This window comes from Mustelus asterias, unplaced genomic scaffold, assembly GCF_964213995.1.
Source record: "Mustelus asterias unplaced genomic scaffold, sMusAst1.hap1.1 HAP1_SCAFFOLD_234, whole genome shotgun sequence".
In the NCBI taxonomy this organism is placed as follows: Eukaryota; Metazoa; Chordata; class Chondrichthyes; order Carcharhiniformes; family Triakidae; genus Mustelus; species Mustelus asterias.
In genome coordinates, this window is record NW_027590209.1 from 140,718 (window position 1) to 212,806 (window position 72,089).

The 72,089-nt window shown below is 46.3% G+C and overlaps 1 protein-coding gene across 1 annotated transcript; it reads left to right on the forward strand.

Moving 5' to 3' along the window:
• The first annotated feature begins 37,045 nt into the window (after positions 1–37,045).
• LOC144485835 (putative G-protein coupled receptor 139) lies at positions 37,046–42,966 on the forward strand. The gene is made up of 3 exons (XM_078203908.1): positions 37,046–37,115; positions 38,294–38,678; positions 42,597–42,966. Exons 1-3 carry the CDS (start codon positions 37,046–37,048, stop codon positions 42,964–42,966), a joined length of 825 nt encoding a protein of 274 aa, XP_078060034.1.
• The last annotated feature ends 29,123 nt before the right edge of the window (positions 42,967–72,089 follow it).

Below are 72,089 nucleotides of genomic sequence, written 5' to 3' on the forward strand. Positions count from 1 at the left end.
ATTTGCCACCCTCCAATCTTCAGCCACCTCACCTGTGGTTGTCGATGATTCAAATATCTCGGTGAGGGGACCCGCAATTTCCTTCCTCGCCCCCCACAACATCCTGGGATACACTTCATGAGGTCCCAGGGATTTATCTACCCAGAGGAAGTGATATTTTCCAACGGTAGATTTGTATGTGACATACATAAATGATATAGATGAAAATGTTGAGGGAATATAAAGAAAGTTTGCAGTCAACACCATGATTGGTAGGGTGGTTAGTCGTTAAGATGATGTTTTTAGATTACAGGGAGATATAGATGGGTTTGTCAAATGGACAGACCAGTGGCAGATGGTATTTAATCCTGATAAGTGCAAAGTGATGCACATTGGAACATGTAACAAGACAAGGGAGTATTTAAGGGACCCTGGGTGGCTCAGAGAAACAGAGGGATCTTGGGGTACTTGTTTGCAGAACCCTGAAATCGACAGAGCAGGTGACTATCATAGTTAAGAAGGCATATGGGACACTTGCTTTCATATGTCGTGACATAGGATATAAGGGCAAAGAGGTAATGTTGGAGCTGTACAGAGCTTTGGTGAGGCCACAGCTGGAGAACCGTGTGAAGTTCTGGTCACCTCACTATAGGAAGGAAGTAATAGAGACGAGAGGGGGTACAGAGGATGTTCAGCAGGAAGCTGCCTGGAATGAAGCATTTGAGGTATAAGTAGAGAATGGATAGGCTTTTCTTCAGGGCAACATAGGCTAAGGGGGGACATGATTAATGTGCATAAGGTTCTGAGTGTATGGCTAGGAAGGGATCAGCTGTGTTCCTTGGGGAGGGACAATCACGATGAGGTATAGTTTTAGTCAGGGACAGGAGATTCAGAGGGGATTTGAGGAAAAACTTTGCAGTCAGAGGGTGGAATCTGGAATGCACTGCTGGGAAGGGTGCGGAGGCAGGAAAACTTACAACCTTTAAAAATTATCTGGATGAGCACTTGGAATATCATAAAATTCCAGGATATGGGACAAGTGCTGGAAATGAGATTCATGCCATTTTACTGGTAGTTATTGTTGGTGCAGGCTTAGAACATAGAACTTAGAACATCGAAAAGCTACAGCACAAACAGGCCCTTCGACCCACAAGTTGCGCCGAACATGTCCCTACCTACTAGGCTTACCTATAACCCTCTATCTTACGAACTTCCATGAACTTATCCAAAAGTCTCTTAAAAGACCCTATCGAATCCGCCTCCACCACCACTACCGGCAGCCGATTCCACGCACCCACCACCCTCTGAGTGAAAAACTTACCCCTAACATCTCCTCTGTACCTACTCCCCAGCACCCTAAACCTTTGACCTCTTGTGGCAACCATTTCAGCCCTGGGTAAAAGCCTCTGAGAATCCACTCTATCAATACCCCCCAACATCTTATACACCTCTACAGGTCACCTCTCATCCTTCGCCTCTCCAAGGAGAAAGGACCTAGCTCTCTCAACCTATCCTCATAAGGCATGCCACCTAATCCAGGCAACATCCTTGTAAATCTCCTCTGCACCCTTTCTATGGCTTCCACATCCTTTCTGTAATGAGGTGACCAGAACTGGGCACAGTACTCCAGGTGGGGTCTGACCAGGGTCCTATACAGCTGCAGCATTATCTCCCGATTTCTAAACTCAATTCCTCTATTGATGAAGGCTGGTATTCCATTCGCCTTCTTAACCACAGCCTCTACCTGCGATGCTGCTTTGAGCGTCCTATGAACCCGGACCTTCTGATCTTCCACACTGCCAAGCGTCTTACCCTTAATATTATATTCTTTCATTCTATTCGACCTACCAAAATGAACCACCACACACTTATCTGGGTTGAAGTCCATCTGCACTTCTCCGCCCAGTCTTGCATCTTATCTATGTCTCGTTGCAACTGCTGACATCCCTCTACGCTATCCACAACACCACCAACCTTTGCGTCATCAGCAAACTTGCCAACCCATCCTTCCACTTCCTCATCCAGGTCATTTATAAAAATCACAAAGAGCAAGGGTCCCAGAACAGATCCCTGGGGCACTCCACTGGTGACCGACCTCCATGCTGAAAAAGACCCATCTACAACCACTCTTTGCCTTCTGTGGGCAATCTTAGAAATCTTAGAATCCCTACAGCACAGAAAGAGGCCATTCGGCCCATCGAGTCTGCACCAACCACAATCCCACCCAGGCCCTACCCCCATATATTTTACCCACTAATCCCTCTAACCTACGCAACCTAAGGGCAATTTTTAGCTTGGCCAATCAACCTAACCCGCACATCTTTGGACTGTGGGAGGAAACCGGAGCACCCGGAGGAAACCCACGCAGACACAAGGAGAATGTGCAAACTCCACACAGACAGTGACCCAAGCCGGGAATCGAACCCAGGTCCCTGGAGCTGTGAAGCAGCAGTGCTAACCACTGTGCTACCGTGCCGCAAGCCAGTTCTGAATCCACAAAGCAATTTCCCCTTGTATCCCATGCCACTTCACTTTCTCAATGAGCCTTGCATGGGGCACCTTATCAAATGCCTTGCTGAAATCCATATAAACTACATCTACCGCTCTTCCCTCGTCTATGTGTCCAGTTACATCTTCAAAAAATTCAATTAGGCTCGTAAGGCATGATCTGCCTTGGACAAAGCTGTGCTGGCTATTTCTGATCATACTCCAGATGTTCATAAATCCTGCCTCTCAGGATCTTCTCCATCAACTTACCAACCACTGAGGTTAGACTCACTGGTCTATAATTTCCTGGGCTATCTCTTCTCTCTTTCTTGAATAATGGAACCACATCCGCAATCCTCCAATCCTCCGGAACCTCTCCCGTCTCCATTGATGACGCAAAGATCATCGCCAGAGGCTCAGCAATCTCTTCCCTCACCTCCCACAGTAACCTGGGGTACATCCCATCCGGTCCTGGCGATTTATCTAACTTGATGCTTTTCATAACCTCCAACACATCCTCTTTCCTAATGTCCACATGCTCAATCTTCTCAGTCCACTGCAAGTCTGCACTGCAACTACCAAGATCCTTTTCCACTGTGAATACTGAAGCAAAGTATTCATTGAGTACCTCTGCTGTTTCTACCGGTTCTATACAGACTTTCCCACCGTCTCATTTGATAGGTCCTACTCCTTCACATCTTATCCTCTTGCTCTTAACATACTTGTAGAATGCCTTGGGGTTTTCCTTTATCCTGTCTGCCAAGGCCTTCTCATGACCCCTTCTTGCTCTTCTAATTTCCCTCTTAAGTTTCTTCCTACTAGTCGTATACTCTTCTAGATTTCTAACATTACCTAGCTCCCCGAACCCTTGACTAGTAGTGTGCCGCAGGGATCGGTGTTGGGTCCATTGTTGTTTGTCATCTATATCAATGGTCTGGATGATAATGTGGTAAATTGGATCAGCAAATTTGCTGATGATACAAAGATTGGAGGTGTAGTGGACAGTGAGGAAGGTTTTCAAAGCTTGCAGAGGGATTTGGACCAACTAGAAAAATGGGCTGAAAAATGGCAAATGGAATTTAACGCAGACAAGTGTGAGATATTGCACTTTGGAAGGACAAATCAAAGTAGAACGTACAGGGTAAATGGTAGGACTCTGAAGAGTGCAGTTGAACAGAGGGATCTGGGAATACAGGTACAGAATTCCCTAAAAGTGACGTCACAGGTGGATAGGGTCGTAAAGAGTGCCTTTGGTACATTGGCCTTTATAAATCGGAGTATCGAGTATAAAAGTTGGAGTGTTATGGTAAGGTTATATAAGGCATTGGTGAGGCCGAATTTGGAGTATTGTGTACAGTTTTGGTCACCTAGTTACAGGAAGGATGTAAATAAGATTGAAAGAGTGCAGAGAAGGTTCACAAGGATGTTGCCGGGACTTGAGAAGCTGAGTTACAGAGAGAGATTGAATAGGTTGGGACTTTATTCCCTGGAGCGTAGAAGATTGAGGGGAGATTTGATAGAGGTGTATAAGATTTTGATGGGTATAGATAGAGTGAATGCAAGCAGGCTTTTTCCGCTGAGGCTAGGGGAGAAAAAGACCAGAGGGCATGGGTTAAGGGTGAAAGGAGAAAAGTTCAAAGGGAATATTAAGGGGGGGCTTCTTCACGCAGAGAGTGGTGGGAGTGTGGAATGAGCTGCCGGATAAAGTGGTAAATGCGGGGTCACTTTTAACATTTAAGAAAAACTTGGACGGGTTCATGGATGAGAGGGGTGTGGAGGGATATGGTCCAAGTGCAGGTCAGTGGGACTAGGCATAAAATGGTTCGGCACAGACAAGAAGGGCCAAAAGGCCTGTTTCTGAGCTGTAATTTTCTATGGTTCTATGCTTTTCTTTTCTTCTTGACTAAATTTGTTACAGCTTTCGTGCACCATGGTTCCTGTAACCTACCATAACTCCCCTGTCTCATTGGAACGTTGCTGTGCAGAGCTCCAGACAAATTTTCCTTGAAAATTTGCCACATTTCTTCTGTACATTTCTCTGAGAAAACCTCCTTCCAATTTATGCCTCTAATTTCCTGCCTAATAGCCTCATAGTTGCCCTTATTCCAAATAAACACTTTCCTAGCTTGACTGATCCTATCTCTCTCCAATGCTAATATAAAGGAGATAGAGTTATGATTACTATCTCCAAAAAGGCTTGATGGGCTGAAGGGCCATTTCCTGCACTGTATGACTCTGACACTGTAATAAAGCATCTGAAACCTGGAATGTCTACACGACCATTTAATTTTGCTGCCAGTCAGCTGAGTAACATGTCAGCTCTCCTTGACTCCATCTCGCACCCACGTCCATGTGTTTTCTTCCCTTTTCAGCCTCACACTCTCTCCCTCTGTGCCTTCCTCTTGCAGCTAACTTTGCAGTGATTGTGATTCTGTCTCGAGGAAGGTGCGGTCTCTCCAGATGTATCACTTGCTACCTGGTGTCCATGGGCGTGACTGATCTTCTCCTCATTATCGCAGCTGTCATATTAAACCGAATCGCTGGTATTTATTTCCCGCTCACTTTTCTATCGATAACACCATTGTGCAGCCTCCGTATTGCCCTGATCTATGCAGCCATAGATTGTTCTGCTTGGCTGACAGTGGTTTTCACTTTTGATCGATTTGTGGCAATTTGTTGCCAGAAGCTCAAGCTAAAATACTGCACCCTGAAGACATCGCTGCGGGTTATAGGGATAGTCTGTACATTAAGCTGCCTTAGGAATACCTTCCTGTATTTGATATATGAACCTCTGTACATCAGTGACAATGTCCCCTGGTTCTGTGGCATTAAGTTAATATATTACACGTCTCCAGCGTGGGCCGCATTTGACTGGATTCTCGTCATATTTACCCCTTGTCTCCCATTCGTCCTGATTTTACTGCTCAATGCTCTGACTGTCAGATACATTTTAACATCCAATCGAGCCCGCAGGAGACTCCGGACCCAGAGCAATGCAGAGAATCAGAGAGACCCAGAGATGGAGAAGCGGAGAAAGTCCATTGTTTTACTCTTTGCAATCTCCGGCAGCTTCATCTTGTTATATTCGTTATATTTTGTAACCATCTGCTATGTCCGAATTGCGAATGTTGCTTACTTCTCAGGTTCTGGTTTTGGTGAATCAACTTTTAACCTGGAGGAGATGGGATACATGCTCCAGTTTCTGAGTTCCTGCATCAACCCATTCATTTATGCAGGGACACAGAGTCAATTCAGAGCAGAGTTAAAGAAAGGTGTCTTATATCCTTTACATCTCATTACAAAATTAACTAAATGATGAGGAGTGTACAAACCGAAGTAGCACTGCTGCCTCACAGTGCCAGGGACCCAGGTTCAATTCCGGCCTTGGGTCACTGTCTGTGTGGAGTTTGCACATTCTTTTCGTGTCTGCGTGGGTTTCCTCCGGGTGCTTCAGTTTCTTCCCACAGTCCAAAGATGAGCAGGTTAGGTGGATTGGCGATGCTAAATTGTCCCTTAGCGCCCAACAATGTGCAGGTATGAATTTGAAATAAATTCTATGATCAGAAGATGAGAGAATTTCACAGATTTAAGCATCCACTATTATTTGTCATTTCTATTAATGATTTGGATGAGAATATAGGAGGCATGGTTAGTAAGTTTGCAGATGGCACTAAGATTGGTGGCATAGTGGACAGTGAAGAAAGTTATCTCCGATTGCAACGGGATCTTGATCAACTGGGCCAGTGGGCTGACGAATGGTAGATGGAGTTTAATTTAGACAAATGCGAGGTGATGCATTTTGGTAGATTGAACCAGGGCAGGACTCACTCAGTTAATGGTAGGGCATTGGGGAGAGTTACAGAACAAAGAGATCTAGGGGTACATGTTCATAGCTCCTTGAAAGTGGAGTCACAGGTAGACAGAGTGGTGAAGAAGGCATTCGGCATGCTTGGTTTCATTGATCAGAGCATTGAATACAGGAGTTAGAATGTTTTGTTGAAGTTGTACAAGACATTGGTAAGGCCCCACTTGGAATACTGTGTGCAATTCTGGTCCCTCTATTATAGAAAGGATATTATGAAACCAGAAAGAATGCAGAAAATATTTACTAGGATGCTACCGGGACTTGATGGATTGAGTTATAAGGCGAGGCTGGATAGACTGGGACAATTTTGGCAGTCCCAGCCATGCCCGATCCCTGTAATCCCACGTATTTACCCTGCTAATTCCCCTTTTACTAAGGGACAATTTAGCATGGCAAATCCACCTAACACATTTTTAGACTGTGGGAGGAAACCGGAGCACCCGGAGGAAACCCACACAAACATGGGAGAAGGTGGAAACTCCACACAGACAGTCACCCAGGGCTGGAATTGAACCCTGATCCCTGGCACGTGAGGCAGCAGTGCTAACCACTGTGCTATTGTGCCACCCTACATGCTGCATGGCAGAACAAACTCAACAATATTGTATATTCTTAAATGTGTACAGATAATAAATCAATGAAACTTGTTGACTGCATCATCATCACTGCTCACGACCCATTAAGTTTCTTTTCACCATCTTGACTGCTGCAAATCCAATGGATTTAATAAATCATCAAGAGAACTCTTCTCTATCAGTTTATGTGACAAATCATCTGGAAATGAAGTCCTGAAAACACAGACTTGGAGAACTGTAGGAACCAATCCGGGAGATATGAATTGCAGTTGTGCATTAGTGTTATAGTTCAGATTAGAAACTCCAAAGTGTTTTATGAAAACCACCTGAACCACAGGTTTTGCATCTTGAATTTGGCCAGGATGAGCATGGTATGTTTCACTTCAGGTGTGATTCAACAACCCACTCGGGAGCTTCTATCAAACAAAGTTTATTTAAGAATATAGTTAACTTGTACAGAAATAAAAATAGCAATACATTTCATCAATTACAGACAGAAAAACAGAAACAAAACAATCACAATAATGCATTAACCCTTAATTGAATTTTCAGACTGTTCCAACAAACAGTTCTGGTCACCTCATTACAGGAAAGATGTTGAAGCCATTGAAAGGGTGCAGAGGAGATTTACAAGGATGTTGCCTGGATTGGGGGGCATGTCTTATGAGGATAGGTTGAGGGAGCTTGGTCTCTTCTCCCTGGAGAGACGAAGGATGAGAGGTGACCTGATAGAGGTTTACAAGATGTTGAGGGGTCTGGATAGGGTGGACTCTCAGAGGCTATTTCCAAGGGCTGAAATGGTTGCTACGAGAGGACACAGGTTTAAGGTGCTGGGGGGTAGGTACAGGGGGGATGTCAGGGGTAAGTTTTTCACTCAGAGGGTGGTGGGTGAGTGGAATCGGCTGACGTCGGTGGTGGTGGAGGCAAACTCGTTGGGGTCTTTTAAGAGACTTCTGGATGAGTACATGGGATTTAATGGGATTGAGGGCTATAGATAGGCCTAGAGGTGGGGATGTGATCGGCGCAACTTGTGGGCCGAAGGGCCTGTTTGTGCTGTGACTTTCTATGTTCTATGTTCTATGTTAAACCAAAACCTTTCACAGACAAAACCCTTTTTCCAGGCTTAACACAGCATAGGTTAAAATCTCACTCGACTGGGATTGATATTTTCAGAGGCTGCACTTTCCTTCCAGAAAGCAAAATGTTGCCTTGAGATAACCAGCAGAATTTCCAAATAGAACAGGGAGACAGAGAGAGAGAGACTTCAGCTTCTTTCTTCCTTGATGCCCCTGTTAAAACGAAAAACTAAGCTGCATCCTCAGAACTCTCAAAACTGAACTTTAAACTCACTGGAAAGAAACAAAACACACGACCTTTTCTCCTAACAATGCAGGATCATAAAACTAATCCCAGGGTAAACACAAACAATCTCACTTCAGCTACTGAAGAAGCAATAAGCTGACAATTCCAGTCAAGTCGGTAACAATAACAACACTGAAGCTGTGGGAGCTGCAGAAATCATGATTTTATAAAAATTGTCAAAGGTACACTTACATCACAATTAGAAACATAGAAACATGGAAGGAGACCATGTTGGGGCGGCACGGTAGCACAGTGGTTAGCACTGCTGCTTCACAGCTCCAGGGTCCCGGGTTCGATTCCCGGCTCGGGTCACTGTCTGTGTGGAGTTTGCACATTCTCCTCGTGTCTGCGTGGGTTTCCTCCGGGTGCTCCGGTTTCCTCCCACAGTCCAAAGATGTGCAGGTTAGGTTGATTGGCCATGCTAGAATTGCCCCTTAGTGTCCTGGGAAGCGTAGGTTAGAGGGATTAGTGGGTAAATATCTGGGGGTAGGGCCTGGGTGGGATTGTGGTCGGTGCAGACTCGATGGGCCGAATGGCCTCCTTCTGCACTGTAGGGTTTCTATGTTTCTATGAGGAGGCCATTTGGCCTTTTGAGCCTGCTCCACCATTCATTATGATCATGACTGATCATCTAACTCAATATCCTGATCCCTCCTTCCTGCAACCCTCCACCACACCTCCGCACGCCCCCCCAAGTCCAACACAAACAAAAGCCGGGTAAAGGTTACATTGAAGCCATTGAATCATAGAATCCTTACAATGCAGAAGGAGGTCATTCAGCCCATCGGGTCTGCACCGACTCTCCGAAAGAACAGCCACACAGGCCCTATCCCTTTAACCCCACATGTTTACCCTGCTAATCCCCTTAAACTGCGCATCTTGGGACACAAAGGGGCAATTTCGCATGGCCAGCACCTAACCCGCACATCAGGAGACGGTGGAAGGAAGCCGGGCCACCTGAAGGCAGTCCATGCGTATCTAAGGAGAATATGTAACCTCCATGCAGCCGGTCTCAAACGCTGGAATTGTAGCCCTGATTCCTGGCACTGTGAGGCAGCAGTGTTAACCACCGTGTTGCCACGCTGCCCTAAATTCCTGGTATGCAATGCAGTGAAGGACATCTGTGTATGACCCACCCGCATCGCCACTGCAAGAAGGCGTGTGTGGGGGGGGGGGGGGGGGGGGGAAGGGGGCAGCGTGCTCTTAATCAACATTATCTTCACACTCCCCGACATGGTGCAACACAAGGAAGTGAGATTTGATCCATTTCTGTGTCCTGTATGACTCTCTTAATGACTCTCAAACCAAAAGGAGCAGAGATGTAACATTGGCCTTTAACTCGCCTTGCAATGTGGGCTACCCATTTCATTTGCCAATATCCCCTCCATGGTTCACCGGGCTCTCAAGCATTTCTGACGCATGTTCCCTGCCATCACTCTCACTCGCTCTCTTCCCTCCCAGAACCAGGATTCGGTCCCCCTTGTCCTCATTTCCCTCCCCACCAGTCTCCACATTCAAAGGATCATTCTCCGCCACTTCCGCCAATTCCAGCATGATGCCACGACTCAACACATCTTCCCCTCACCCTCCCTATCGGCATTCGGCAGGGACCATTCTCTCCGGGACACCCTGGTCCACTCCTCCCAACATCTTACCATCTGCCAACGGCACCTTCCCATGCAATAGTAGAAAGTGCAACACCTGCCCCTTTACCTTCTGAATAATCTCATTAGCGATAGACAGCATGGTTTTGTACGAGGGAGGTCATGCCTCACAAATTTGGTTGAGTTTTTTGAGGAGGTGACAAAATCGATTGACGAGGGAAGCGCCGTGGATGTCGTCTATATGGATTTTAGTAAAGCGTTTGACAAGGTCCCTCATGGCAGGCTGGTTCAAAAGGTTAAATATCACGGGATAAAAGGTGGGCTACCTAGATGGGTGGAGAACTGGCTTAGCCATAGAAGACAGAGGGTAGCAGTGGAGGGGTCTTTTTCCAGTTGGAGGTCTGTGACTAGTGGAGTTCCACAGGGCTCTGTACTGAGACCTCTACTGTTTGTGATATATATAAATGATTTGGAGGAAGATGTAACTGGTGTGATCAGCAAGTTTGCGGACGACACAAAGATTGCTGGAGCTGCAGATAGTGATGAACATTGTCAGAGAATACAGCAGGATATAGATAGGCTGGAACATTGGGCGGAGAAATGGCAGATGCAATTTAATCCAAATAAATGCGAAGTGATGCATTTTGGTAAGGGGGAGCTATACAATAAATGGCAGACCCAGGACACACAGAGGGACCCGGGTGTACAAGTCCACAGATCCTTAAAGGTGGCAGCACAGGTGGAGAGGGTGGTGAAGAAGGCATATGGCATGCTTGCCTTTATTGGACGGGGCATAGAATATAAAAGTTGGCATATGATGTTGCAGCTGTATAGAACGTTGGTTGGGCCACATTTGGAATACTGCGTCCAGTTCTGGTCGCCACACTACCAGAAGGACATGGAGGCTTTGGAGAGAGTGCAGAAAAGGTTTCCCAGGATGTTGCCTCGTATGGAGGGTCTTAGCTATGAGGAGAGATCGGGTAAACTGGGGTTGTTCTCCCTGGAAAGACGGAGGATGAGGGGCGACCTAATGGAGGTGTATAAAATTATGAAGGGCATAGATAGGGTGAACAGTGGGAAGGTTTTTCCCAGGTCGGAGGTGACGAACACCATAAGACCATAAGACATAGGAGCGGAAGTAAGGCCATTCGGCCCATCGAGTCCACTCCACCATTCAATCATGGTTGATTTCAACTCCATTTACCCGCTCTCTCCCCATAGCCTTTAATTCCTCGAGAAATCAAGAATTTATCAATTTCTGTCTTGAAGACGCTCAACGTCTCGGCCTCCACAGCCCTCTGTGGCAATGAATTCCACAGACCTACCACTCTCTGGCTGAAGAAATTTCTCCTCATCTCTGTTCTAAAGTGACTCCCTTTTATTCTAAGGCTGTGCCCCCGCGTCCTAGTCTCCCCTGTTAATGGAAACAACTTCCCTACGTCCATCCTATCTAAGCTGTTCATTATCTTGTAAGTTTCTATCAGATCTCCCCTCAACCTCCTAAACTCCAATGAATATAATCCCACGATCCTCAGACGTTCATCGTATGTCAGGCCTACCATTCCTGGGATCATCCGTGTGAATCTCCGCTGGACCCGCTCCAGTGCCAGTATGTCCTTCCTGAGGTGTGGGGCCCAAAATTGCTCACAGTACTCCAAATGGGGCCTAACCAGTGCTTTATAAAGCCTCAGAACACAAGGGGTTCAAGGTGAGGGGGGCAAGGTTCAACACAGATGTCAGGGGGACGTATTTTACACAGAGGGTGATGAGGGCCTGGAATGCACTGCCAAGCAAGGTGATTGAGGCGGACACACTGGGATCGTTTAAGACTTATCTAGATAGCCACATGAACAGACTGGGAATAGAGGGATACAAACGATACAACGTCTAGTTGGGCACATGAGCGGCGCAGGTTTGGAGGGCCGAAGGGCCTGGTCCTGTGCTGTATTCTTTGTTCTTTGCTCATGATCCCAGGGTCCATCACTCTCTTCAGGTCAAGCAGTGTTTCACATGAACCTCCTTCCACTTGGTCTATTGCATTCACTGCTCCCAATGTGGTCTACTCTACATCGGAGAGACCAAACGCAGACTGGGTGACCGCTTTGCTGAACACCTTCAGTCCATCCACAAGCAGGGCCCAGACCTTCCTGTCCCTTGCCACTTCATCACATCACCCTGCTCTCCTATCCCTATGTCCATCCTTGGCCTTTTGCAATGTTCTGGTGAACCCCAACGCAAACTGGACGAACAGCTTCCGATTGGACACTTTACAGCCTTCCGCACTGAACATTCAACCACTTCAGAGCATGAACTCTCCGCTCCACCTCCATTTATTTTATTTTATTTCATTTATTTTTATCCTATTAATCTTTTTATCCTAGTAATTTATATTATTAAATTTAAAATTTTAAATTTGTTCATCGTTTTATTTGTCCACTTCTAAATCCTCCACCTTGTTCACCACCCCTGCCCTCGTCCCCTCTCCTTTCTACCTTACCCAGGCCATCTGCCACATTGCTCGGGTTTTCCTTTGACCCTCTGCACATTTCTTCTGCAATTTGCACATTCCAATCACTTAATGGCCACTCTTGGCACCATTCTCAGCGTACCCCCATAAACCTTGATTCCCTTACTGATTACAATTCTGTCTATCTCAGCTGAGGAGTCTCGGTCTATACTCGATGGAGTTTAAAAAGATGAGGGGGGATCTTATTGAAACATACAGAATACTGAGAGGGGTAGATAGAGTGGACATGGCGAGGATGTTTCCACTAGCGAGAGAGACTAGAACTTGAGGGCACAACCTCAGAATGAAGGGACACTCCTTTAAAACTGAGATGAGGAGGAAGCTCTTCAGCCAGAGGGTGGTGAATGTGTGGAACGCATTGCCGCAGAGGGCTATGGAAGCCAGTTCATGGAGTGTCTTTAAGAGATAGATATGTTCTTGATCAATAAGGGGATCAAAGGTTATGGGAAGAAGGCAGGAGAATGGGGATGAGAATCATACCTGCCATGATTGAATGGGCAGATTCGATGGGCTGAATGGCCTAATTCTGCTCCTCTATATTTTGGTTTTATGGGCTATGAACGAACTTAATGACCCAGCCTCTACAGCTCTCTGCGGTAAAGAAATCCAGATTCATTCCCCTCTGAGCGAAGAAATTCCTCCTCAATTCTGTCTTGAATGGGTGACCCCTGACTCTGAGATCATGGCCTTTTATCCTACACTCTCCCACAAGGGGAAACAACCACTCAGTATCTATCGTGTCAAGAAACCTGAGAATCCGATATCTGTCAATAGGCCACTTCTACTTCTGCAAAACTCCAGCGAATACAGGTACCACCTGTTCAACCTCTCCTTCGTTGACATTGAGGGAAAGATTATTGTTGCCGCACCAGTTCACCAGATTCTCTATCTCATTCCTGTACTCTGTCTCATCATTATTTGTGATCCGATCCACTACGGTGGTGTCGTCAGCAAACTTGAAAATCGAATTGGAGTGGAATTTGGCCACACAGTCATAGGTGTATAAGGAGTATGACAGGGAGCTGAGAACACAGCCTGGTGGGGCACCGGTGTTGAGGATGATCGTGGAGGATGTGTTGTTGCCTGTCCTTACTGATTGTGGTCTGTGTGTTAAGAAGTTCAGGATCCAGTCGCAGAGGGAGGAGCTGAGGCCCAGGCCACGGAGTTTGGAGATGAGTTTCGTAGGAATAATGGTGTTGAAGACTGAGCTGGAGTCAATAACTTGGAGGCTGACATAGGTGTCCTTGTTATCTAGGTGTACTAGGGTAAGATAAGTGGAGAATATGATGCCATGAAGTTTCCTATCTGCATGAAGAAAGCTCAAGTGAACATTAACAAAAAGAATGTTATCTGTTTAGGTATTTATACCCCAATTCCTCTTGAGACGTTTTCCTTCTTGAATCATTGTGGTCTAACCACCTTAGAAACCCATCGAATCTACACCGACTTCTCTGATAGAGCATCTAACCCTGAAACCGCACCAACCATCCACATAATCCCGGATATTTAACATGGCTAATGTATCTAGCTGAAACACTTTTGGACACTAAGGGGCAATTTATCATGGCCAATCTATCCAATCTGCTTATCCTTGGACTGTGGTATGGGCGACCCGGTGGCACAGTGGATGGGCGGCTCAGTGGCACAGTGGTTAGCACTGCTGCGTCACAGCGCCAGGGACCCAGGTTCTATCCCCGACTTGGGTCACTGTCTTTGTGGAGTTTGCATATTCTTCCCATGTCTGCTTGGGTTTCCTCCAGGTGCTCCGGTTTCCTCCCACAATCCGTAAAACATGCTGGTTAGGCACATTGACCATGCTAAATTCTCCCTCAGTGTACCCAAACAGGCGCCAGAGAGTGGCGACTAGGGGTTATCACAGTAACCTCATTGCAGTGTTAATGTAAGCCTACTTGTGACTAATAAATAAACATTGCATTACTTTACTTGAGCTGCATGAGTGTGGCTGGATGTGCACTCCACCAGGTGAGGGGAGGCCTACCCTCCAGGCTGGGCTTCTGCCATGTAGATAGTGGCCATGATTTGGGTTGTAGGAGGTGAGTTACTCACTACATAATTCGGAGCATCTGACCTGCTCTTGTTGTCACAGTTTTGTCACAGTAATCTACATGGTCTTATAGTCATAGTATACCAACATGGACTTTAGCAAGGCCTTTGACAAAGTACCACATGGTTGGTTGTTGCATGAGGTTAAATGTCAGGGGATCCAGGGTGAGGTAGCGAAATGGATACAAAATTGGCTTGATGACAGACGACAGTGTGTGCTTGTAGAAGGTTGTTTTATAAACTGGAGGCCTGTACCACCGATGTGCCTCAAGGATGGTTGCTGGGACCACTGTTATCTGTCTTTTACATGAATGATTTGGATCAGAATTTAGGAAGCATGGTTAGTGAGTTGCAGATGACACCAAGATTGGTGGCATAGTGGACAGTAAAATAGGTTTATAGGACAGGGCATAGAGTATAAAAGTTGGGGCCTGATGTTGCAGATGTACAGAACGTTGGTTCGGCCGCATTTGGAATACTGCGTCCAGTTCTGGTTGCCACACTACCAGAAGGACGTGGAGGCTTTGGAGAGAGTACAGAGGAGGTTTACCAGGATGTTGCCTGGTATGAAGGGGCTTAGTTATGAGGAGAGATTGGGAAAACTGGGGTTGTTCTCCCTGGAAAGACGGAGGATGAGGGGAGACTTAATAGAGGTGTATAAAATTATGAAAGGCATAGATAGGGTGAACGGTGGGAAGCTTTTCCCCAGGTCGGTGGTGACATTCACGAGGGGTCATAGGTTCAAGGTGAAGGGGGGGAGGTTTAACACAGATATCAGACGGACATATTTTACACAGAGGGTGGTGGGGGCCTGGAATGCGCTGCCAGGCAGGGTGGTGGAGGCGGACACACTGGGAATGTTTAAGACTTATCTAGACAGCCACATGAACGGAGTGGGAATGGAGGGATACAAAAGAATGGTCTAGTTTGGACCAGGGACCAGGGAGGGCCGAAGGGCCTGTTCCTGTGCTGTATTGTTCTTTGTTCTAGGTTATCTAGGATTGCAACAGACTTGATCAATTGGGCTGATGAATGGCAGATGGAGTTTAATTTAGATACTTGCGAGGTGATGCATTTTGGTAGTTTGAACCAGGGCAGGGCTTACTCAGTTAATGGTAGGGCATTGGGGAGAGTTACAGAACAAAGAGATCTAGGGATACAGGTTCATAGCTCAAAGAACAAAGAACAGTACAGCACAGGAAACAGGCCCTTCGGCCCTCCAAGCCTGTGCCGCTCCTTGGTCCAACTAGACCAATCGTTTGTATCCCTCCATTCCCAGGCTGCTCATGTGACTATCCAGGTAAGTATTAAACGATGTCAGCGTGCCTGCCTCCACCACCCTACTTGGCAGCGCATTCCAGGCCCCCACCACCCTCTGTGTAAAAAACGTCCCTCTGATGTCTGAGTTATATTTTGCCCCTCTCAGCTTGAGCCCGTGACCCCTCGTGATCGTCACCTCTGACCTGGGAAAAAGCTTCCCACTGTTCACCCTATCTATACCCTTCATAATCTTGTATACCTCTATTAGATCTCCCCTCATTCTCCGTCTTTCCAAGGAGAACAACCCCAGTCTACCCAATCTCTCCTCATAGCTAAGACCCTCCATACCAGGCAACATCCTGGTAAACCTTCTCTGCACTCTCTCCAATGCCTCCACGTCCTTCTGGTAGTGCGGCGACCAGAACTGGACGCAGTACTCCAAATGCGGCCTAACCAGCGTTCTATACAGCTGCATCATCAGACTCCAGCTTTTATACTCTATACCCCGTCCTATAAAGGCAAGCATACCATATGCCTTCTTCACCACCTTCTCCACCTGTGTTGCCACCTTCAAGGATTTGTGGACTTGCACACCTAGGTCCCTCTGTGTTTCTATACTCCTGATGACTCTGCCATTTATTGCATAACTCCTCCCTACATTATTTCTTCCAAAATGCATCACTTCGCATTTATCCGGATTAAATTCCATCTGCCACCTCTCCGCCCAATTTTCCAGCCTATCTATATCCTGCTGTATTGCCCGACAATGCTCTTCGCTATCCGCAATTCCAGCCATCTTTGTGTCATCCGCAAACTTGCTGATTACACCAGTTACACCTTCTTCCAAATCATTTATATATATCACAAATAGCAGAGGTCCCAGTACAGAGCCCTGCGGAACACCACTGGTCACAGACCTCCAGCCGGAAAAAGACCCTTCGACCACTACCCTCTGTCTCCTATGGCCAAGCCAGTTCTCCACCCATCGAGCCACTTCTCCTTGTATCCCATGAGCCTTAACCTTCTTAACCAACCTGCCATGTGGGACTTTGTCAAATGCCTTACTGAAATCCATATAGACGACATCCACGGCCCTTCCTTCATCAACCGTTTTTGTCACTTCCTCAAAAAACTCCACCAAATTTGTAAGGCACGACCTCCCTCTTACAAAACCATGCTGTCTGTCACTAATGAGATTGTTCCGTTCTAAATGCACATACATCCTGTCTCTAAGAATCCTCTCCAACAACTTCCCTACCACGGACGTCAAGCTCACCGGCCTATAATTTCCTGGGTTATCCCTGCTACCCTTCTTAAACAACGGGACCACATTCGCTATCCTCCAATCCTCAGGGACCTCACCCGTGTCCAAAGAAGCGACAAAGATTTCCGTCAGAGGCCCAGCAATTTCCTCTCTCGTCTCCCTGAGCAGTCGGGGATAGATGCCATCAGGCCCTGGGGCTTTGTCAGTTTTAATGTTCCCTAAAAAACCTAACACTTCCTCTCTCGTAATGGAGATTTTCTCTAACGGGTCAACACCTCCCTCCGAGACACTCCCGGTTAACACGCCCCTCTCCTTCGTGAATACCGATGCAAAGTATTCATTTAGGATCTCCCCTATTCCCTTGGGTTCTAAGCATAATTCCCCTCCTTTGTCCCTGAGAGGTCCGATTTTCTCCCTGACAACTCTTTTGTTCCTAACGTATGAATAGAATGCCTTTGGATTCTCCTTCATCCTGCCTGCCAAGAACATCTCGTGCCCTCTTTTTGCCCTTCTAACTCCCCGTTTGAGATCTTTCCTACTCTCTCTGTATTCCTCCAGAGCTCCATCTGTTTTCAGTTGCCTGGACTTAACGTACGCCTCCCTTTTCATTTTAATCAGATCCTCAATTTCCCTGGTTATCCACGGCTCTCGAATCCTACCTTTCCTATCTTTCCTTTTTACAGGCACATGCCTATCCTGCAGCCTTATCAATAGTTCCTTAAAAGACTCCCACGGACTTACCCTCGAACATCCTCTCCCAATCAACATCCACCAATTCCTGCCTAATCCGGCTATAGTCAGCCTTCCCCCAATTTAGCACCCTGCCCATAGGACAGCACTCATCCTTGTCCATTACTATCCTAAAGTTAACAGAGTTGTGGTCACTATTTGCCACATGTTCCCCTACCGAAACTTTGACGACCTGACCGGGCTCATTTCCCAGAACTAGGTCCAGTATAGCCCCCTCTCTAGTCGGGCTATCTACATACTGTTCCAAAGAACCTTCCAGTACGCATTTTACAAATTCCTCCCCGTCCGGTCCCCCAGCTCTAAGCACTTTCCAGTCTGTGCCAGGGAAATTAAAGTCCCCCACTACAACAACCCTATTTTTTCTGCACCTATCCAGAATCTCCTGACATATCCTTTCCTCCACTTCCCGTGGGCTGTTGGGTGGTCTGTAGTACACCCCCAGCATAGTGACTGCACCCTTCCTGTTTCTGAGTTCCACCCACAGCGACTCAGTACATGACCCCTCTAAGTTGTCTACCCTCTGCACCGCGGTAATATGCTCCTTAACTAATATCGCTACTCCCCCACCTTTTTTAGCCCCTCCTCTGTCTCGCCTAAAACACTGATACCCCGGAATATTCAGCTGCCAGTCCTGTCCTTCTTTTAACCAAGTTTCCGTCACCGCAACCACATCCAAATTCCGCACAAGCATTAAGGCCCTAAGTTCGTCTGTTTTACCCGTTACACTCCTCGCATTGAAGCAGATGCACTCCAGACCTCCAGGCCCAGTCAGGTCCTCCTCCTCCAGAGTGCTCCTCTTCTTAGCTAGCCTTGCCCTGGCCCCCAGCTCGACCCCAGCCTCAGTATTTACTGACCTCCTGTTTTGTTCCCCACCCCCCTGCCACACTAGTTTAAATCCTGCCGAAACACTCGAGCAAAACTCCCAGCCAGGATATTTGCTCCCTTCCAGTTAAGGTGTAACCCATCCTTTCTGTACAGTTGCCATCCTGACTTGAAGATTTCCCAGTTATCTATGAATTTAAAACCCTCCCTCTTGCACCAGTCCTTTAGCCACGCGTTCAACTGTAGAATCTCCCTGTTCCGAGCCTCACTTGCACTAGGCACCGGGCGCAGTCCAGAGATTGCTACACTGGAGGTCTTACTTTTTAGCCTAGCACCCAACTCCCTGAATTTCTCTCGTATGACCCCCCTGCTCTTCCTCCCTACATCATTTTCACCAATGTGTACAATCACATCCGTTTGACTACCTTCCTTTTTAAATATGCTCCCTACCCTCTCGGAGACATCCAGTACCCCGGCACCAGGGAGGCAGACTACCATCCTGGATTCTCGTTCAGTCCCACAGAAGCGCCTGTCCGTGCCTCTAACTATTGCGTCCCCCACAACTATCGCTCTCCTAAACCCCTTCTTTCCCTTCCGGACCCCTGAGCCTGTCTCCGTGGAGGCGATCTGGTCCTCGTGGCTTACCCCTGGAGGGTCATCCCCCTCCACAGAATCCAAAACAATATACCTATTGTGGAGGGGGACAACCACAGGGGATCCCTCCACAGACTGCTCACTCCCTTCCCTTCTCCCATCTGTTGCCCATCCCTTTCTCTTATGGGAGACTGCCACTGGGGTGCTTTCTGGCACATCACCCTTCTGACTATTACCCCTCCTAACCGTGACCCACGTGTCTTCCTTCCGAGACCCTGGTGTCACTACCTGACTATAACTTTTATCTATGACTCTCTCATTTTCCCTAACTAAACTGAGTTCATCGAGCCTCAGCTCCAGCTCCCTTACACGCTGACATCATTTAAGACTTACCTGGATAGTCACATGAGCAGCCTGGGAATGGAGGGATACAAACGATTGGTCTAGTTGGACCAAGGAGCGGCACAGGCTTGGAGGGCCGAAGGCCTGTTTCCTGTGCTGTACTGTTCTTTGTTCTTTGTTCTTTGAAGGGGGGGAGGTTTAACACAGATATCAGAAGGACATATTTCACACAGAGGGTCGTGGGGGCCTGGAATGTGTTGCCGGGCAAGGTGGTGGAGGCGGACACACTGGGAACGTTTAAGACTTATCTAGACAGCTATATGACCGGAGTGGGAATGGAGGGATACAAAAGAGTGGTCTAGTTTGGACCAGGGAGCGGCGCGGGCTAATTGTTCCTTGTTTCTCGTTTCAAGGCTTCATTCTATGATCATCTTGCTGGTGCCAGTACAGAGCGAGACTGCGGATAGTTGGGAACCTGTCTCGGGGGCAGGGAATTCATATGGTGTTCATGGAGGTGGAAATGACTAGGGTTGGGAAGCATTTTCCGATCAGGGCCATTGTGATCTCCTGGACTCGTTTCGATCGCCTCAGGGGGTCGGAGAGGAATTTCCCAGATTTTTTTTTTTTTTCCCCATATTGGCCCTGGGGTTTTTCACTCTGGGTTTTCGCCTCTCCCTGGGGATCACATGGTCTGGAATAGGGGGGTGGGGGTGAGTTAATAGGTTGTAATGAACAAAGCATCGTAGCTGTGAGGGACAGCTCGGTGGATAGGATATTGGTATGTAGATAGGCTGGAAAATTGGGCGGGGATCCTGGATTCAGGATTCAATCCTGGACCGGGGAGCGGCGCGGGCTTGGAGGGCCGAAGGGCCTGTTCCTGTGCTGTATTGTTCTTTGTTCTTTTGTTCTTTTGAGATGCAGTTCCACACATCTGGCACAGATATGGACTTCCGGGAGGCAAGTTGTCTCCAGGAACTCCCACATCCCACACCGAATGCAGTATACTGGCCTCCCACTCATACCAGCCATGTCCTTTTTAGTTTTGGGGATAAAACAAAAAGGGGGTGTAACCAAAGAAAAACAAACAAACAACCTTCCTCGCCGAAGCCCTGTGAGCCAAAGCCCTTTTAGCTCTCACTCTGTCCCCTGCTCACTCCACTGCCCGCTAACGACGCTGCCCGCTCAAAGGTGCGGCCTACTTTTAAACCCTCCAAAATCTTCCCAGGCTGCTGCTGGGCCTATTTCCTGTTTAGAAAAAAAACCTCCGATTTTTTTCACTAATTTAACTGAAAAATAATTAAATAAATTAGTGCACAAACAAGCTCCCTTACCCTCAGCCTGCTCCTGTGGAACAATGAGGCTGAAACCTCCAAGTTAAGCACTTTTAAACCCTCCAAAATCTTCCCAGGCTGCTGCTGGGCCTATTTCCTGTTTAGAAAAAAAACCTCCGATTTTTTTCACTAATTTAACTGAATCCTTGAAAGTGGAGTCACAGGAGGACAGACTGGTGAAGAAGGCATTTGGCATGCTTGGTTTCACTGGTCAAAACATTGAATACAGGAGTTGGTACGTCTTATTGAAGTTGTACAAGACATTGATAAGGCCACACTTGGAATACTGTGTACAGTTCTGGTCACTGTTATACAAAGGAGATTATTAAACTCGGAATATTGCAGAAAATATTTACTAGCATTCTACTGAGACTTGATGGTTTGAGTTATAAGGAGAGCCTGGATGGACTTGGACTTTTTTCTCTGGAGCGTAGGAGGCTTATAGAGGTCTATAAAATAATCATCGAATCTGCACCGACCACAATCCCACCCAGGCCCTACCCCCATATCCCGACATATTTACCCACTAATCCCTCTAACCTACACATCCCAGGACACTAAGGGGCAATTTTAGCATGGCCAATCAACCTAACCCGCACATCTTTGGACTGTGGGAGGAAACCGGAGCACCCGGAGGAAACCCACGCAGACACGAGGAGAATGTGCAAACTCCACACAGACAGTGACCCAAGCCGGGAATCAAACCCGGGACCTTGGAGCTGTGAAACAGCAGCGCTAACCACTGCGCTACCGTGCCGCCCCTCAAATAATGAGGGGCATAGATCAGTTAGACAGTCAACATCTTTTCCCAAAGGTAAGGGAGTCTAAAACTTGAGGACATAGGATTAAGGTGAGAGGGGAGAGATACAAAAGAGTCCAGAGGGACAATTCTTTTCCCACAGGAGGTGGAATGAGCTGCCAGAGGTAGTAGTAGAGGCGGGTACAACTTTGTCTTCTAAAAAACATTTTGACGGTTATGTGCCCAACTCGGGCAATTGGGAGTAGCTAACTAAGCAGTAAAAAAAAAGGACGGCATGGACCAATTGGGCCAAAGGGCATGTTTCCCCATGCTGTAAACCTCTATGAAACTCTGACAATGACTCTATTTAGATAGCTCGTCAAATTCAACTCGTTGTCAACACTTATCTTTTGGATGATGATGTTTATTTTATCAGAGATGGAAATTCCATCGAGTATCAAGGGGAAAGGGTTTGATTATCTCTCATTGGAACCTGTCTTTAACTATCTTTAATACCGTGCAAATCATAGAAATCATAGAAACCCTACAGTGCAGAAGGAGGCCATTCGGCCCATCGAGTCTGCACCGACCACAATCCCACCCAGGCCCTACCCCCACATATTTACCCGCTAACCTATGCATCTCGGGACTCTCGGGGGCAATTTTTAACCTGGCCAATCAACCTAACCCGCACATCTTTGGACATCAAATGGTGCTTGTCACTTATTAGACCAAGCCTGATTGCTATCATGGTCTTGTTGAGTTTAGGTACAGGCTGCTCTGCAATCCCAGAAGCCAGGAATTTGTGTTCTGAATGGTTTGTTTTTAATGTTTATTTATTAATGTCACAAGTAGACTTACATTAACATTGCAATTAAGTCCTGTGAAAATCCCCTAGTTGTCACACTCCGGCGCCTATTCGTGTACTGTGTGGGAGAATTTGGCTTGGCCAATATACATAACCAGAATGTCTTTCAGACTGTGGGAGGAAATCAGAGTACCCGGAGGAAAGCCACGGAGACATGGGGGAAACATGCAGACTCTACATAGACAGTGACCCGAGCAGGGAATCGAACCTGTATCCCTGGCACTGTGAGGCAGCAGTCCTACCCACTGTGCCACGGTGGTGTGCTATAATCAGCAAATAACGTCACACCTGAACTTGAGAGGGAGAGAAATTCATTGATTAAGGTGTTTGACCTGGCGTGACAGTTGACATGTAACTGAATAATCGACACCTACATATAAATCAACTGCATTGTTTGAGTAATTGGAACATGAAGGACAACCTTCAGTGAACTTAGAAACAGGAAGAAACATAAAAACTACAAGCAGGAGGAGGCCATTCGGCCCTTCGAGCTGCTCCGCCATTCATTTTGATCATGGCTGATCATCAAATTCAGTATCCTGATTCCCGTTTCCCCCCATGTCCCGTAATCCCTTTAGCCCCAAGAGCTACACTCATTTCTTCTTGAAGTCAGACAATGTTTTGGCCTTAATTATTTTCTGTGGTAGTGAATTCCACACATTCACCATCTTCTGGGTGAGGAAATTTCTCCTCACCCTCAGTTCTAAAAGGTTTACCCATTGCCCTCACACTATCACCCCGACTTGTGGACTCACCCAGCATTGGGAACATTCTTTCTGAATCTACCCTGTCTAATTGGAATTTTATAAGTTTCTATGAGATCCCCTCTCACTCTTGTAAACTCTAGTGAATATAATGCGAACCGGCTTAACCTCTCCTCATATGACAGACCTTCCATCCCGGGAATCAGCCTGGTAAACCTTCGCTGCACTCCCTCCATAGCAAAGGCATCCTTCCTCAGATAAGGACATGAAAACTGCACACAATACTCCAGGTGTGGCTTCACCAACGCCATGTACAATTGTCGCAAAACATCCCTATTCCTACACTCAAATCCTCTTGCTCTGAATGCCAACATACCATTGCCTTCTTCACTGCCTGCTGTACCTGCATGCTTACTTTCAGCGACTGATGCGTGAGTATACCAAGGTCTCGCTGAATATCTACTTTCCTCAATTTATACCCATTCAAGTAATAATCTCTCTTCCTATTATTGCTACCAAGGTGGATAAGCTCACATTTACCCACATGATACTGCATCTTCCATGCACATGCCCACACACTCAGCCTGTCTAAATCACCCTGAAGCATCTCTGCATTCTCCTCACAGCTCACCCTCCCACCCATATCTGTATTATCTGCAAATTTGGAGATAATACATTCAGTTTCCTGTTCCAAATCATTAATATATAATGTGAACAATTGGGGTCCACGCACAGATCCCTGCAGAGCCCCACTAGTCACTGACTGCCAATAAGAAAAAGACCCAATTATGTCAGCTCTTTGCTTCCTATCTGCTAACCAGCTTTCCATCCATCTCAAGACATTACCTGCAATCCCATGTGCTTTAAAGTTTATTTATTAGTCACAAGTAGGTTTACATTCACACTGCAATGAAGTCACTGTGAAAACCCTCCGAGTCGCCACACTCATGTGCCTGTTAGGTACACTGAGGGAGAAGATAGCATGGCCAATGCACCTAACCTGCACATCTTTGGACTGTGGGAGGAAACTGGAGCACCCGGAGGAAACCCCCGCAGACACGATGGGAATATGCAAACTCTACATAGTTGTCTGTTCTGTGAGAATCTGACGAAAGCCTTCTGAAAGTCTAAATAAACTACATCCACTGGTTCTCCTCCGTAACTCTACTAGTTACATCCTCAAGAAATTCCAATCGATTCGTCAAGCATGATTTCCCTTTTGTAAATCCATGCTAACTTTATCTGATTATACCACAGCCTTTCAAATGCTGAGATATGAAATCCTTGATAATACTCAAGCAACTTCCCCAGTACTGACATTAGGCTCACTGGTCTATAGTTCCCTGTTTCCTCTCTACCTCCTTTTCTGAATAACGGGCTTACACCAGCTACCATCCAATCCATAGCAACAAGTCCTGTGTCTGAAGCATTTTGGAAAATAACCACCAATGGATCTACTATTTCCACTTGCGATCTTTGTGATTGGTGCATAGTCAGAGAATCGGACAACAAATTGGTTTCTGATGTTGCCATCTCTATGGCACATTCCTGTCACAAATTGCAATTCACTGACAAGTGGCCTTCCTGTACCCGTTGCACACACATTCAAATTCACTGATCAACAACATCCTGTATGATTGAAACGTATCAATTAGTGAGCTGCAGTTGCAGCACAAACATCCCAATTTACAGACCTAAGTGTCAAAGCTGGACACAAATCTACATTTACTGAGAGATGAACATTCTGAATCAGAGACACCAAGTTCACAACTTATAACAAATCATCACGACTGCGATAATCTACTGTGCAAAACTACTGTTCACATTTACAAAACTTTGAGACTTTTTGTACAGTCCACGAAAACAGGAAACTATTTCCACTCCACTTTATTCTTTTTCCTATTATCCAATCATAATGCAAGCTAAAATTATCATTGTTAGACAGATATATTGGTGGCATTGATGCATATCATTATGTAACCAATTTAACTACAAGAGCCACTGGATGGTGTAACATATTTTTTAACTGCTCCCTGAATTTAGTCTGGGTCACAGCATAAATGAAAGTGTTTGTGCAGCAGCTCAAGAGCTGAAGCATATTTGCGCTTTCTCGAAGGACAAATAAGGGGTCGGTGAAGCCGCTGACTTTGTAATTGCTTATAAATCGCTCAATAAAGAACTGTGCAACATACACCATCCACAACAGAAGGAAGCTGGCCGAGATGGAGAAAAGTAAGACAATGGACTTCCTCCGGTTCTCCATCTCTGGATCACTCTGATTATCCCCGGTTCCTTGGGCTCGGAGTCTCCGGCGGGCTCTACTGGCCGCTAGTATGTACCTGACTGTCACAGCATTGAGCAGAAGAACCAGAAAGAATGGAAGGCAAGGGGTAATAATGCGGTCACTCCATTGGAAAGTTGCCCATATCGGTGAAGTGAAACGGATTTCTTTCAGTCTGCAATACCAAGGCACATTGTTAATGATGTAGATGTGTTCATGCATAAAATACCAGGGAATATTGATCAAGCAGCCCAGCGCACAGACCAGTCCGATAATCACAGCCGCCGTTTTCTCAGTGCAATACTTAGTTTTCAACTGTTGGCAACAAATGGCCACAAATCGATCGAATGTGAAAGTGACTGTTAACCAGACAGAAGTGTCTCTGGAGGCATAAATTAACACGATACTAAAACTACACACGGGGGTGATGGACAAGAAACTCCCAGGGAAATAAATAGCAGGAAGCCGGTTGAAGAGCACAGCAGTGATAATGACCAGGAGATCTGTTACTGCCATAGAGACCAAGTATCGGGTGATACATTGGGAGAGACCACACCTTCCACGGGACAGGATCACAATCGCCACTAAATTAACTGTAAGGCACAAAAGTGGAGTAAGTTATGTGATTTTGAAGTTAATTGTTATTATTGTCACAAGTAGGCTAACATTAACACTGCAGTGAAGTAAAAATCCCCCAATCGCCACACTATGGCGCCTGTTTGGGTACATTGCCAATGCATCTAACCATCTATGATGTGGAGATGCCGGCGTTGGACTGGGGTAGACACTAGTAAGTAGTTTAACAACACCAGGTTAAAGTCCAACAGGTTTATTTGGTAGCAAATGCCACAAGCTTTCGGAGCCTTAAGCTCCTTCTTCAGGTGAGTGGGAATTCTGTTCACAAACAGGGCATATAAAGACACAAACTCAATTTACAGAATAATGGTTGGAATGCGAATCCTTACAGCTCATCAATTCTTAAAGGTACAAACAATGTGAGTGGAGAGAGCATTAAGACAGGTTAAAGAGGTGTGTATTGTCTCCAGCAGGACAGCCAGTGAGATTCTGCAAGTCCAGGCAAGCTGTGGGTGTTACAGATAGTGTGACATGAACCCAATATCCCGGTTGAGGCCGTCCTCATGTGTGCGGAACTTGGCTATCAGCTTCTGCTCAGCGACTCTGCGACAACGGATGAATGAACACCGCTCGACAATCTCCAGGCAAGACTGTTCTCTTCCTGTTGGGGAGCACTTCAGCGGTCACGGGCATTCAGCCTCTGATATTCGGGTAAGCGTTCTCCAAGGCGGCCTTCGCGACACACGACAGCGCAGAGTCGCTGAGCAGAAACTGATAGCCAAGTTCCGCACAGATGAGGACGGCCTCAACCGGGATATTGGGTTCATGTCACACTATCAGTAACCCCCACAGCTTGCCTGGACCTGCAGAATCTCACTGGCTGTCCTGTCTGGAGACAATACACACCTCTTTAACCTGTCTTAATGCTCTCTCCACTCACATTGTTTGTACCTTTAAGACATGATTAGCTGTAAGGATTCGCATTCCAACCATTATTCTGTAAATTGAGTTTGTGTCTTTATAAGCTCTGTTTGTGAACAGAATTCCCACTCACCTGAAGAAGGAGCTTAAGGCTCCGAAAGCGTGTGGCATTTGCGACCAAATAAACCTGTTGGACTTTAACCTGGTGTTGTTAAACTTCTTACTGTGTCTAACCATCTGGGCAGACCTAGAGGAACTCCACGCAGACACGGGGAGAACGTGCAGACTGCACACAGACCGTGACCCAAGCTGGGAATCGAACCCCGGTCCATGGTCCACTGTGCCGCCGTGCCGTCCGACCCTCCCTGTTAAAGTAATGCATTGGGTTTTATGAGAAATCCCAGAAATGACCAGTGGGCGATTAACCTAATGTAATGTAAGTGGCAGACCTGAAACAATCACTCTGCACTTTTTTAAACAGATTCTGAAAGACCTACTTGAGATTTTCAACATTTTTTGTCTTTAGTATATGTCGTTAGCCAGTGCGCCTCTCTGGCTGCAGAGACATAAACTGGAACAATGATACTCAAAGTACCAGGAAGCCTTCATGTCCTTCTTCCAGCTTCTTAACATTATTTCCAACCGCTCTATTTGGGCATTAGTTTATGGTCTGATACAAGAACCAGTGGCTCAATATTGCACTCAATGTCCTTCTCTCAAGCCAGCCTGCAGATTGAGGTCCAGTGATGAAATTGTTAACTATTGGACTTAACGTCATATTGCATTAACAAAGACCATCCAACTTCACACACATACAGGCAACGGAGCTGACTGATTACTCACACAATGTTCTTGACCAATGGGAAAGGAAATATAACCGCAGAACGTAATTTTCGGATTTGATTCAAATCTTGGTTTTCAAGAGAATTGTGGAACGATAGAGATTCGGGTTAGAAGTAGGTTTTGAATCTGCTTGGAATCTAAATGAGTTGCACAGTGGCTAGATCACATGTTCAAACAGGCAAAGCATATCCAAGGAAAAGACCATAAGATAGAGGAGCAGAATTAGTCCTTGCGGCCCGTCAAGTCTCCTCTTCCATTCAATAATGGCCATGAAGTTTCTCAACCCCATTCTCCCTCCTTTTCCCATGAGGGCTGCCCAAAACAATGACAATGGAAGGCTGAGGAAATACATGAATGATATGTTTATTGTTAAGGGGAGGCAATGGCCTAGTGGTATTATCGCTAAACTATTAATCCAGAAACTCAGCGAATGCTCTGGGGACCCGGGTTCAAATCCTGCCGCGGCAGATGGTGGTATTTAAATTCCATATAAAAAATCTGGAATTCAAAATCTACTGATGACCATGAAACCATTGTCGATTGATGGAAAAACCCATCTGGTTCACGAATGTCCTTCAGGAAAGGAAATCTGCCGTCCTTACCTGGTCTGGCCTACATGTGACTCCAGAGCCACAGCAATGTGGTTGACTCTCAACTGCCCTCCAAGGGCAACTAGGGATGGGCAATAAATGCTGGCCAGCCAGCGACGCCCATGTCCCATGAATTAATTTTTTAAAAAGTGTGCAGTGGAGATTTCTTTCCCCAAAAACAGGTAACTTGAGAATATGTATGATTTGCAATTGAACGGATGACGGAACTGAGAGGCAAACAAGAGCCCAGAATATGTGTTCCTACGAAATGTATTACTTATCATAGAATCATAGAAACCCTACAGTGCAGAAAGAGGCCATTTGGCCCATCGAGTCTGCACCAACCACAATCCCACCCAGGCCCTTATCCACTGATTCCTCTAACCTATGCATCTCAGGACGCTAAGGGGCATTTTTAGCATGGCCAATCAACCTAACCCGCACATCTTTGGACTGTGGGAGGAAACCGGAGCACCCGGAGGAAACCCACGCAGACACGAGGAGAATGTGCAAACTCCACACAGACAGTGACCCGAGGCCGGGAATCGAACCCAGGTCCCTGGAGCTGTGAAGCAGCAGTGCTAACCACTGTGCTACCGTGCCGCCCAGTCATTTATCTAGTCACTTACTGCTATTATTTTAATGATTAAAATATTTGGCACAATAAATTACCTTTGATAACTTCATTGCTTGATACATCAATTTGCCTGATGTCCCCTTACAAATTATACAGTCAAAAAGAGGGATTAATACAATTCAAAGAATCACTGCGATGCAACGCGAACTGTAACTGGATAGAAAAATATTCATTATTAATGCTGGTCTGAAACAAAAGTTAACAAAAGTCACACTGAAATCTCACAACAGTTTTACTGTCATGTCTGATGATGAATCCTCCACGTCAATTCCAGAGACAAATCCATTAAAACAACCGCCTTTGTTGCCATGTGGTTTGTGAAGCCAGATCTATAATTGTCCCCATTTGCCTTCATGATGACCCTGCATCCACTGTTATCAATCGATAGACCTTTATTTCAATTCCATTCCCATAATTATGCCTTTTATATTTTGCATTTATTTATAGCTGCCCCTTTATTTCCACAATTGTGTTGATCCTTGAGATGTTCAGAGTCTCAAAGCCACATCTTCCATTAACTGGCTGCCCTACAGTGAAATTACTGGACAGGTGGACCATGAGGCACAACACTGCATCTATCGTCATTCTCTGATTGTTTCATAGCTGTTAGTCCTGTGAGGAAAACAAAAATCTGAGAAGAGGACATTTACGTCCATGAGTCTGGTCTCCCATTACACTACAACATGGTTAATGTGCTTCTCAATTCAAATGCAGAATTAATTGCATATAACGTAACATCTGCCACCAAAACGTTTTGCCCCTTTCAGTTGACTGGATTACATTTGATTTCTAACATAGCGAGTTCCAGGTTGACCTTTCACTTATTGTGAAGACCTTTCAAATCTACTTACTTTAATTCAGGGGAATTAGGTGTCGCTGACGACACCAACATTAATCGCCCACCTCTAATTACCACAGAGAAGATGGTGGTGAACTGCTCTATTGAACTGGTAGAGTCCATGTTGGTGCTGGTAGAGATAGAGTTCCATGATTTTTACCCAGTGATAGTGAGGGAACAGCGATACATTCCCACGTCAGGATTGTGAGTGGCTTGGAGGAGAACCTCCAGTCACTGATGTTCCCTATGGAATGTTGCGCTTATCCTTCCAGACAGTAACTCTTGTTGGTTTGGGTCGTGCTATCTGATGAACCTTCTTCAGTTGTCCCTGTATATCTTGTAGATGCCATAAACTGCTTCCACTGTGTCGATAGTGAAGGACTGGAAGTGCATGGAGCTTGAAGCAGTGTCACTCAGGGTAGGCTGCTTTTCTTGGATGTTGTTAGTCCTTTATCTGAACTGCTTACGTTTAGCTTTATGAATCTCTGTTGTCCTGCATCGTGCAGCAGAGTGGAGTGATCCTTGCATCTATCTTTAAAATTTTCTTACTCACCTTAAACACGTCTCAACATTCTGTGTCACCATTATGCAAGTGGTTCTCTTAAGTTTTTAAACCCGATATTATTCTCTACTGCACCCCTTCCAAATCTGATACATAATTCCAGATTTGCGTACCCAGAATCTCAACCTGTGCTTCTGATGCCCTGTTTCCATATAATTAGTTATCCGGACTCCTGGAGGTAAAACATAACACCACCAACTTTACCTGGTATAGCGATAGCTGCAAGTACTGTATAGTATATGGCATATACCAAGCCTCTGGGTGGCGCATGCATTTTCTGTGATAAACAGAAATGGTGTTGGAAATGTAAAAGGATCATTTTTTATACCTGATTTTAAACCTCCAGAGGCACAATTAGATGCACCAACAGCAGCAATATATGAGGTGACATCAGCTTTTCCATTAGGTACAGTCCCTGAACAATTAGGTTTGATTGCATCATCATTATTGCTGGTGACAGATATGAAGGTAAGAGGGTTAATGGCGTATATTTCAATTCTATATTTGATGAAATGGCATGGACAACGGGGAGCTCTCATTCTGCCAGCAAACGTTATGTTGTTTATGGAGGATCAGCCTATTCCATCTACTCTTTTGGCATAGAGGACATGACAAGTCTTTGGCAGGTAGAATCAAGGAAAACCCTAAAGCTTTCTATAGGTCTGTCAGGAATAAAAGAATGACTAGGGTAAGATTAGGGCCAGTCAAGGACATTAGTGGGAAGTTGTGCATGGAGTCCGAAGAGATGGGAGTGGCGCTAAATGAATATTTTTCGTCAGTATTGACACAGGTTAAAGACAATGTTGTCGAGGAGAACACTGAGATACAGGCTATTGGACTAGACGGGATTGAGGTTCATAAGGAGGAGGTGTTAGCAATTCTGGAAAGTGTGAAAATAGATAAGTCCCCTGGGCCGGATGGGATTTATCCTAGGATTCTCTGGGAGGCTAGGGAGGAGATTGCAGAGCCTTTGGCTTTGATCTTTATGTCGTCATTGTCTACAGGAACAGTGCCAGACGATTGGAGGATAGCAAATGTTGTTCCCTTGTTCAAGAAGGGGAGTAGAGACAACCCTGGTAATTATAGACCGGTGAGCCTTACTTCTGTTGTGGGCAAAGTTTTGGAAAGGATTATAAGAGATAGGATTTATAATCATCTAGAAAGGAATAATTTGATTAGGGATAGTCAACACGGTTTTGTGAAGGGTAGGTCGTGCCTCACAAACCTTATTGAGTTCTTTGAGAAGGTGACCAAAGAGGTGGATGAGGGTAAAGCAGTTGATGTGGTGTATATGGATTTCAGTAAAGCGTTTGATAAGGTTCCCCATGGTAAGCTATTGCAGGAGATACGGAGGCATGGGATTGAAGGTGATTTAGCGGTTTGGATCAGAAATTGGCTAGCTGTAAGAATGATGTGGAGATGCCGGCGTTGGACTGGGGTAAACACAGTAAGAAGTTTAACAACACCAGGTTAAAGTCCAACAGGTTTATTGCTACCAAATAAACCTGTTGGACTTTAACCTGGTGTTGTTAAACTTCTAGCTGTAAGAAGACAGAGGGTGGTGGTTGATGGGAAATGTTCATCCTGGAGTTCAGTTACTCGTGGTGTACCACAAGGATCTGTTTTGGGGCCACTGCTGTTTGTCATTTTTATCAATGACCTGGATGAGAGCGTGGAAGGATGGATTAGTAAATTTGCGGATGACACTAAAGTCGGTGGAGTTGTGGACAGTGCGGAAGAATGTTACAGGTTACAGAGGGACATAGATAAGCTGCAAGAGCTGGGCTGAGAGGTGGCAAATGGAGTTTAATGCAGAAAAGTGTGAGGTGATTCACTTTGGAAAGAGTAACAGGAATACAGAGTACTGGGCTAATGGTAAGATACTTGGTAGTGTGGATGAGCAGAGAGATCTGGGTGTCCATGTGCATAGATCCCTGAAAGTTGGCACCCAAGTTGTTAAGAAGGCGTACGGTGTGTTAGCTTTTATTGGTAGAGGGATTGAGTTTCGGAGACATGAAGTCATGTTGCAGCTGTACAAAACTCTGGTGCGGCCGCACTTGGAGTATTGCGTACAGTTCTGGTCGCCGCATTATAGGAAGGATGTGGAAGCATTTGAAAAGGGTGCAGAGGAGATTTACCAGGATGTTGCCTGGTATGGTGGGAAAGTCTTATGTGGAAAGGCTGAGGGACTTGAGGCTGTTTTCGTTAGAGAGAAGACGGTTAAGAGGTGACTTAATAGAGGCAAACAAGATGATCAGAGGATTAGATAGGGTGGATAGTGAGAGCCTTTTTCCTCGGATGGTGATGGCTAGCACAAGGGGACATAGCTTTAAATTGAGGGGTGATAGATATAGGACAGATGTCAGAGTTCTTTACTCAGAGCGTAGTAAGGTCGTGGAATGCCCTGCCTGCAACAGTAGTGGACTCGCCAACATTAAGGGCATTTAAATGGTTATTGGATAAACATATGGATGATATTGGAATAGTGTAGGTTAGATGGGCTTTAGATTGGTTTCACAGGTCGGCACAACATCAAGGGCCGAAGGGCCTGTACTGCGCTGTAATGTTCTATGTTCTATATGGGACCATAGAACAACGCCTCTATTTTCTCTGGAGGCTCAGGAAATTCAGCAGGTCCAATAGCACTCTCACCAATTCTGACAGATGCACCAGGAGAAACATAGAAGATAGGAGCAGGAGGAGGCCATTTGGCCCTTCGAGCCTGCTCCGCCATTCGTTATGATCAATAGCCTAATCCTGCTTTTTCCCCATAACTTTTGATCCCGTTCGCCCCAAGTGCTGTGTCCAGCCGCCTCTTGAATACATTCAATGTTTTGACATCAACTACTTCCTGTGGTAATGAATTCCACAGGCTCACCACTCTTTGGGAGAAGAAATGTCTCCTCATCTACATCCTAAATGGTCTACCCTGAATCCTCAGACTGTGACCCATGGTTCTGGATTCCCCCACCATTGGGAATATCCTCCCTGCATCTACCCAGTCTAGTCCTGTTAGGATTTTATAAATCTCTATGAGATCCCCACTCATTCGTCCAGTGAAAACAATCCTAACCTGACTCTATCAATTTCTCCTCATACATCAGTCCCGCCATCCCCGGAATCAGCCTGGTAAACCGTCACTGCATTCCCTTGAGAGAAAGAAAATCTTTCCTCAGAAAAGGCCTTCCTCACCAAGATGATTGCAACAACGTAAGAGTTTTAACAACACCAGGTTAAAATCCCACTCCATCTGACGAGGGAGCAGCACTCCGAAAGCTAATGGCATTTGCTACCAAATAAACCTGTTGGACTTTAACCTGGTGTTGTTAAAACTCTTACTGTGTTTACCCCAGTCCAACGCCGGCATCTCCACATCATGATTCCAACAACACATCCCTGATCCTGTACTCGAAACTTCTCGCAATGAAGGCCAACACGCCATTTGCCTTCTTTACCGCCTGCTGCACCTGCATGCTTACCTTCAGTGACTGGTGCACTGGGGCACCCAGGTCCCGCTGCACACTCCCCTCTCCCAATTTACAGCCGTAATCTGCTGCCTTGTTTTTGCTTCCAAAGTGAATAACTTCACATTTATCCAAATTATACTGCATCTGCCATTGATTTGCCCACTCACCCACCTTGTCCAGATCATTCTGAAGGGTCTCTGCATCCTCGTCATAATTCACCCTCCCACCCAACTTGGTATCATCTGCAAACTTTGAGATGTTACATTTTGTTCCCACATCCAAATCATGAATATATATTGTGAATAGCTGGGGTCCCAGAACCGCTCCCTGTGGCACTCCACTAGTTACTGCCTGCCAATTTGAAAAGCACCCATTAATTCCTACTCTTTGTTTCCTCCCTACCAACCAGTTTTCTATCCATTTCAATACACTTCCCCCAATCCCATGCGCTTTAATCTTGTACAATAATCTCTTGTGTGTGACTTTGTCAAACGCTTTCTGAAAGTCCAAATATACCACATCGACTGGTTCCCTCTTGTCAACTCTATTAGTTACATCTTTAAAGAATTCCAACAGATTTGTCAAGCATGATTTCCCCTTCATAAATCCATGCTGACTCTGTCTGATCCTGCCATGCTTTCTAAATGCTCTTCTATAAATTCCTTGATAATGAATTTGAGAATTTTCCCCACTACCGATGTTAATTCCCTGGGAAAAAGCCTCTGAGAGTCCACCCGATCTATGCCTCTCAACATCTTATACACCTCTATTAGGTCTCCCCTCATCCTATGTCTCTCCAAGGAGAAAAGTTGATGTCAAAATATTGACTGTATTCAAGAGACGGCTAGATATCGTACTTGGGGCGAATGGGATCAAAGGTTATGGGGAAAAAGCAGGATCAGGCTATTGAGTTGGGTGATCAGTCATGATCATAATGAATGACGGAGCAGGATCGAAGGGCCAAATGGCCTCTTGCTGTTCCTATCTTCTATGTTTCTATGAGTGACGTGAGAAAAATGACAATGCGTGTAATTAGAGAATAAATTACAAGTTAAACGTTTCGAAGTACAGTCAGCATTCACTTTCAAAATGGAAATGGACACAAAACGTGAAAGAAAAACATTTCACAGAGTTACAGGGAGAGAGAATGTGCATAGATCCAATTGGGTAGTGCTTGAGAAGTGCCAAAATCTTCTTAACAAAGCAATAATCTCCTTGCCTCTGTTCTATTACTCTTTGATTTCATTGTTCGTATCAATAAGGCAATGTTTCTTTCAAGAAATAATATTTTTCTCACGACTTGTCTGACTGAGAGGTGAGGCAGAGGCACAATGCGAGGTTATACACTTTGGAGGAAATAATAACAAATGGGATTACTATCTCAATGGAAACAAATTAAAACATGCTACTGTGCAAAGGGACCTGGGGGTCCTTGTGCATGAGACGCAAAAGCCCAGTCTGCAGGTACAACAGGTGATCAAGAAGGCAAATGGGATGTTGGCCTATATTGCGAGGGGGATAGAATATAAAAGCAGGGATGTCTTGATGCACCTGTACAGGGCATTGGTGAGGCCGCAGCTGGAATACTGTGTGCAGTATTGGTCCCCTTATATGAGGAAGGATATATTGGCATTGGAGGGAGTGCAGAGAAGGTTCACCAGGTTGATACCGGAGATGAGGGGTTTGGATTATGAGGAGAGGCTGAGGAGATTGGGTTTGTACTCGTTGGAGTTTAGAAGGATGAGGGGGGATCTTATGGAGACTTATAAGATAATGCGGGGGCTGGATAGGGTGGAGGCGGAGAGATTCTTTCCACTTAGTAAGGAAGTTAAAACTAGAGGACACAGCCTCAAAATAAAGGGGGGTCGGTTTAAGACAGAGTTGAGGAGGAACTTCTTCTCCCAGAGGGTGGTGAATCTCTGGAATTCTCTGCCCACTGAGGTGGTGGAGGCTGCCTCGCTGAATATGTTTAAAGCGCGGATGGATGGATTCCTGAGCGGTAAGGGAATTAAGGGTTATGGGGATCAGGCGGGTAAGTGGTACTGATCCACGTCAGATCAGCCATGATCTTATTGAATGGCGGGGCAGGCTCGAGGGGCTAGATGGCCTACTCCTGCTCCTATTTCTTATGTTCTAAAGGACTTTTAAACTTGGAGTTGGCCACTTGACTCTTCAAGTTGGTATCAACATGCAATAAGATCATGCCTGATCAAATTGAGTTGGAGAATTTGATCAGGCTGGAGCAACATCGAGTTCTCAGTATAATACTGAGCTTGTATAAGGAGATTATTCGCCCAAAGAGTCTGCACCGACGCTGCACCATCCTCCCCTGGCCCACCACCCAACTGGGCGGCACGGTGGCTAGCATTGCTATCTCACAGTGTCAGGGACCCAGGTTCGATTCCAGCCAAGGGTAACTGTCTGTGTGGAGTCTGAACGTTCTCCCCATGTCTGCGTGTGTTTCCTCCAGGTGCTCTGGTTTAGTCCCACAGTCCAAAGATGTGCGGGTTAAGCTTGATTGGTTATGCTAAATTGATCCTTAGTGTCAGGGGATTAACAGGGTAAATACGTGAGGTTATAAGTATAGGGCTTGGGTGGGATTGTGGTCGGTGCAGTCTCGATGGGCCGAATGGCCTCCTTCTGCACTGTAGGGATTCTATGATTCTATCCACAATATCCCTGTATTTCCGCACATTTTCCATGATCAATTCACTATATCACAAACCTTGGGGCACTAAAGGACAATTTAGCATGGCCAATCCACTTAGCCTGCAAATCTTTGGACTTTGGGAGGAAACCGGAGCACCCGCAGGAAACCCATGTGCAAATTCGACATTGGTAGTCACCTAGCGCTAGTATCAAACCCAACTTCCTTGTGCTGTGAGAAAGCAGTGCTAACCACTGGGCTTCCATGCTGCTTTTTATCACCTTGTGAGATTCCGTTTTCACCATTACGCGTCAGCAAAAATAACAGTCAAAAGCAATGTATCAATAAATGTATTGGCTTAGTGGATAAATGTATAATGGATATAAAACGTGAGGTAACCTAAACTGTGTTTTTTTTCAGGATGAGCAAACAACTGAATGATGCTGTTTTCTAATTGTGTCCTTGTGGGGTTTAATATCGGTATAAAAATGAAACTTCAGAACAGCAGCGAACTTGGGTGCTTCTCTCCACTGTCTCTCTCAGAAGATGCACTTCCCACCAAGAGGTCCAATCTATGCCACATACTACACTGCCCTTGCTGGGATCGCAGTTCCAGGTAAGGTGTTTCAGAGAGTTAATGACTGAGATAAGTACTGGATGTATGCACTTTTCCAGCAACTTGCTTATGACAACACCTTGTGGCACCTGTCAGGTTGGATCACTGTTATAAAATGAACCTCTGATGTTTTCCTTGCGGTGATATTATGAAGTTCAAAAGTGTTAAACTAATACAATTATTTCCATGCTATCAGCAACTGTATATGTCCCAGAACAAATGAATCAAGTTTGAACATCAGTGTTTGATTGAAATTTGTACTTGAACCTTATGTTAATGCTGAAGAACAACACATAGCAACATTGTCATGTGAAACCCAGTGTATATGTTTGATTGACGTGATTTATTGTCACACGCACTGGGATAAGTGGAAAATTATTCTTTCTTGTGCGCTATACAGACAAGGCATACTGTACATAGAGAAGGAAAGGAGAGGGTGCAGAAAATATTGTTACAGTCATAGCTAAGGTGTAGCGAAAGATCAACTTAATATATTGTATGCCCACTCAAAAGGCAACATGGAAGAAGCTGTTCTTGAGTCGGTTGGTAAGTTATCTCAGACTTTTATATATTTTTCCCCACGAAAGAAGGTGGAAGAGAGAATGTCCAGAGTGCATGGGGTCCTTAATTATGCCGGCTGCTTTGCTGAGGCAGCGGGAAGTGTAGACAGAGTCAATGGATGGGAGACTGGTTTGCGTGATGGATTTGGCTGCATGCACCATGTTGGTGTGGTTTCACCAACGCCCTATACAATTGCAAAAAAGCAGCTTTGGGGCGGCACGGTGGCACAATGGTTGGCACTAATGCCTAATAGTGCTCGGGACCTGGGTTCAATTCTGGCCGCTGTTCACTGTCTGTGTGGAGTTTGCACATTCTCCCCGTGTCTGTGAGGATTTCCTCCGGGTGCTCCGGTTTCCTCCCACAGTCCAAAGATGTGTGGGTTAGGTTGATTGGCCATATTAAGTTGACCCTAGTGTCTGGGGATTAGCGGTGTATGCGTGGGGTTGCGGGAACAGGGCCTGGGTGGGGTTGTGGTCGTTGCAGACTTGATGGGCCAAATGGTCTCTTTCTGCACTGTAGGGATTCGATGAAACTCTATTCCGATACTAAAATCCTCCCTCTATGAAGGCCAATTCTCCAGTTTTGTTTCATACCCTCTCTGTCTTTCTTTCCCACAGTGAATTTAGTGGCGATTGTGATCCTGTCCCGTGGAAAGTGTGGTCTCTCCAGATGCATCACTTGGTACTTAGTGTCCATGGCGGTGACAGATCTGCTGGTCATCCTCACTGCCGTCATTTTAAACCGCATTCCGGCTATTTTTTTCCCAGGTAGTTTCCTGTCCATCACTCCAGTGTGCAGTTTCAGCATTGCGTTAATTTATGCTTCCAGAGATGGTTCTGTCTGGTCAACAGTGGCCTTCACTGTTGACCGATTTGTTGCTATCTGCTGCCTGAAATTGAAAACAAAATACTGTGTCAGGAAAATGGCAGCTGTGATAATAGGAACGGTTTGTTCTTTGGGATGTTTGAAAAGTGTTCCCTGGTACTTTATTCATGAACCCATGTAAGTAATCGACAATGTCCCGTGGTATTGCAGGCTGGAAAATCTCCGTTATACTTCTCCTGCCTGGAGAGCATTTGACTGGTTTGACCGCATTTTAACTCCTTGTCTACAAACTAGATTTGCAGGGGGGTGGGAACCAGAGTGCCAGAGCAGATAGTGGAGCGGGGGTAAAAAGACAGGTTAGTTCAAGCAAAATCACAAATGGAAGGGTAGAGTGTGGTGGAAATAATGTTTTGAGGTGTGTCTATTTCAATGCCAGGAGTATTGTGGGGAAGGCAGATGAGCTGAAGGCGTGGATAGACACGTGGAAATATGACATTATAGCCATTAGTGAAACTTGGCTACAGGAGGGGCAGGACTGGCAGCTCAATGTTCCAGGGTTCCAATGTTTCAGGCGGGATAGAGGCAGAGGGATAAAAGGTGGGGGGGTGGCATTGTTGGTCAGGGAAAATGTTACAGCGGTACTCAGGCAGGATAGATTAGGGAGCTTGTCTACAGAGGCCCTATGGGTGGAGCTGAGAAACAGGAAAGGTATGACCACATTAATGGGCTTGTATTATAGACCACCCAATAGTCAGCGAGAATTGGAGGAGCAAATCAGCGGAGAGATAGCTGACAACTGCAAGAAACACAAAGTTGTGATAGTTGGGGATTTTAATTTTCCACATATAGATTGGGACTCGCATACTGTTAAAGGTTTAGACGGGGTAGAGTTTGTAAAATGTGTTCAGGAGAATTTTCTACATCAGTATATAGAGGTGCCAACTAGAAAGGATGCGATATTGGATCTCCTATTGGGAAATGAGTTAGGGCAGGTGATGGATGTGAGTGTGAGGGAACACTTTGGATCCAGTGATCATAATGCCATTAGTTTCAACCTGATAGTGGATAAGGATAGATCTGGTCCTCGGGTTGAAGTTCTGAACTGGAAAAAGGCCAAATTTGATGAAATGAGAAGGGATCTGGGAAGTGTGGATTGGCACAGGCTGTTCTCTGGTAAGGATGTAAATGGAAAGTGGGAGGCCTTCAAAGGAGAAATTTTGAGAGTGCGCAGAGTTTGTATGTTCCTGTCAGGATTAAAGGCAAAGTAAATAGGAATAAGGAACCTTGGTTCTCGAGGGAGATTGTAACACTGATTAAGAGGAAGAGAGAGTTGTACGAAATGTACAGGCAGCAAGGAACACATCAGATGCTCAAGGAGTATAAAAAGTGCAAGAAGCTACTTAAGAGGGAAATCAGGAGGGCTAAAAGAAGACATGAGGTTGCTTTGGCAGACAGAAGGAAAATCCAAAGAGCTTCTATAGGTATGTTAGGAGCAAAAGGATAGTGAGGGATAAAATTGGTCCTCTTGAAGACCAGAGTGGTAGACTGTGTATGGAACCAAAAGAGATGGGGGAGATACTAAATGGTTTTTTTGCATCCGTATTTACTGAGGAAACGGGCATGGAGTCTACGGAAATAGGGCAAACTGGTAGGGAGGCCATGGAACCTTTACAGATTAAAGGGGAGGAGGTGCTCGCTGTCTTGAGGCAAATCAGAGTGGATAAATCCCCAGGACCGGACAGGGTATTCCCACGGACCTTGAGGGAAGCTAGTGTTGAACTTGCAGGGGCCCTGGCAGACATATTTAAAATGTCAGTATTCACGGGGGAGGTGCCGGACGATTGGAGGGTGGCTCATGTTGTTCCGTTGTTTAAAAAAGGTTCCAAAAGAAATCCGGGAAATTATCGGCCAGTAAGTTTGACGTCGGAGGTGGGCAAGTTATTGGAAGGTGTGATAAAGGATAGGATCTACAAATATTTGGATAGACAGGGACTTATTAGGGAGAGTCAACATGGCTTTGTGCGTGGTAGGTCATGTTTGACCAATCTATTAGAGTTTTTCGAGGAGGTCACCAGGAAAGTGGATGAAGGGAAGGCGGTGGATGTTGTCTACCTGGATTTCAGCAAGGCCTTTGACAAGGTCCCTCATGGGAGGTTAGTTAGGAAGGTTCAGTCGCTAGGTATACATGGGGAGGTAGTAAATTGGATAAGACACTGGCTCAATGGAAGAAGCCAGAGAGTGGTTGTGGAGGATTGCTTCTCTGAGTGGAGGCCTGTGACTAGTGGTGTGCCGCAAGGATCGGTGTTGGGTCCATTGTTGTTTGTCATCTATATCAATGATCTGGACGATAATGTGGTAAATTGGATCAGCAAGTTTGCTGATGGTACAAAGATTGGAGGTGTAGTGGACAGTGAGGAAGGTTTTCAAAGCTTGCAGAGGGATTTGGACCAACTAGAAAAATGGGCTGAAAAATGGCAAATGGAATTTAACGCAGACAAGTGTGAGATATTGCACTTTGGAAGGACAAACCAAAGAAGAACGTACAGGGTAAATGGTAGGACTCTGAAGAGTGCAGTTAATAGAACATAGAACATAGAAAGCCACAGCACAAACAGGCCCTTCGGCCCACAGGTTGCGCCGATCACATCCCCACCTCTAGGCCTATCTATAGCCCTCAATCCCATTAAATCCCATGTACTCATCCAGAAGTCTCTTAAAAGACCCCAACGAGTTTGCCTCCACCACCACCGACGTCAGCCAATTCCACTCACCCACCACCCTCTGAGTGAAAAACTTACCCCTGACATCTCCTCTGTACCTACCCCCCAGCACCTTAAACCTGTGTCCTCTCGTAGCAACCATTTCAGCCCTTGGAAATAGCCTCTGAGAGTCTACCCTATCCAGACCTCTCAACATCTTGTAAACCTCTATCAGGTCACCTCTCATCCTTCGTCTCTCCAGGGAGAAGAGACCAAGCTCCCTCAACCTATCCTCATAAGGCATGCCCCCCAATCCAGGCAACATCCTTGTAAATCTCCTCTGCACCCTTTCAATGGCTTCAACATCTTTCCTGTAATGAGGAACAGAGTTGAACAGAGGGATCTGGGAATACAGGTACAGAATTCCCTAAAAGTGACGTCACAGATGGATAGGGTCGTAAAGAGTGCCTTTGGTACATTGGCCTTTATAAATCGGAGTATTGAGTATAAAAGTTGGAGTGTTATGGTAAGGTTATATAATAAGAAGTTTAACAACACCAGGTTAAAGTCCAACAGGTTTATTTGGTAGCAAAAGCCACACAAGCTTTCGGAGCTGCAAGCCCCTTCTTCAGGTGAGTTCTTCACCTGAAGAAAGGGCTTGCAGCTCCGAAAGCTTGTGTGGCTTTTGCTACCAAATAAACCTGTTGGACTTTAACCTGGTGTTGTTAAACTTCTTACTGTGTTTACCCCAGTCCAACGCCGGCATCTCCACATCAAGGTTATATAAGGCATTGGTGAGGCCGAATTTGGAGTATTGTGTGCAGTTTTGGTCACCTAGTTACAGGAAGGATGTAAATAAGATTGAAAGAGTGCAGAGAAGGTTCACAAGGATGTTGCCGGGACTTGAGAAGCTGAGTTACAGAGAGAGATTGAATAGGTTGGGACTTTATTCCCTGGAGCGTAGAAGATTGAGGGGAGATTTGATAGAGGTGTATAAGATTTTGATGGGTATAGATAGAGTGAATGCAAGCAGGCTTTTTCCGCTGAGGCTAGGGGAGAAAAAAACCAGAGGGCATGGGTTAAGGGTGAAAGGAGAAAAGTTTAAAGGGAATATTAGGGGGGGCTTCTTCACGCAGAGAGTGGTGGGAGTGTGGAATGAGCTGCCGGATAAAGTGGTAAATGCGGGGTCACTTTTAACATTTAAGAAAAACTTGGACGGGTTCATGGATGAGAGGGGTGTGGAGGGATATGGTCCAAGTGCAGGTCAGTGGGACTAGGCATAAAATGGTTCGGCACAGACAAGAAGGGCCAAAAGGCCTGTTTCTGAGCTGTAATTTTCTATGGTTCTATGGTTCTAATTCCTCCTGATCATTCTGCTCAATGTCCTGACTGTCAGACACATTCTAGCAGCGAGCAGAGCCCGCAGAAGACTCAGGTGCCACAGCAATGCAGAGGATCAGAGCGACCCAGAGATGGAGAGCCGGAGAAAGTCTATCATTTTGCTGTTTGCTATCTCTGGCACCTTCATCCTCTTGTGGATGACATATGTGGTGCAATTCTTGTATGAGCGACTGACAAACAATTATCAGATCCTGGGCTTCACCGATCCCAAGTTCATTCTTCAAGAAAGTGCCAACATGCTCCAGCTGCTGAGTTCCTGCACAAATACATTCATTTACGCAGTGACTCAGCGGAAATTTAGAGAGGAGTTGAAGAATCTGGTCAAACGTCCATTGAGCCGACTTGTGAAATTAATTCAGCAATGATTTCAAACAATAATGCGACAGAGCACAGGAAAGAGGTAGACAATCTGATGAACTGGTATGACAACAATAATTTGTACCTCAATGATTGTAAAACGAAGGAGATATTCATGGACCTCAGGAACAGTAGTTGAGGACATGCCCCTGTGTATATCAACGGGGATGAAGTTGAAATGGTTGAGAGCTTCAGAATTCTATGTGTCCAGATCACCAGCAACCTGTCCTGGTACCTCCATGCCATCGCTAAAGCTAAGAAAGCCCACCAACTTTCTGAGGAGGCGAAAGAAATTTGACATGTCTGCTCCGACTCTCACCAATATTTACAGGTGCACCATAGAAAGCATTCTTTCCAGTTGTATCACAGCTTGGTATGGTTCCTGCTTCAACCAAGACCGTAAGAATCTACAAAGGGTCATGAATGTAGCCCAGTCCATTTCGCGAACCAGCCTCCGATCCATTGACACCGTCTACACTTCCCACTGCCTCGGAAAAGCAGCCAGCATAGTCAAGGCCCCTACGCACCCTGTCCACACTCTTCCACCTTGAGATGACATACCAACTGACTCAAGAACAGCTTTTTCCCCTCTGCTTAAAATTTTTGAATGGCCTACCTAATATTAAATTTGATTTTTCTCTCAACCGAGCTGTGACTGTAACATTGTATTCTGCATCCTCTCCTCTTCTTCTCCCCTATGTATAGGATTTAAGGCTTAAAATTTAAAGTTTTAAAGATTTTTAGAGTTCATTTATTAATGCCACCTGTCGGGTTACATTAACACTGCAAAGAAGTTACTGTGAAAATCCTCTAATCGCCACACTCTTCGAGTTCATGGCCAATCCACCTAAACAACACATCTTTCGGACTGTGGGAGGAAACGGGAGTGCCCGGAGGAACCCACACAGACACAGATAAAAAGTGCAGACTCCACACTGATAGTCACCAGTGCCGGGAGTTGAACACGGATTCCTGGTGCTGTGAGGCAGCAGTGCTCACCACCGTGCGATAACGCCACTCTGTGCTTTATGAACGGTATGCTTTGTCTGTATAGCCGCAAGAAACAATACTTTCCACTCTATCCCAATAAATGTGACAATAAAACTCAAATCAAATCAAATGTGACAAATGTATTCATCCTGCCTCCCTGGCATTGGTCAAGGGTTTGCTTCTGAGTGAAGGAACTTCGCTGTTTGCGTGAGGTGAATTGAATGATTCTCTCCATTGCTGGGCAGTTACCTGAAAAAGTGATATCTCCATGGTTACTGAAACCCCCCCAGATATTTCATTCAGAACAAAGAACAAAGCAGCACAGAATCAGGCCCATCTGCCCACAAGCCTGCGCTGAAATGCAGTTTCTACCCCTCTTTTCACCTCCCATTCATGTGTCTATTGAGATTCACCTTGAAAGTTGCCATTGGTCGTGTGTTCCAGGCACCGAGCACCCTCTGTGTGAAAAAAACACTCCCTGTACGTCTCCCCGAAACTTACCCCAATCACCTTAAACCTGTCCCGACTCTTCCACCCTTGGAAAAATGCCTCTGACTATCCACCTTGTCGAAGCCTCTCTCAATTTTATAGACTTCAATCAGGTCGCCCCTCAGCCTCCATCTTTCCAGTGATGCGTTCCGAGTTTATCCAACCTCTCCTCATATCCAAAACCCTCCAGACCAAGCAACATCCTGGTAAGCTTGGGCGGCACAGTAGCACAGTGGTTAGCACTGCTGCTTCACAGCTCCAGGGTCCCGGGTTCGATTCCCGGCTCGGGTCACTGTCTGTGTGGAGTTTGCACATTCTCCTCGTGTCTGCGTGGGTTTCCTCCGGGTGCTCCGGTTTCCTCCCACAGTCCAAAGATGTGCGGGTTAGGTTGATTGGCCAGGTTAAAAATTGTCCCTGACATGCGTAGGTTAGAGGGATTAGCGGGTAGACATGTGGGGGTAGGGCCTGGGTGGGATTGTGGTCGGTGCAGACTCGATGGGCCGAATGGCCTCCTTCTGCACTGTAGGGTTTCTATGTTTCTATGTAAGCTTCCTTGCACCCGACCCAAAGCATCCACGTGCTTCTGGTCATGTGACGACCAGAGCTGCATGCAATATTCCAAATGCAGCCTCACGAAAGTTTTTATACAGCCGTGACATAACTTGCCAACTTTTATACTCGCTGCACCGGCCAATGAAGGCAAGCATGGTGTATGCCATCTTGACCATCGTATGGACAGGTGTTGCTACTTTCAAGGATCCGTGGACTTGTCCACCCAAATCCCTCTGTATGGCAATGCTCCTTAGGAATTTAGTGTAAAACAGAATAGAAATTCTTCCTTGTGTATACTGTCTGGTCAAGGTGTGCTCCCATTCCACACCTCACTGCTGTCTCTGTGTCCACGAACAAAACTGGTCGCCTCATTACAGGAAGGATGTGGAAAAGATTGAAAGGGTGCAGAGGAGATTTACAAGGATGTTGCCTGGATTGAGTGGCATGCCTTATGAGGATAGGCTGAGGGAGCTCGGTCTTTTCTCCTTGGAGAGACGTAGGTTGAGAGGAGACCTAATAGAGGTGTATAAGATGTTGAGAGGCATAGATCGGGTGGACTCTCAGGGGCTTTTTCCCAGGGTGGAAATGGCTGCTATGAGAGGACTCAGGTTTAAGGTGCTGGGGGGTAGGTACAGGGGAAATGTTAGGGGGAGGTTTTTCTCACAGAGGGTGGTGGGCGAGTGGAATCGGCTGCCGTCAGTGGTGGTGGAGGCAAACTCAATAGGGTCTTTTAAGAGACTCCTGGATGAGTACATGGGACTTAATAGGATGGAGGGTTATAGGTAGGCCTAAAAGGTAGTGATATGTTCGGCACAGCTTGAGGGGCCGAAGGGCCTGTTTTTGTGCTGTAGTTTTCTATGTTTCTATGTTTCTAAAACACAGGAATTATCAGTCATTGCTGCTTTTTCAGTGTCACGCTTTTCAGAAGCACAGATATGTATAATAAATGACACGCAACAAATCATCATCTTTCATATTTCCCTGCAAAGAGAAGCTACAACCTGACATTACATATTGAGGTAGCACCTCGAGCACTAAACACACCATTCAGAGTTTGAAAATGAGACCTTTCGAGAATTGTAAAGTTTTCACATTGTCGAATCTGTGACCACTTGTGGCGATGCCACTCAATAAACCACATGTTGGACGGCATGAGGCATAACAGTTAGCACTGCTGCCTCACAGCCCGAGGCACCCGAGTTCAATTCTGGCCTTCGTGGAGTTTGCATGTTCTCCCCGTGTCTGCGTGGGTTTCCTCCGGGTGCTCCGGTTTCCTCCCACACTCCAAAGCTGTGTAAGTTATGTGGGTTCATAGAATCATAGGATCACTACAGTGCAGAAGGAGGCCATTCAGCTCATTGAGCCTGAACCGACCACAATCCAACCTAGACCCTATCCCCGTAACCCCGCAAATTGACCCTGCTAATCCCTCTCCCTGATGCATCCCAGGACATTAAGGGACAATTTAGGATGGCCAATGCACCGAACCCGCACATCTTTGGACTGTGGGAGGAAACCAAGGCATCCGGATGAAACCCACCCAGACACGGGGAGAGCGTGCAAACTCCACAGACGCAGTGGTCCAAGGCGGGAATCTAAACCTAGTTCCTGGAGCTGTGAGGCAGCAGCGTTAACCAATGTGCCACCGTTCCGCCATGCTAAATTGCCCCTGAGTGTCAGTTGGATTAACAGGGTAAATGTTATGGGAATAGGGACCGGATGGGATTGTTTTTGGTGCAGGCTTGGTGAGCAGTATGGGCTCCTTCTGCACTGTGGGGATTCTATGATCACATAAGTGTGACGATTGCATTAATCCTGCTTCCCCAGCATTGATGTGGAGATGCCGGCGTTGGACTGGGGTAAACACAGTAAGAAGTTTAACAACACCAGGTTAAAGTCCAACTTTAATAAACCTGTTGGACTTTAACCTGGCGTTGTTAAACTTCTTACTGTCCCTCGCATTGGCCAAGGGTCTGCTTTGGAATACGGGGACTTGGCTATTTGCTGTATTTGCTGCAGTGGAACTCATAGCTCAAGAACTAACTCTTTAGAGACAGGTGTACCTTCACTGGATTTCCTGTGCAAACTCAATTCCACTCCTAAGAATCCTTTAAGTGCAACATTAGTTTCCAGAGTGCCGGTAGACCTAACACTCCCATGTTTATATCCAGATGACGCTCCCTCATTGGGCATGCAATATGGCCTCAATCCGGGAGCTCATACTCCAAGAAGTCAACCTCATGGATCTCGTTGAAGTCAATTTAGTGATAGGTGCCCATTTGTACAAGTAGTACGAGGGTTGCAATATGCAGTCAGTTGACGTTACTTTACGCTCTGCTCATGAATCAAGCCTCCCCAATATTCAGACAATTGAACCTCTGAGACCAAAAGAACAGGATCAGGAATTTGAGGTTGCTCATGGTTTTGACAATTTCCTGGTTACCAGAATTCTATCTGTACAGATCAGGGGAAAGGGTCAATCTGAGATTAGTCACAAGGTCGTGACCAATGTCGAGACTCCAATGATATGTGGGTTATGTGGACTGGGCATGCCAAAGGCCCGATTTTACTATTTTGATTCTAAGTGCTGAATCTGGGCACAATTCAGGTCCGACTTGGAAAACTCTCAGGCGCCCCCATATGCACTTTGCTTGAAAAATAATTGTGGGTCTGGATCGGGCTGTGGGTGGGGCTTATCGCAGCCGAATCACTGCGGCTCCAATCGGAGCTTTGAACTGCGCATGTGCAGTGAGAAAAAACTTTGAGAAAACGCGCTCCTGTATGTTGCTCCCGGACCGCAAAAAGCGGATAAAGGGGCCCGGGAGCAAAAAGCAGGAGCGATCGCCCCCACAGATATCGCCTCACCCCCACAACATAACTGTCCCCCTTATCCACCCACCCCCCCCCCCGCTACCCAGACCGATCGCGACCCTATGCCCCCGGTCCCCCCCCCCACCGATTGCCCGCAGAGTGACAGCGCCCCCCCCCCTCCCCCCCACCAGAGAGCGATCGGGCTTCCCCCCCCACCCACCACAGAATGATCGGGCCTCCCCCCACCCCCAACCACAGAGTGATCGGGCCTCCCTCCCTCCCCAACCACAGAATGATCGGGCCTCCCCCCCGCCCCCAACCACAGAGTGACCGGGCCTCCCCCCGCCCCCAACCACAGAGTGATCTGGCCTCCCCCCCCTCCCAACCACAGAGTGATCTGGCCTCCCCCCCGCCCCCAACCACAGAATGATTGGGCTTCCACCCGCCCCCAACCACAGAGTGATCTGGCCTCCCCCCCCTCCCAACCACTGAGTGATCTGGCCTCCCCCGCCCCCAACCACAGAGTGATCTGGCCTCCCCCCCCTCCCAACCACAGAGTGATCTGGCCTCCCCGCCCCCAACCACAGAGTGATCTGGCCTCCCCCCCCTCCCAACCACAGAGTGATCTGGCCTCCCCCGCCCCCAACCACAGAGTGATCTGGCCTCCCCCCCTCCCAACCACAGAGTGATCTGGCCTCCCCCCCGCCCCCAACCACAGAATGATTGGGCCTCCACCCGCCCCCAACCACAGAGTGATCTGGCCTCCCCCCCCTCCCAACCACAGAGTGATCTGGCCTCCCCCGCCCCCAACCACAGAGTGATCGGGCCTCCCCCCCGCCCCCAACCACAGAGTGACCGGGCCTCCCTCTCCCTCCCACCATGGATCTGAGTCAGAGGGCCGCTGGAAGCTCTGAACTTACCTCTTCAGAAGCTGGAGGGCCCGAAACAGACCTTCACCGAGCGTGTCTGTTTCACGCCAAATCTGGACGCGCGAACACGATGGTAAAGGGGGAAATGCCGGTAAAGTCGGCCGTGAGGCAATTAGCGCGATCCTCGACCGCGTCCACACAGTTGCCCACTTTACCTGCGGGCAGTTCATTAATTCAACATAAATGCTTCAGTATCTGAGGAGTTGTGAATGGTGCTGAACATTGTGCAATCATCGGCGAACATCACCACTTCTGTCCTCATGACGGAGGGAAGGTCATTGATGAAGCAGCTGAAGATTGTTGGGCCCAGGACACTCCCCCCTGAGGGACTCTTGCAGAGATGTTGTGGAGCTGAGATGACTGACCCTCCACAACCATCTTCCTATGTGCCAGGTATGACTCTAACCAGCGGAGAGTTTGTCCCCTGAAACCCATTGATTCCAGTTTCGCCAGGGCTCCTTGATGCCACACTCAGTCGAATGCGGCCTTGATATCGAGGGCTGTCGCTCTCACATCACCTCTGGAATTCAGCTCTTTTGTCCATGTTTGAACCAAGGCTGTAATGAGGTCAGGAGCTGAGTGACCCTGGCGAAACCCAAACTGGGCGTCACTGAGCAGGTCCGCACTGACACTTTAGATTCCCAACCTAATCCCATCTGCCAGCACTTGGCCCATGGCCCTGAAGGTTATGATGCGCCAAGTGCTCATCCAGGTACTTTTTAAAGGATGTGAGCAAACCCGCCTCTACCACCCTCCCAGGCAGCACATTCCAGACCGTCATTACCCTCTGGGTAAAAAAGACTTTCAAGACATTCCCCCTATAACTCTTGCCCCTCACCTTAAACCTATGTCCCCTCGTGACTGACCCTTCAACTCATGTATGTTTGAGAATAGGTTTAAAAATTTTGGACCTTGCTTGTATTTAATTTTTGGTTTCTCGCACAATTGTCCAATCTTGCAATGTAGAGAGTTTTGAAGTTTTAAACTACAATCGAAATTGCACAAACTGAAGTGAGATTAGCGACCAATTTTAACATGTTGTCAGTAATCTTGCTGCAGGGGTAAATGCTGGCCGGGTCGCTGGGGGTGCATTGGGCCTTCATGGGTTTCTTCATGCTTGTGAAAATTGCGGCCTCGGGTCACTGTCTGTGTGGAGTTTGCACGTTCTCCCCATGTCTGCATGGGTTTCGTCTGGGTGCTCAAATTACCTGTCGCAGTCCAAAGCTGTGCGGATGATGTTAATTAGCCGAGATATCTTGGGAACTTTGGGTCAATTTACCGTGACCAATTCACCTAACCCGCACAAATTTGGACTGTGGCAGGAAACTGGAACACCCGGAGGAAACCCACGCAGGGGAGAACGTGCAAATTCCACACAGGCAGTCACCCCCGGCCGGAATTGAACCCGGGTCCCTGGCGCTGTGACGCAGCAGTGCTAACCACTGTGGCACCCTTTTCACTTGATTTCAGTTGGATTTGAAGATGGTAATCATAGAATCATAGAAACTCTACAGTGCAGAAACGGGCCATTTGGCCCATCGAGTCTGCACCGTCCACAACCCCACCCAGGCCCTACCCCCATATCCCTACATATTTACCCACTAATCCCTCTAACCTACGCATCTCAGGACACTAAGGGGCAATTTTTAGCATGGCCAATCAACCTAACCCGCACATCTTTGGACTGTGGGAGGAAGCCGGAGCACCCGGAGGAAACCCACGCAGACACGAGGAGAATGTGCAAACTCCACACAGACAGTGACCCAAGCCGGGAATCGAACCCAGGCCCCTGGAGCTGTGAAGCAGCAGTGCTAACCACTGTGCTACCGTGCCGCCCATAATCTTGGTATGAAGAGGCTTAGCCCTAAATGGCACCTTTCCTGTACTCTAACATTGTCATTTCTTGTTTGAACACCGGAATGTCTGTTGCCCTCCTTCCCGACTTAGCAGCCAAATGAAGAGGGTTTTCTTTTTGCTCTGGCTCTTCTGAACATTCTTGATGCTTGTGAAAATTCCAGCCTCGGGTCACTGTGTGCGTGGAGTTTCCATCTTCTCCCCTTGTCAGCGTGGGTTTCTTCTGGCTGCTCCAATTGCCTGCTACAGTCCAAAGGGATGTTGATTGGCCATGTTAAATTGCCTCTTACTGTCAGGGGGATTTTAGCCGGGTAAATTTGTGGCGTTGCGCACATTGTGCCTTGCCGGGATTGTTGTTGGTGCAGGCTTGATGGGCCCGATGGCCGCCTTCTGTCCTGTAGGGATTCAATCATTCGATTGTACGATTCTAGGTCTATGACAGTCAATTTTATGTCTAAATGAACAATGAATCCATCTCCATCTTTAACTTGCAACATCAGTGCCAGAAGCTGGATTCACATGTTAGCAATGAACATTCTCTCCAAGGGTCATCCAGACCTGAACGTTAGCTCTGTTCTCTCTGCACAGATACAGTCACACCTGCTGAGATTTTCCAGCATATTTATTCGCGATTCCAGCATCATCAGTAATTTGCTTTTAACATATCTCCATCATTTAACATGTCTACACACAGGGACATGAGTTTTCGGGTGGCACAGTGATTAACACTGCTGCCTCACAGTGCCAAGAACTCGGGTTAAATTCTAACCTCAGGTGACTGTGTGGAGTTTGCAATTGATCCCCGTGTCTGTGTGGGTTTCCATCGGGTGCTCGGGTTTCCGCCCACGGTCAAAAGATGTGCTGGTTAGGTGGATTGGCCGTGTCAAATTACCTCTTACTGTCAAGAGATGTGTAGATTGGGTGGATTGGCCATGCTAAATTACCCCTAGTGTCTAAAGATGTGCAGGTTAGGTGGATTGGCTGTGCTAAATTGCCCCTTCATGTCAGGGGATTAGCAGAGTAAATATATGGGGTTACGAGGATAGAGCTTGGGTGGTATTGCTGTTGGTGCAGCATCGATGGGCCGAATGGCCTCCTTTTGCACTGTGGGAATTTTATGAATCTATGAGACGTGGAGAAGAATAAGAGGCGGCTTGATTGAAAAATATAACTACTGCGGGTTTTGACAGGGTGAATGGGGAAAGAGTAATTATTCTTCTCGGAGAATCTCGAACTTGGGGTGACCTTTTAGAAAATAAACTGCCACACATTTAATACGGAGTTGAGGGACAGTTTTTCTAAAGAGCATTGTGAGTTCTTGGAATGGTCTCCATTGAAGGCAGTGGAAGTGGAGACTCTTATATATCAGTCACTGTTAGGTAGATCCTTGAGAAGTTAGCTGTTTGAACGCTATCAGAGATTGAGGGGAATGTGAAGATCAGGTTAAAATCAGATCAGTTATTATGTTCCTGAACAGCAGAGCAGGCTCGAGGGGCAGAGTGGCCCACCCCTGCTCCATTTTTATATGTCCATTTGTTCATCAAATTCCAAATGTCTGTAAGAAAAGCTAATCTATCCCCCTGACCTCGTTACAGCGATTATTCCCCTCGACTTACCTAAAACATGAATCAATCCTCAATTTCCTCAGCCAAGTGGGATTGGTAGGGCGGCACGGTAGCACAGTGGTTAGCACTGCTGCTTCACAGCTCCAGGGACCTGGGTTCGATTCCCGGCTTGGGTCACTGTCTGTGTGGAGTTTGCACATTCTCCTCGTGTCTGCGTGGGTTTCCTCCGGGTGCTCCGGTTTCCTCCCACAGTCCAAAGATGTGCGGGTTAGGTTGATTGGCCATGCTAAAATTGCCCCTTAGTGTCCTGAGATGCGTAGATTAGAGGGATTAGTGGGTAACTATGTAAGGATATGGGGATAGGGCCTGGGTGGGATTGTGGTCGGTGCAGACTCGATGGGCCAAATGGCCTCTTTCTGTGCTGTAGGGTTTCTAAGAATCTTCTAAGAAGTGCTTATGCAAAATATGAATCTACTGGGTGGCACAGTGACACAGTGGTTGGCACTACTGCCTCACAGCACCGGGGACCTGGGTTCAAATCCGCCTTGAGTCACTGTCTGTGTGGAGTTTGCACGTTCTCCCCATGTCTGCGTGGGTTTCTTCCGGATGCTCCGGTTTCCTCCCACTGCCCAACAATGTGCGGGTTAGGCAGACTGGCCGTGCTAAATTGCCCCATAGTGTCAGGCGGAATAGCTCGGTAAATATGTAGGATTATGGGGATCAGGTCTGGGTGGGATTGTGATCGGTGCAGACTTGAAGGGCCGAGTGGCCTCCTTCTGCACCGTAGGGACTCTATGATTCCATAACCTCGTGGCTCTCCAATTCTGAGAAATATCCTGAATCAATCTCCATCACCCTGGGCTTGTCCTTGCTCCCTGTTTTCACAGAAACTAAGCATTTTTTTCTGCAAGGTAGCACAGTGGTTAGCACTGCTTTTCACAGCCCTGGCTTCAATTCCGGCCTTGGGTGACTGACTGTGTGGGGTTTGCATATTCTCCCTGTGTCTGCGTTTGTTTCCACTGCGTGCACTAGATTCCTCCCAAGGTGTGCTGGTTAGATAGATTGGCCATTGCTAAATTGCTCCTTCGTGTTCAAAGATGTTTAAATTAGGGTGATTAGCCGTGTTAAATTGCCTCTTAGTGCCTAAAGATGTTCAGGTAAGGTGGATTGGCCATGCTGAATTACCCCTTAGTGGACATAGATATGTCAATTTGTGGAATTAGCCGTGTTAAATTGCCCCTTAGTGTCTAAAGATGTGCAGGTTAGGTAGATTGGCCATGCTAACTTGTCCTTTAGTGTCCAAAGATGTGTAGGTTAGGTAGATTGGCCATGGTAAATTGTCCTTTAGTGTCAAAGATGTGCAGATTAGGAGGATTGGCCATGCTAAATTGCTCCTTAGTGTCCAAAGATGTGCAAGTTCGGTGGATTGGCCATGCTAGATTGTCCATCAGAGTCCATAGATATTTGGATTAGGGGGATTAGCGAGGTAAATGTTTGGGGTTACGGAGATAGGACCTGGTAAAGATGCTCTATTCGAAAAATCGGCACAGGTTTAATGGGCCGAATGGTTTCCTTTCGCCCTGGTATATATCCGAAATCCATCGCTATATCTCCGGGCCCCAATGATGAACCAGTCACTATAAATTCAACAATCTCACGGGATACATGTCGGTGTTGTCAGAATATTATTGGCAAGATAGCTCCTGTCTGTAAAGTAAAATACACTGAGTTAACTCACCTGGATTACCAATAGTCGAGAATGGGACAGTAAGTTGCCTATAAAGCACTGGGTTCCGACCAAAGCATTCTTACTAGAATCTCTGGTGTATTGAGCTGTAGTCAACAACATCGGTAGGTGCTCAGTGCAACTGCTTGAATTTGCTCCTTATTCATAGTTAATATAAATCTCCAGAGAAGCAATTAGATGCAGCACCTGCACAGTAGTCACAGTTACTCGAAAAAACACATTGTTAAACCGATTCAGGGAATATATTTGAATCTGAATTGCACTCATAAAAGAGTCATAAATGTCCACGGCAGAGAAAAAGGCCCTTCATCATGTAAGTGCCAGTCAAAGACAAACCACCCAACTATTCTTATCCCATTTTCTTGCACTTGGCTCCTAGTCTTGTTTGTCGTGGCATCGCAAGTGCACATCTAAATACTTCTTCAATGTTATGAAGGTCTCTGCCTCCACCACGCTTTCAGGCCAAGAGTTTCAAACTCCCACACCCGCTGGGTGAAAAGGTATTTCTTCAAGTCCTCTCTCAACCCCCTGCCCCTTCCTGTAAATAGAACCATAGAACCATAGAAAACTACAGCTCAGAAACAGGCCTTTTGGCCCTTCTTGTCTGTGCCGAACCATTTTATGCCTAGTCCCACTGACCTGCACTTGGACCATATCCCTCCACACCCCTCTCATCCATGAACCCGTCCAAGTTTTTCTTAAATGTTACTTTATCCGGCAGCTCAGTCCACACTCCCACCACTCTCTGCGTGAAGAAGCCCCCCCTAATATTCCCTTTGAACTTTTCTCCTTTCACCCTTAACCCATGCCCTCTGGTCTTTTTCTCCCCTCGCCTCAGCGGAAAAAGCCTGCTTGCATTCACAACCTATGCCCTCTGGTCATTGATCCCTCCACCAATGGGAAAAGTTCATTCCTGTCTGCTCTATCTATGTCCCTCATCATTTAATCCATCTCAATCACGTTCACCCTCAGTCTCCTCTGCTCTAAGGAACACAACCCCAGTCTATCCAATCTCTCTTCATTACTAAAACTCTCCAGCCCAGGCAACATCCTGGTAAATCTCTCTGCACCCTTTCCAGTGTCATCACATCCCTCCTATAATGTGGATTCCAGAACTGTACAGAATCCACTCGCTGTGGCCTAACCAACGTTTTATACAGTTCCAGCATCACCTCCCTGCTCTTAAACTCTATGCCTCAGCAAATCAAGTTAAGCGCACCACATGCCTTTTTAACCAATTGGTCCACTTGTCCTACTACCTTAAGTGATCGGTGTGCCCTGCTACAGACTACACACATCACACATTACTATTTTCTAAATGGGAAAATGCTTAGGAAATCGGAAACACAAAGGGACTTCATAGAAATCATAGAAACCCTACAGTGCAGAAGGAGGCCATTCAGCCCATCGAGTCTGCACCGACCACAATCCCACCCAGGCCCTACCCCCACTTATTTACCCACTAATCCCTCTAACCTACGCATCTCAGGACTCTAAGGAGCAATTTTTAACCAGGCCAATCAACCTGACCTGCACATCTTTGGACTGTGGGAGGAAACCGGAGCACCCGGAGGAAACCCACGCAGACACGAGGAGAATCCTCATTGTTCCACTGGAGCAAGCAGAGAGGGAGTGATTGGAGGCAGCAGTGCTGGTGAGGGATTGATCGAATTATTTAATTAGTCAGTTAGTGTGTGTGTTTTTTTTTGGCCTTTACTTTTGTAGTAGTATTTTTCTTAAGTTTAAAGTGAAAACCGGAAGTGGGCTGCTAAGGAGTCTGGGAAGGGTTTTGTAAGCGCGCGAAGTATAAAAGGTAGGCTGCAGTATACAGTGGGCAGCGTCGGGAGCGGGCGGTGGAGTGAGTGGGAAGCAGAGTGTGAGCTGTCAGGGCTTTGGCTCACAGGGCCTAGGCGGAAAGGGCGAGGCAAGGTAAGTTATTTTTATCCAAACCTGTATCGGATAAGGGTAGCTATGAGTGATAGGCCAGTTCAGTGCTTCCGGTGTGGGATGTGGAAGTTCCTGGAAACACCTAGCCTCCCGGAGGACCACATTTGTGCCAGGTGCGTGGAACTGCAGCTCCTGAGGGACCGCGTCACGGAACTGGAGCTGCAGATTGCTGGCCTTGGTCTAGTCAGGGAGAATGAGAGAATAATTGACATGAGTTATAGGCAACTAGTTACACCGGGGCATCGGGAGGAAGACACGTGGGTCACAGTTAGGAGGAGTAAAGGTCAGAAGGGTAATGTACCAGGGAGGACTCCAGTGGCTGTCTCTCATAATAGGAAGGGCTCGGCGACAGGTGTGAGGGGGAGGGGAGTGAGCAATTAGTGGAGGGGTCACCTGTGGTTGTCCTCCTCCAAAACAGGTATATTGTTTTGGATAGTGTGGGGGAGGATGACTCTCCAGGGGTAAGACACAGTGACCAGGTCACTGGCACAGAGTCAGTCTCTGTGGCCCGGAAAGGAAAGAGAGGGGTTAGGAGAGCAGTAGTGGTGGGGGATGCGTCGGTTAGAGGCACTGACAGGCGATTCTGTGGGTGCGAACAGGACTCCAGGATGGTAGTCTGCCTACCTGGTGCTGGGGTCATGGATGTCTCCAAGCGGATAGAAGGCATCTTAAAAGGGGAAGATAAAGAAACGGATGTCATTGTACACATTGGTGCAAATGACATAGATAGGAAGAGCAGGGGGATCCGACGAGAGCAATTTAGGGAGTTGGGAAATAGACAAAAAAGTAGGGCCTCCAGGGTGGCCATCTCTGGGCTGCTCCCAATGCCTCGTGCCACTGAGGCTAAGAATAGGGAGTTAGTAAAATTGAATGCTTGGCTAAAGGACTGGTCCAGGAGGGAGGGCTCCATTTTCCCAGATCAATGGGAAGTTTTCAGGAGAGGAGGGCACCTGCACAAGAAGGACGGGTCACAACTAAGTTGGAAGGGCATGAATATCGTGGCTGGGAGTTTTGCTGGTGCAGTTCGGGGGGGGTTTAAACTAGTGTGGCAGGGGGGTGGGGATCAAAATATTAGGTCTACAAGTGTAGAGGCTGGGGACGAGCTTGGGGCTGGGACAAGGCTGGCAAAGAAGAAGAGCACTCTGGGGGAGGATGACCTCACTGGGCCTGGAGGTCTGGAGTGCTTATACTTCAATGCAAGGAGCGTAGCAGGTAAGACAGACGAACTTAGGGCCTTAATGCTCACGAGGAATTTGGATGCGGTTGCGGTGACAGAGACTTGGTTGAAAGAGGGACAGGACTGGCAGCTGAATATTCCGGGGTACAAGTATTTTAGGCGAGACAGAGGTGGGGGAGTAGCAGTATTAGTTGGAGAGCATATTACAGCGGTGCAGAGGGAGGACAATTCAGAGGAGTCGTGTAACGAGTCACTCTGGGTGGAGCTTAGAAACAGGAAGGGCGCAGTCACTATGTTGGGGGTGTACTACAGGCCCCCCAACAGCCCAAGGGAAGTGGAAGAAGGGATATGTCAGGAGATAATGGATAGGTGCAGGAAAAATAGGGTTGTTGTCATGGGAGACTTCAATTTCCCTGGTATAGACTGGAAATCGCTGAGAGCTGGGACTCTGAATGGGGAGGAATTTGTAAAATGCGTACAGGAGGGTTCTTTGGAACAATATGTAGATAGCCCGACTAGAGAGGGGGCTATACTGGACCTAGTACTGGGGAATGAGCCCGGTCAGGTCTTCAAAGTTTCGGTAGGGGAACATGTAGCAAATAGTGACCACAATTCTGTTAGCTTTAGGATAGTGATGGAAAAGGATGAGTGGTGTCCCAAGGGTAAGGTGTTGGATTGGGGGAAGGCTAACTTTAGTGGGATGAGGCAGAAATTGGCAGCTCTTGATTGGGAGAGGCTGTTTGAGGGAAAATCCACATCTGGCATGTGGGAGTCTTTTCAGGAACAGTTGTTAGGGCTGCAGGATAGGCATGTGCCTGTAAAAAAGAAGGATAGGAAGGGTAGGATTCGAGAACCGTGGATAACCAGGGAAATTGAGGGACTGGTCAAAAAGAAAAGAGAGGCGTATGTTAGGTCCAGGCAGCTAAAAACGGAGGGAGCTCTGGAGGAGTACAAAGAAAGTAGGAAAGAACTCAAACGGGGAATTAGAAGGGCAAAAAGGGGTCACGAAATGTCCTTGGCAGACAGGATTAAGGAGAATCCCAAGGCATTTTATTCATACGTTAGGAACAAAAGGGTTGTCAGGGAAAAAATCGGACCTCTCAGGGACAAAAGTGGGGAATTATGCTTGGAGCCCAAAGAAGTGGGGGAGATCCTAAATGAATACTTTGCGTCGGTATTCACAAAGGAGAGGGATGTGTTGACTGGGAGTATCTCGGAGGGGAGTGTTGAACCGTTGGAGAAAATCTCCATTACAAAGGAGGAAGTGTTAGGTTTGTTAGAGAATATAAAGACTGACAAATCCCCAGGGCCTGATGGAATCTATCCAAGGCTGCTCAGGGAGACGAGAGATGAAATCGCTGGGCCTCTGACGCAAATCTTTGTCTCGTCACTGGACGCAAGTGAGGTCCCAGAGGATTGGAGGACAGCTAATGTGGTCCCGTTATTTAAGAAGGGTAGGAAGGATAACCCGGGTAATTATAGGCCGGTGAGCTTGACGTCTGTGATGGGGAAGTTGTTGGAGAAGATTCTTAGAGATAGGACGTCTGCACATTTAGAAAGGAATAAACTCATTAACGATAGTCAGCATGGTTTTGTGAGAGGGAGGTCATGCCTCACTAACCTGGTGGAGTTTTGTTTTTGAAGAAGTGACCAGAATGGTTGACGAGGGAAGTCTATAAGGACTTTAGTAAAGCGTTTGACAAAGTCCCTCATGGTAGGCTGGTGAAAAAGGTTGGATCTCATGGGATCAAGGGGGAGGTGGCTAGATGGGTGGAGAACTGGCTTGGTCACAGAAGACAAATGGTGGTAGTGGAAGGGTCTTTTTCCGGCTGGAGGCCTGTGACTAGTGGTGTTCCGCAGGGCTCTGTATTGGGACCTCTGCTGTTTGTGATTTATATAAACGATCTGGAAGAAGGTGTAACTGGGGTGATCAGTAAGTTTGCGGACGACACAAAATTGGCAGGACTTGCAGATAGTGAGGAACATTGTCAGAAGCTACAGAAGGATATAGATAGGCTGGAAATTTGGGCAAAGAAATGGCAGATGGAGTTCAATCCTGATAAATGCGAAGAGATGCATTTTGGTAGAAATAATGTAGGGAGGAGCTATACGATAAATGGCAGAACCATAAAGCGTGTAGATACGCAGAGGGACCTGGGTGTGCAAGTCCACAGATCCTTGAAGGTGACGTCACAGGTGGAGAAGGTGGTGAAGAAGGCATATGGCATGCTTGCCTTTATAGGACGAGGCATAGAGTATAAAAGTTGGGGTCTGATGTTGCAGATGTATAGAACGTTGGTTCGGCCGCATTTGGAATACTGCGTCCAGTTCTGGTCGCCACACTACCAGAAGGACGTGGAGGCTTTGGAGAGAGTACAGAGGAGGTTTACCAGGATGTTGCCTGGTATGGAGGGGCTTAGTTATGAGGAGAGATTGGGTAAACTGGGGTTGTTCTCCCTGGAAAGATGGAGGATGAGGGGGGATTTAATAGAGGTGTATAAAATTATGAAAGGCATAGATAGGGTGAACGGTGGGAAGCTTTTCCCCAGGTTGGTGGTGACGTTCACGAGGGGTCATAGGTTCAAGGTGAAGGGGGGAGGTTTAACACGGATATCAGAAGGACATATTTTACACAGAGGGTGGTGGGGGCCTGGAATGTGCTGCCAGGCAAGGTGGTGGAGGCGGACACACTGGGAACGTTTAAGACTTATCCAGATAGCCATATGAACAGAGTGGGAATGGAGGGACACAAAAGAATGGTCTAGTTTGGACCAGGGAGCGGCACGGGCTTGGAAGGCCAAAGGGCCTGTTCCTGTGCTGTATTGTTCTTTGTTAATGTGCAAACTCCACACAGACAGTGACCCAAGCCAGGAATCGAACCCAGGTCCCTGGAGCTGTGAAGCAGCAGTGCTAACCACTGTGCTACCATGCCGCCCTTGGGAGTCATTGTTCAAGACTCTCTTAAGGTTAACATGCAAGTTCAATCGGCAGTTAGGAAGGCAAATGCAATGTTAGCACTCATGTCGAGAGGGCTAGAATACAAGAGCAGGGATGTACTTCTGAGGCTGTATAAGGCTCTGGTCAGACCCCATTTGGAGTATAGTGGGCAGTTCTGGGCATATCTAAGGAAGGATGCGCTGGCTTTGGAAAGGGTCCAGAGGAGGCTCACAAGAATGATCACTGGAATGAAGAGCTTGTCGTATGAGGAACAGTTGAGGACTCTGGGTCTGTACTCATTGGAGTTAGAAGAATGAGGGAGAATCTTATTGAAACTTATGGGAAACTGTGAGGCCTGGATAGAGTGGACGTGGAGAGGATGTTTCCACTAGGAGGAAGAACTAGAACCAGAGGGCACAACCTAAAGGGATGATCCTTTAAAACAGAGATGAGGAGGAATTTCTTCAGCCAGAGAGTGGTGAATCTGTGGAACTCTTTGCCGCAGAAGGCTGTGGAGGCCGGGTCATTGAGTGTCTTTAAGACAGAGATAGATAGGTTCTTGATTGATAAGGGATCAGGGATTATGGGGAAAAGGCAGAATGGGGATGAGAAAAATATCAGCCATGATTGAATGGCAGAGCAGACTCGATGGACCGAGTGGCCTAATTCTGCTCCTGTGTCTTATGATCTTATGGTCTTAACAGTTGCACACTTTGCATATTACACTTTGATATTGCATGTAGTCATGGACCACGCCAAAGGCGTATCGGCTGTCTGTGATCATATTTACTTGTTTTCCTTTACCCCTTTCATTGGTCAAAGTTAACAACTCTGCTACTTGTGCTGAATTGCTCCCTGGGATTTGTTCTCCTGCAATCACTGTTCCTTCATCATTCAGCACTGCCCATGACGTGCGGGGTTGGCCATTGACATACCTCCTGGCTCCATCAACTTCCAGAGTAATCACTCCCTCCCCGGGTTGTACCTGTTAATTCTCAGATACTTTCAACCAGTTTACTTACTCTAAGGTTTTACCCCGGTGCCCTTATTTGCAAGATGGACAAAGGACAAATACAAGTAAAGGTTCAACAAGTGTATTAATAATAACACTATTAACCCTTAAATTACCCACATAAAACAAGAGGATACCCCATATTCAAGTATACTACCCGCACGATGGTTTGGTTGAACTGCAGGCCCGATTCTCTGAGTCCCTCTGGTCTGTCGTCACGAAGGTGAGTCTCGATGGCCGCCTCTTCCTTCCTTCCTTCCTTCTCTGGTCAGCCTTCCGGATGGTCAAAGTCATCTCCCTCGTCGAGTCTTCACTCCTGTGTGCCTCTGAGTGTGTCTCTTTATCCCAAGCCTGCTTGCCTTTCCAGAAACTTCTCTGGCTTCCGGCCAATGAGGTCCCAGGAGGGGGTTCCAATACCCAGTGGGTTTCTTGATGTATGCCTGACAGGACACCAGGGTCCGCCCCCAGGTGTCTATCTCCATGCTGTTGCTTACATGTAACTGCAGGAACTTTTGGTGACAGAAAGTCTGGCCCAATCTGGGCTTCTAACAATAGACCGATGCATTTCAATGAGGTGCCATGATCTCCTGCTAAGTCTCAAGTAGAGTGTAACGACCTTTGATGGGTGGTTGATGGGTCAGGCCCAGACACATTTGTGTATTGTACAATTGGCCTGCCTGCTGTTTGACTGTGTTTGATTTCAAAATGCCCAATTCTTTAATTTAGGATATCTAATTTTATCAGCCTTAAAACTAGGCCCTGTTTATCTCACCACATTGGTGAGTGGTTCCTTTGCTAACCCCCTTCGCTCGCTCCTTCTGTCACTTCCGCTATACTTTCTTGCTTTGTTCCTTGCACTGTTAACCCTCCTGCAGGATTTTGTCTTACATCAAGCTAGTGTTGAACTTGCAGGGGCCCTGGCAGACATATTTAAAATGTCAGTATTCACGGGGGAGGTGCCGGATGATTGGAGGGTGGCTCATGTTGTTCCGTTGTTTAAAAAAGGTTCCAAAAGAAATCCGGGAAATTATCGGCCAGTAGGTTTGACGTCGGTGGTGGGCAAGTTATTGGAAGGTGTGATAAGGGATAGGATCTACAAATATTTGGATAGACAGGGACTTATTAGGGAGAATCAACATGGCTTTGTGCGTGGTAGGTCATGTTTGACCAATCTATTAGAGTTTTTCGAGGAGGTTACCAGGAAAGTGGATGAAGGGAAGGCGGTGGATGTTGTCTACCTGGATTTCAGCAAGGCCTTTGACAAGGTCCCTCATGGGAGGTTAGTTAGGAAGGTTCAGTCGCTAGGTATACATGGGGAGGTAGTAAATTGGATAAGACACTGGCTCAATGGAAGAAGCCAGAGAGTGGTTGTGGAGGATTGCTTCTCTGAGTGGAGGCCTGTGACTAGTGGTGTGCCGCAGGGATCGGTGTTGGGGCCATTGTTGTTTGTCATCTATATCAATGATCTGGATGATAATGTGGTAAATTGGATCAGCAAGTTTGCTGATGATACAAAGATTGGAGGTGTAGTGGACAGTGAGGAAGGTTTTCAAAGCTTGCAGAGGGATTTGGACCAACTAGAAAAATGGGCTGAAAAATGGCAAATGGAATTTAACGCAGACAAGTGTGAGATATTGCACTTTGGAAGGACAAACTAAAGAAGAACGTACAGGGTAAATGGTAGGACTCTGAAGAGTGCAGTTGAACAGAGGGATCTGGGAATACAGGTACAGAATTCCCTAAAAGTGATGTCACAGGTGGATAGGGTCGTAAAGAGTGCCTTTGGTACATTGGCCTTTATAAATCGGAGTATCGAGTTTAAAAGTTGGAGTGTTATGGTAAGGTTATATAAGGCATTGGTGAGGCCGAATTTGGAGTATTGTGTACAGTTTTGGTCACCTAGTTACCTCCTGCAGGAGGGTTAACAGTGCAAGGAACAAAGCAAGAAAGTATAGCGGAAGATAAGATTGACAGAGTGCAGAGAAGGTTCACAAGGATGTTGCCGGGACTTGAGAAGCTGAGTTACAGAGAGAGATTGAATAGGTTGGGACTTTATTCCCTGGAGCGTAGAAGATTGAGGGGAGATTTGATAGAGGTGTATAAGATTTTGATGGGTACAGATAGAGTGAATGCGAGCAGGCTTTTTCCGCTGAGGCTCGGGGAGAAAAAAACCAGAGGGCATGGGTTAAGGGTGAAAGGAGAAAAGTTTAAAGGGAATATTAGGGGGGGCTTCTTCACGCAGAGAGTGGTGGGAGTGTGGAATGAGCTGCCGGATAAAGTGGTGAATGCTTTTAACATTTTAGAAAAACTTGGACGGGTTCATGGATGAGAGGGGTGTGGAGGGATATGGTCCAAGTGCAGGTCAGTGGGACTAGGCATAAAATGGTTCGGCACAGACAAGAAGGGCCAAAAGGCCTGTTTCTGAGCTGTAATTTTCTATGGTTCTATGATCTCTACATGTTTGTCTCCTGATAAAAGATTTGCCTCCCACTTTAAAGGTCTTCCATCAGAAACTCTTTTTAATCTCCCTGCTTCTAAAAGCTGAGCGATTGTGTGTGGGCTGTAGATAATTATTTTTCCCATCAAGGTAAGTGGCTTGGACGCTCTCATGGCCCAGGAGACACATGCTAAAGCCGTGACACATTGATGCATTCTCCTGACTACTGAATCTATCTATCCCCATGCCGTTGGATTACTGCTGCAGCTTGCACTCTGTCACTCTCCTGACAGAAAATGTGAAGTCGCTTGGTAAGATCCGATCGTCATGATGTGGAGATGCCGGTGTTGGACTGGGGTGAACACAGTAAGAAGTCTCACAACACCAGGTTAAAGTCCAACAGGTTTATTTGGTAGCAAATACCATAAGCTTTCGGAGCACTGCTCCACTCCATCTGACGAAGGAGCAGTGCTCCGAAAGCTTATGGTATTTGCTACCAAATAAACCTGTTGGACTTTAACCTGGTGTTGTGAGACTTCTTACTGTGAAGATCCGGTAGACCCAGAGCTGGAGCTCTTGCCATGGCTTGTTTTAAATCTGAAAAGGCTTATGCTTCCATGTCTCCCCATATTACTTCTTCACTACTATCCTTTCCTCTCTTAATCAGGTTCTGTAAAGGTTTGGCATCATCTTCTACAAAATTCCTGCAATAGTTAAAAGGCTCCAATATTTGTCTTACCCCTTCCTGATAAGAAGTCTTTGTACATAGAATATAAACGTCTTGGGGTCCTCTGGAATTCTTCTTTTCCTTACTGACTTCTACAATATAGTAACATCTTTGAACAGAAATCAAACCTTTAAATTTGCTTCTGGGCAGTAACTTATTGCTCGTTCATCTTCTTAAATAACAGCATCATTTGTGAAAAATTATCCCAAGCTCAGAAAACAGTGTTGTGAGCTTTCAACTGGCCACTCGCATCTATTTTCTCTCTTTTTAAAAGCTTGTTCCTTTATCCACAGCTATCACCTAAACTGTGTTTTACTTCTTAGAATCCCTCTAAATATCTCTTTTTATTACCATTGTTGTTCTCTCTATTCACCAAATGAATCCCATCTTTAATCCTGTCAAGTCTGTCTACCATCATCTCTTCCATAATGTCTCTCTTATTTCCCTGTTCACGTCCCACATCTTATCTGTACCTCACTTACCTGTTCCTTTCCTTTAAGTGTTCATTTATTCCACTGGATCATTTCTCTCGCCTCTTTCTTATCACCAATCCGCCAATCATTAAACTCACACTCCCATTCTGCCTGATGTAACTCTTCACTAAATGTTTGAATGCTCTTTTTTCCCTCTGCTATGTTTTGATTTAAGCTGATGATTTTACAATTTGAAAGCGACCACAAAATCTTAAAGCACAAAGATCCATTCTGTGTGGGACAGAGTGGGTTAACTCTCTACTTGTTTCAAAATGGGACATGGAGTCATAGAGGTTTACAGCATGGAAACAGGCCCTTCGGTCCAACTTGTCCATGCCGCCCTTTTTTTTAAACCCCTAAGCTAGTCCCAATTGCCCGCGTTTGGCCCATATCCCTCTATACCCATCGTACCCATGTAACTGTCTAAATGCTTTTTAAAAGAGAAAATTGTACCCGCCTCGACTATTGTCTCTGGCAGCTTGTTCCAGACACTCATCACCCTCTCTGTGAAAAAATTGCCCCTCTGGACCCTTTTGTATCTCTCCTCTCTCACCTTAAAACTATGCCCTCTAGTTTTAGACTCCCCTACTTTTGGGAAAAGATATTGACTATGTAGCTGATCTGTGCCCCTCATTATTTTATAGACCTCCATAAGATCACCCCTCAGCCTTCTACGCTCCAGAGAAAAAAGTCCCAGTCTATCCAGCCTCTCCTTATAACTCAAACCATCAAGTCCCGGTACCATCCTAGTAAATCTCTTCTGCACTCTTTCTAGTTTAATAATATCCTTTCTATAATAGACTGACCAGAACTGTACACAATATTCCAAGTGTGGCCTTACCAATGTCTTGTACAACTTCAACAAGACGTCCCAACTCCTGTATTCAATGTTCTGACCAATGAAACCAAGCATGCCGAATGCCTTCTTCACCACTCTGTCCACCTGTGACTGCACTTTCAAGGAGCTATGAACCTGTATCCTTAGATCTCTTTGTTCTGTAACTCTCCCCAACGCCCTACCATTAACTGAGTAAGTCCTGCCCTGTTCTATCTACCAAAATGCATCACCTCGCATTTGTCTAAATTGAACTCCATCTGCCATTCGTCAGCCCACTGGCCCAATTGATCAAGATCCCATTGCAATCCGAGATAACCTTCTTCACTGTCCACTATGCCACCAATTTTGGTGTCATTTGCAAACGTTCTCACCATGCCTCCTAAATTCTCATCCAAATCATTAATATAAATGACAAATAACAGTGGACCCAGCACTGATCCCTGAGGCACACCGCTGGTCACAGGCCTCCAGTATGAAAAACAACCTTCTACAACCACATGTCTTCTGTCATCAAGCCAATTTTGTATCCATTTGGCTACCTCACCCTGGATCCCGTGAGATTTAACTTTATGCAACAACCTACCATGCGGTACCTTGTCAAAGGCCTTGCTAAAGTCCATGTAGATAACATCAACTGCACTGCCCTCATCTACCTTCTCGGTTACCCCTTCAAAAAACTCAATCAAATTTGTGAGACATGATTTTCCACTCAAAGCCATGCTGACGTAGATTTTCCACTCACAAAGCCATGCTGACGTAGTATTTTCTCGACTGAACATCATCACATCAAAACCCCGTATTCCTAGAACAACGATTAATCCCTATCTTTCCATTGTTAAGATTAATTCAAAACAAGATTTATCATCACTTTAAATATCCCGATTCTCAACCATGCCTGTTAAAGACTATCACACTCTCTTCACCTGCTTACAACTTTTCAGACGCAACATTTTGCCATTTTTAGACCAATGCAGACACAAAGAGCCCAAATCTCTGTCAAATTCTTATCCTCTTTTTTTGAAGACTGATCTTGGCCATCGATCAGCCCCAAAAATGAGAAATTCAAAACTTTAGTATCTTACTTTGATTTTTAAAGTGGCTGCATTAGTCTTAATTCTGTTGTCACCTGCAATTCCCAAGCATCCACACAAGGGTGCACTCACTCTCATCCACAGCCTGTCTACCGCTCTCTTTCTCTCTCTCTCCAAGCCAGATCCCTCTCTGCTCTTATTTTTTAATCCCTTACTTCCCTCTCGGAGAATTCTCACTGGATTTTTTTCTCTCTATTAAGTCTAGCTTTCTCTCCTCTGTCCCCTCCACAGGCTGCCAGATCACAGCCTGTTTGACTGTCTCTCTCTCTGTATCACTCTCTCTGTCTCTGTCTCACTCTCTCTGTCTCTGTCTCACTCTCTCTCTCTGTCTCTGTCTCACTCTCTCTCTCTGTCTGTCTCTCTCTGTCTCTGTCTCACTCTCTCTCTCTGTCTCTCTGTTTCTGTCTCTCTGTCTCTCTCTCTGTCTGTCTGTCTCTCTCTCTCTCTGTCTCACTCTCTCTGTCTCTGTCTCACTCTCTCTGTCTCACTCTCTGTCTCTCTCTGTCTCTCTCTGTCTCTGTCTTTCTGTCTCTCTCTGTCTCACTCTCTCTCTCTCTGTCTCTGTCTCTCTCTCTGTCTGTCTGTCTCTCTCTCTCTCTGTCTCACTCTCTCTGTCTCTGTCTCTGTCTCTCTCTCTCTCTCTGTCTCACTCTCTGTCTCTCTCTGTCTCTGTCTGTCTCTCTCTGTCTCTGTCTCACTCTCTGTCTCTGTCTCTGTCTCACTCTCTCTCTCTGTCTCACTCTCTCTGTCTCTCTTTCTCTGTTAACCCCTTGAGTCCCGCTCTAAGTCCACCCAGGACTCTCACTACTCTCCTGCTCCCCCCCCTCCTTGGGGACTTTTCTCTTTCTTTTTTATTTTTAACACCCCTCAGCACAATCTCACCATTGTGCCAACTTTTTGTTGGAGTCTCGTCACCTGATGTGTGGCTCCCCGTGGGTGCGGCTCTCTCTCTCTCTGACTCTGTTCCCGGACTGATCCGGGGTCTTTTTCACCCCCGATGCTCTGTATTAAGCGCCCCAAGCTCCTCACATCTTCTCCGGCCCTCAGTAACACTGTGCCCCACCACCCCTCGCAGTGATTCAGGTGAGTCAACTTACAGTCCTAATGGCCTGACAGGGGCTCCTCTAACTAATTGTGATGGTCAATATACAAACAAAACATACTCACCCCCACTTAGGAATCCTGTTCTGCCATCTGAAGGTAGTCATGATGTGGGGATCCATCTGACGAAGGAGCAGCGCTCTGAAAGCTTATGGTATTTGCTACCAAATAAACCTGTTGGACTTTAACCTGGTGTTGTGAGACTTCTTACGCTGCCATCTGAAGCCAGTGACATCACCCTGCTCCACAGCGCCAAATTGTGGACAGGGGCTTCCTCTCGAGGCTATGTACAGCTACTAGAGACTCAAAAATACAGTGTACTGATGTTGAAGACGTGACTTTATTTAAGCAAACGATCGAATGGGAGAATGATATGAGGAAACCCTGCACTCAAGGTATAGAATGCGGGCAGCTGGAGATCAGTCTGAAGAACAATGCCCCTGTTCAGTAGGATTATAGATTCCCAAAATCATATTGCCCACCTTTCTGGTGGGCATTATCCAGTAAACATTCATACAAATGAGTTAATAACCATCCTGTCATTAACTCCAGCCAATAACAATACACAGCATGACCTCATGGGATTTCATTTGTTATTAAATTATGGATGTTACCTCCCTTCTGTTGCCCAGCAATATGGGATGCTGGACAGTGAAATGATTCCCACCGAATTGAACCCACGTGACTCTCGTCCAACCCCGAGAAATTCTTCATGTCTGCTCACAACCTGCATTATCTCTTGGAGTTATATGACCCTATTCATAAGGCTCGCATTGGTAGCCATCTTGTTTGACCATTGCTGATAGCATTACTGCTTTCAGTGAATCTATTGTTCCTTCCCTCTCCCTGTATTTTGTCACTGACTGAAGGTTCACAAAACGTAACCAAAAGCAAAACACATCCATCTTGTAAATTCAAAATACATGTTTTAAATAAGAAATATTTGTTAATTATGCAGAGCTGTCTTCTATGGCAACAGCCCAGCCCTGGACCATAGTCCAAGATCATTCATTCTAAAGTTAGTATCGTCTTACTGTTCCTAAATCTATGGTTATGTTTTTATTAGCCTAATTCGCCCCCTTACATCACCCTGTTTATGTCAATGGGGATGAAATGGAAATGGTTGAGAGTTTCAAGTTTGGAGGTGTCCAGATCACCAACAACCTGTCCTGCTCCCTCCATGCCTAGTCTACAGTTAACAAAGCCCACCAGTGCATCTACTCTGTCAGGAGGCTAAGGAAGGTCAGCATTTCTACTATGATTCTCACCAATTTTTACAGAAGCGCATAGGAAGTGAACAAAGAACAGAGAAAAGTACAGCACAGGGACAGGCCCTTCAGCCCTCTAAGCCTGCGCCGATCATGATGCCTGCCTAAACTAAAACTATATGCACTTACACCTTCCATTCCCATCCTACTCATGTACGTGTTTAGTTGCGCCCTAAATGTCGCTATCATACCTGCTCCCACCATCTCTCCAGGCATAGCATTCCAGACAGTCACCACCCTCTGTGTAAAAAACGTCCCTCACACATCTCCTCTAAACTTTTCCTCACACATCTTAAACCTATGACCCTAGTACTGGACTTTTCTATCCTAGGAAGAGCATCTGACTATCCACCCTGTCCATACCACTCATAATCTTGTAAACCTCTATCAGGTCACTCCTCAACCTCCGTCGTTCCAGGGAAAACAAACCGTGTTTATTTAACCTCTTATAGCTAATACCCTCCAGACCAGGCAACCTCCTGGTAAACCTCTTGTGTACCCTTTCCAAAGCATCTACATCCTTCTGTGGCGACCAGAATTGTACGCAATATTCTAAATGAGTCCTAACTAAGATTCTGTACAGCTGCAGCATGACCCACCAATTTTTATACTCAGTGCCCCAACTGATGAAGGCAAGCATGCAGCTTTCTTGTCTACCTTACCCATCTACGTTGCCATTTTCAGTGATCAATGGACATGTACGCCCAAATCTCTCTGCCTGTCAATACACCAAAGGGTTCTACCATTTACTGTATAATTCCTACATGTATTGGACCTTCCAAAATGCATTATCTCACACCTGCCCAGATTAAACTCCATTTGCTATTTCTCCACCCAAGTCTCCAACTGGTCTATATCTTGCTGTATCCTCTGATAATCGTCTTCACAATCTGCAAACTCCACCAATTTATGTGTCGCCTGCAAACTTACTAATCAGACCAGCTACATTTTCTTCCAAATCATTTATATATACTACGAACTACAAAGGTCCCAGAACTGATCCCTGTGGAACACCACTGGTCACAGCCTTCCATTCAAAAGTACACCCCTCTACTGCTACCCTCTGTCTTCTATGGCCAAGCCAGTTCTGTATCTATCTTGCCAGCTTTCCTCTGATCCCGTGTGACTTCACCTTTCATACCAGTCTATCGTGAGGTACCTTGTCAAAGCTTTACTGCAGTCCATGCACACAACATCCACTGCCTTTCCCTCAAAGTGCTTCAAAGGAAACCCTTGAGGTTTACCTCCAGAAATGTAGCATAGGCACAAAGGCCTGGGAGACCCTTGCAGAAGAGATCTTCTTGGAGGAACATTCTCATTTAAGGGACATAATTCTTCGAGGATACCTCGAGAGACAGAATCCCAAATTACATTCGGATCCCAGACTAGATCCCAACAATTACTTTTTTATTATTTTGACATAAATGTGAGGAGAGGATCCTTCACTCCAGGAGCAATCCCATTTACAACTAATGGATTCCAGCCTCATAATGACCATTTGTGTGGAGTTGGCACTTACTCCTTGTGTCTGCATGGGTTTTCCTCCGGGTGCTCCTCCCACACTCCAAAGATGTACAGGTTAGTTGGATTGGCCATGCTAAGTTGCCCCTTATTGTTAGGAGTATTAGCAGGGTAAATACATGGAGTTACGGGATAGGGCGTGGGTGGGATTGTTGTCGGTGAGGGCTGGATTGGCTGAATGGCCTCCTTCTGCACTGCAGACATTCTCTGATTCTATGATAGGGAAACCCAGTAATCAACTTACATTCGTTGAAGAAAATTGTAACTTCCAATGAGCTGCTAGTAAAAAAAACAGTGAAAATTCCATGTGTACTTACATCCATACATAGAGTCACAGAGATATACCACATGGTGACAGGCCCTTAGGCCCAACTCGTTCATGTAAACCAGGTTTCCGAAACTGAACCAGTCCCATTTGCCTGCGTTAGGCCAAAACCCTGTAAATATTTAGCATGGTCCAATACACCTAACCTGCTTATTGCTGGACTGTGAGACGAAACCAGAGCACTCAGAGGAAACCCGTACAGTCACCCGAGGAACCTAGGTCCCTGGCGCTGTGAGGCAGCGGTGGTAACCACTGCGCCACCATGCTGGTGAAGTGGGGAAAAACATAAAGATGGGTACATAACACATAAAATGGCTGCCTGGCACATAAAAAGGTTACCTGGGAGAGAGATATTAAGCAGGCTCTTTTAGTGCAGACAGCTACTTGAAATTGAAACATGACGGACAGACAGTTATTTAAAGTTAAACATGCAGGGAACAAATACTACAGGAAACAGCCAGGGCTTGAGGCACTTTTAAGATAAGGACAGATCTTGGACAACAAGGACTGATAAAGAGGTTAGCCACAAACAGGAATACATAAATGCAGGAAAACCAATTACTGTATGTATAGACCGAAACTAAGTCATTGATAGGGAAAATGTACCCATTCTATGAAACAATGCGATGTTAAAAGCCAATGTCTGTATATGCCTGGCTGTAAGGATGTGTTAACTATCGATCCTACTCAACTGTAACGATGTGTTAAATGGCTAATGTCCGGACTATCCATTGTCTGAAAAGTATAAAAATGAACCACTCCTATTGTCTCATTGAGAGAAGGTAGCTGCCTAGTGTACTGCGGAGTGCCAGTGCCTTTTCTCCACGAAGCTTCGTCAAATAAAACTGTATTGTTGAAACCTCCAAGTCTGACTCCGAAGTGGCAATTTTCCCACAACACTGGTGGCAATGGGGAAAAGGGATATTATATGCACGGGTCCTCGTGCGATTGTAAATTCAGTGATCCGAATACAAAGAGCAAAGGGCCAGGGATATTGTGGTCCTGGAGTTATCACTACACCCCAGGCCCCCTTTTTCACTTTTGAGATATTAGCAAGTCCTTCCCACCCCTCGGGAATAGGAATGAATCTTCAGCAGCAGTGTGAGTAATCTGTTTGTTTCAAATGCTGTGATTAATGTAACAGATCAAATGATGTAATTACCTCCCCTGAGCTTGACGTTAATTATATATGCCTCAAACTTTCAGCATAAGGCAGAAGAAGTTTCAAACTTCTGGGAGAAATGCACGGATCACCGAAAGGTCTGGTTTTCGCCATTTACTATCCTGTCCTTGCAGCCATTGGCATTCCAGGTAAAGTCATTTACCCCTTAGAGTAATCA

Excerpts from the sequence above, each read along its gene's own strand:
- LOC144485835 (XM_078203908.1), top strand. The coding sequence starts at position 37,046 with ATGCACTTCCCACCAAGAGGTCCAATCTATGCCACATACTACACTGCC. Across the intron at positions 37,116-38,293 it reads TGCTGGGATCGCAGTTCCAG|TGAATTTAGTGGCGATTGTG; the intron begins GTAAGGTGTTTC and ends TCTTTCCCACAG. Across the intron at positions 38,679-42,596 it reads TACTTTATTCATGAACCCAT|ACACATTCTAGCAGCGAGCA; the intron begins GTAAGTAATCGA and ends CCTGACTGTCAG.